Source organism: Platalea leucorodia (genome assembly GCF_965183815.1).
Source record: "Platalea leucorodia genome assembly, chromosome: 18".
Classification (NCBI taxonomy): Eukaryota; Metazoa; Chordata; class Aves; order Pelecaniformes; family Threskiornithidae; genus Platalea; species Platalea leucorodia.
This window is the reverse complement of record NC_138840.1, coordinates 9,434,061-9,501,622: the sequence shown is the minus strand read 5'-3', so window position 1 is coordinate 9,501,622 and position 67,562 is coordinate 9,434,061. Positions and strand designations below refer to the sequence as shown.

General features: G+C 61.5%; 4 protein-coding genes across 9 annotated transcripts; 1 reads left to right on the top strand and 3 right to left on the bottom strand.

Annotated features, from left to right (window-relative positions):
• Positions 1–7,927: 7,927 nt before the first annotated feature.
• HMGN2 (high mobility group nucleosomal binding domain 2) lies at positions 7,928–11,770 on the bottom strand. 2 transcript variants are annotated; one of them, XM_082329634.1, is made up of 6 exons: positions 11,285–11,770; positions 10,503–10,547; positions 10,142–10,171; positions 9,767–9,817; positions 9,314–9,409; positions 7,928–8,860 (listed from the first exon to the last, which is right to left on the bottom strand). In XM_082329634.1, the coding sequence occupies exons 1-6, from the start codon at positions 11,297–11,299 to the stop codon at positions 8,825–8,827; spliced, it is 273 nt and encodes a 90-aa protein (XP_082185760.1). In that variant the 5' UTR covers positions 11,300–11,770; the 3' UTR covers positions 7,928–8,824. The 2 variants fall into 2 exon arrangements, with proteins under 2 accessions (XP_082185760.1, XP_082185761.1); XM_082329635.1 differs by lacking the exon at positions 10,503–10,547.
• A 179-nt stretch (positions 11,771–11,949) lies between these two features.
• Positions 11,950–24,912, bottom strand: DHDDS (dehydrodolichyl diphosphate synthase subunit). Of its 5 annotated transcripts, none has more exons than XR_014230115.1 (10): positions 24,837–24,912; positions 23,485–23,563; positions 22,432–22,548; positions 21,666–21,808; positions 20,186–20,302; positions 19,887–19,988; positions 19,107–19,221; positions 17,041–17,148; positions 13,052–14,884; positions 11,950–12,946 (listed from the first exon to the last, which is right to left on the bottom strand). XR_014230115.1 is itself a non-coding variant. In XM_082329619.1 (9 exons), the coding sequence occupies exons 2-9, from the start codon at positions 23,545–23,547 to the stop codon at positions 14,648–14,650; spliced, it is 1,002 nt and encodes a 333-aa protein (XP_082185745.1). In that variant the 5' UTR covers positions 23,548–23,563; positions 24,837–24,912; the 3' UTR covers positions 11,950–14,647. The 5 variants fall into 5 exon arrangements, 3 of the variants coding, with proteins under 3 accessions (XP_082185745.1, XP_082185747.1, XP_082185746.1); XR_014230116.1 differs by having other exon boundaries at positions 11,950–13,410; positions 13,867–14,884; XM_082329619.1 differs by having other exon boundaries at positions 11,950–14,884.
• Positions 24,913–29,965: 5,053 nt separating this feature from the next.
• LIN28A (lin-28 homolog A) lies at positions 29,966–42,292 on the bottom strand (the record flags this gene model as incomplete). The annotated part of the gene is made up of 4 exons (XM_082329626.1): positions 29,966–30,179; positions 31,317–31,501; positions 41,328–41,506; positions 42,262–42,292. The coding sequence occupies 4 exons, from the start codon at positions 42,290–42,292 to the stop codon at positions 29,966–29,968; spliced, it is 609 nt and encodes a 202-aa protein (XP_082185752.1).
• A 15,724-nt stretch (positions 42,293–58,016) lies between these two features.
• CRYBG2 (crystallin beta-gamma domain containing 2) lies at positions 58,017–65,894 on the top strand (the record flags this gene model as incomplete). Its single annotated transcript, XM_082329757.1, has 19 exons — positions 58,017–60,035; positions 60,507–60,554; positions 60,651–60,769; positions 61,043–61,199; positions 61,304–61,443; positions 61,531–61,657; positions 61,968–62,003; positions 62,083–62,210; positions 62,431–62,557; positions 62,859–63,001; positions 63,080–63,206; positions 63,322–63,354; positions 63,467–63,579; positions 63,770–63,899; positions 64,047–64,186; positions 64,289–64,412; positions 64,968–65,126; positions 65,504–65,663; positions 65,806–65,894. 19 exons carry the CDS (start codon positions 58,017–58,019, stop codon positions 65,892–65,894), a joined length of 4,119 nt encoding a protein of 1,372 aa, XP_082185883.1.
• Positions 65,895–67,562: the final 1,668 nt, after the last annotated feature.

Below are 67,562 nucleotides of genomic sequence, written 5' to 3'. Positions count from 1 at the left end.
TGTGGCCTTAGAAACTAATGCTTCAGTAAAGAGAACGGGTCCTGTCAGAAGGCAAACCAGTCTGGGTAAAGAGCAGGGTAAAGCAGCCTGCCCGGAGCATCGCTTAGCTACCCCTTACGGTCCTGCGGGTCCCAGCACCAGTCACGGGGAAAATCGAGTTATTTCCCTCCCAGTGTGAGATGGGGACTGCGCCTGAAACGCGAGAAATCTGCAGAACCCGAGCGTGGGCGAGGTGGCGATGCTGGAGGAATCCCTCTTGCGAGGAAAGCCCGGTATTGCACAGAAAGCAACCGTGCATGGGAACGGCTGCGGGGCGCAAAGCCCTGTCGTCGCCTGCCGCTGGCCGTGCCACGAGCTGCCTGCTCGGACGCCGCTCTTCGTACCGGGCAGGAACCCGCCTTTGATTTGGAAAACCAAATCACGGCACTGCTCCGGGGCACAAAGGCAGCGACTGCACAGACCCAGTGCCAAGCACCGCACGCGAGAAGGACCTTGGGGTGACATTGGGGCGGTTTATCTGGAACAATCGGCTGCCTCGTGTGCGAGCCAGGCACTGTAGAGCGCGTTACCTGGCTGGGGCCAGTACACGCCAGTCCAACCAGTATGCTCGCTCCGGCGGCTGCGGGGCCGCCAGCCCGACCGCCGCTGTGCGTGACAGGAGGAAGGAAAGGGTCTGTCAGCATCGCTTGTTATTTTCCTCCCCGAACACAAACCGTAAGCTCAGCTTAAGGCTGGTTCATCCTTGCTTTGCTGATAGAAACTGTTCATTTACTGAGTTAGTCGATAAGCCAGGCTCCCAGAGCATTCCCACGCCAACGGGTAAGAACCTTGGTCCACTCGTTCTGCTAATCGCTGAATAATCACTGTAGGTTCGTTATCTAGAACTAGTGGGGCATGGTGACAGGGCCCGTTTAATGCAGACACGTGAATAAAATCTACCTCCTGTGTTTCAGCACAGTGCACACTCAGATGTCCCTGGAACATTCGGTTTCAACGCTTGCTACATCTTCATGCCACAGCATTTATACTTGTCGGTGACTGGAAACCTCTGCCCATAATTCTGGGTGGCGTTTTGCCCACTTCATCCAATAAATGCATAAATCCCCACCCTAATAAATGCATAAATCCCCACCCTAATAAATGCATAAATCTCCGCCCCGAGCAGGTACTGAGAACTGAAGACAAGGGAGGGGTTTGGCTTACCAGGAGCTCGCCTTTCCCTTCTGCATCAGCTTCAAGGAAGCATCAGGAGGTGCCCAGCGCTCCGCGTGCATCCCCGCCAGCTCTGGGAAGCGGCCGCTTCCCTTCCGACGTGACGCGCTGCTCCTTGGTCCAGGCGAACACGGAAAGCATGCGCTAGAAGGAGATAACCCAACGACTAAGATATTTCATAACGTAAAAGGTGAAGGAAAACCAGCTCTCTGCAATTGATGGCATTGCTTCAGCCCCGTACGCGTTACAGGTGGCACCCGTGAGACTTAAGTGCCATGCTGGTAGAAGTTGCTGGCTAGCAAACCGAGCGCAGAGCTTTACAGCATCAGAAAAATCACGCGAGTCAGACGTCCAAGGAGCACTGGGAATGAGCACAAATATTACAGTGTGATTTCCTAGACTGTATTTAGCTCGTAGAGGAAAAGCACACACACTCACAATACTGGCATACCGAGCAAAAGGAGACGTGACAAACAGCACAGGAAGCTTTTCAAGAAAGTATTATTTCTTTGAACGATACGGTTTATTCTGTGATCTCAGGTTGAAGATTCAGCAAGTCAGATGGAAGTACTTTGCACCAACGTGCCGAAAAGTGAGCAGGCTTAGAGATACCTATTTAAACCTGGGTTTAAGATAAAGTATCCCTTCCCCAGTGGGGGACAGATGAGACGGATAGCGGCAGCTCCAGTTTAGGCTTAAGCTTTCAGGCCGTGCCACAGCAGCTGCGGTAACCGCCCGAGGAAGAAAAGGAACGGGCCAGCGACTCTCCAAAGAGAATTCGGGAAGCCGAAGCCCAAAGGCTCGCTACACCGCCGATGGGCTCCTGCCAGACGTCAGCTGTGCCCGTAAGCTGGCAAGGAATTGCGCGCTCTGTCTGGATTTCGAGCAAAACGGTAACAAAACCGGGAAAGCGCTCGCGTGGGCGACGGCAGGGACGCGTCGGGGAGGCTCCGCGGGGGCTCGCGCTGCCCGGGCGATTGCCGTTTGCCTCACGCTGACCCTCGAAGGCGGCAGAAGAGCAGGGGACGGAGGCCGCCGGAGCAGCGCTCCTCCCGCTTTCTGCAAGCGGGTAACACGGGCTGGATTGTGCTAAACCCGGCCAAGGCGGGCTCCGGCCCCAGGGCTGCCGGCGCTGCCTTGGGAGGCTGCCCGCCACCCGTTGCCTTCCCGCAGCGACTCCGTGGCTCCGGTACCACCGTGCGGCGAAGGCAGGGAAGAGGCCAAACCCCGCCGGCGCGCCTCAGGCCCAGCTTACTGTTGGCAATGGGGAGGTATTCTTTGCAAAATAAATTAATTCAGATCCACGGAATTTTCCTTCCTCGATTTCGGCAGGGCTTGCCAGCGCGGGAGCCGATTTGATCGTGGTACGGCAGGGAAACCTGGGCATCTCGAACCAGTCCAGCAAAACCTTTTCACCGAACACCCACAGCACAGTAACAATCTCTGCCGTTATCTCCAGTAAGAAGGAAAGGACGAGAAAAAGTAATTAAATTGCCTCAGTTTCCAACCAGTGCTCAGGCTGGACTAGGAACCTCTGTCTATGTACGTTCAGCTCTTACACTGAGATAACGCTTATTTCCATCAACAATCAGCACAGAGGTACCACTTTATTAGAATAAAGGCACACAAAATCTCCTGTCTGGGCAATGCTAAAATAGTAACCGAGCGTAACTAGGTTAATAGTAACCTCACAGTAACTCCTCTCTCGCCTCCCGACTGCCGCGTACGCTCACCTCTGCGCAGCAGCAGCAACCAGCAAGCCCGAGAGCAGGGAAGAGCCGTCGCCTGGAGGGAAACTTGTTAAAAATCCAAAAGTAAACTCGGTGGGATAATTGAGTAAGATAAAATGAAATCCACTATCAAATCTGTTTAGAAGGGGAAACCTGGAAAGCTGGGGGTTTACGATCTGGTAGCAAACGCAAACTCTTCCTGCGGACGCTGCGGGGGAACCTCGCGCGCCCCAGCCACCCGCAGCCGCCGCGGGACCGTTCCTTCCACCTTCTCGCAGCACCTTCCCCAGGCCGGTTTCACGCACCCAAGACGACGAAATGTTCTTGTTTGGAGGTTTTAATGCATTTGAATAGATCGCACGTTTAGGAAGTTTTCCCTGATGTTTTCTGTTGCTGTTTGTTCTGTCGCGCCATAGATTTTCTGGCACCTTAAAAATTCCCTTTGCAAGGAGATGGTTAAAAACCCAAAAGATGATTGTCAAAATAGTTTAAAAAATCCCACCCAGTCTTTCACATCAGAAGTCTTCCCAACGTCAACTTACTAAAGCTCTGTATTAGTCGGTACGCCCTCCTCATTAGCCTCCATCAGGCTTTTCCCAGAAGCAGCTCCCCCGGACCGTCTCCTTCCCATCCCTCGCCATCGAGGACGGGTTCGCACTGTAAATTGTCAGTTTAACTGTAGCTCCATTTCATCTCTGCGAACTGCAGGATGAGGACCCATTCCTCAGAAATTATAGCCAGCAATATTAGTCCCTGGGTATGGCATTACCATATCTGGGATGATTTAGGGACAACGAAATCCCCGTGCCATCAAGCTGGGCGATTCTTCTGACGTAAATGATCCTGCAACTCAAGATTCGCTGCGTGCGCTCACCGAAGCTCGGTCCCTTTTCCTTCCTCGTTCCTTTCCATACCCACCCCTGGCGGGGCTCGGCTGCCGGGAGGAGCAAGCTGTCACTTTTTCCAAATATAACTGAGCTCTGCGAGCGCAAGATGAAAAATGCTGCGGGAGGGAATTATGCTGAAACTCAAGCCCGTTAATCCAAAGGCACTGCATGAGGAGGAGCGGGAGTTTGTCGTTCCTGGGGAGTCCTCCCTCCACGATCCGGTTCCCTTGCTCTTGGGGGTTTTTTAGCCCAATCCACTCTCACTCGAAAGTAAAATCCCGGTTAGGGTGAGGTGGTGCTGTAGGATTATGGTTAAGCGACCCACGGCCTGCAACGAGCTCACGTTAACTTCTGCCCGGCTCTAAGCGTCACGTAGCACGCTGCTTTGGGGAGTCCAGAGGCTTTGCTCCGTCACTGCTCGGCAATCCAAACCTTCTTAAGACCCCAGCAAATGTCTGAAGCATTAGGAAAAGAATCATCATCCCCAGGCTCTGCTGGAAGCCTGCCAAAGGTTTCAGCGCCGTTAAGAACTCGGCCATTCTTTGCAATCCTACCTATTAAGAGGCAAATAAATGATAACGGCAGCTTGTGTCTATTTCCCAGACAATTTGTGCTGAAATTAATAAACTGAGAAACAATTCAGTGGCATAGCCACGGATTTTACATGCGTTTAAACCAACAGGTACACAACTGCTCCTTCAAGGCCTGGTGAGGGACACGGAACTCATTTGCCTTTCAATTGCCAGCGGTGGCTCCAGACCCTGGACGCGGCTCTTCTCCTTCGCATCCGAGCGGCTGCAGCTCTGAGCAACAGACGCCCCGGCGCATTGCCTCAGCTCCGGGTTCGCTGCACGTCCCTCGTGCAAGGCAAGTTTGTCTGTAAGAGGACAGATAAAATGACAGTGGGACAGGCATCAGACAGCAGAATGAGAAAAATTATCATGCAAATTGACAGCGAATGTTGAGAATGGGGGTAACTAGCAGAAAGGCAAAAAGCTTTCGTGTCTTATTTTAAGTACCGGACACATCCAGCGTAGCCAGCGCTGCCCGAGAGCCTGGCACGGCTTTCGAGACACACAGCAACCGCTGAAGCGAAGCGATGGAGCCGTCCGGACGTTACCAGGACCCTTCCGAAACGGCGTTGCTGGTCCTCCAGACACCAACGTTTGAGAAGTATTGAAGGGCAGCGGACGGGACACGGAGGATGATGCCTTCCACAACAGAGACGAATTCCCGGCCGGGATACGGAGCAGAGCCAGCGCCGCCCAGCTCTGGCAGCGCCACTCGTCTCTGCGCCTAGGACTGGGATTTTCACCTCAGGTTAGTGCAACCCATGGCCTCTCCTAACCAGCAGCTGCGAGCGGGAACCGTTGTTCTGCCTTCCCAGGAGTGGTTTTAACGCTCAGATCTTCAGCTTGATTTAAAACAGGATGCTCTCTGTCTTTTAAGTTAGAAAACGATGCGCGTTACTGCACAGCACCGGTGCCCCTCAGCAGGAGATCACTGGGCGGTTTTTCGCGTCGGCCGCGTTTCCATCGGACGCTGGCGGTCTCCGGTTTCTGTAAGCTCAAACGAATGGGACAAAGCCCACGCTAACGCAAAGGCCGCCCGACGGGCCAGCTTTCTGAATGCACGGCGCCCGGCAGCACAAGGCGTGTTCCCGGCAGATACACAGAGACAATTTTCCGTGTAAAACGATTACAATTTAACAGAAAAAACTTACCTTTAGCTGAAGGCGTTCTGGCAGCTGGAGCAGCAGATTTGTGGCTATTCTAACCACCAGGCATGCATGCATTGCGGCACAGGGTTGCCCGCTCTTTAGCTTTTAATTTACAGAACTAATTAGTTGGATTTACTGTCTCTAGCATCCCTCACCCTCTATTTGCTTAAGCAGAAATAGATGAGCCCTGCGTGTCACGACAAGCCCAGGAGGCCAATAACTCCGGCACAAGGGCACGTCCAGTGGGAACACCGGAGAGGCAGCAAGAGGCTCGAACCTCGCAGCAGCCAACACCCGCGTCGCTTCGCGCAGAGACCCGCAGCACCCTCACGTAGGCGAGACGCAGATCATCCGAGGGGTTTGAACCTTCCCTAGCAACTCCCGCGCGCAGGGAGGAGAGCGGACGTTCCCATCAGCAAGCGGATTTCAGACCAGGATAAAGGGAAATACAGGAGTTTTGCAGCAAAAACGGAAGCACCAATACTTTCCAAAGCGTATTGCGGTGTCAGCACGAAGCAACGCCTGGCAAAGACATTAGGGCAGTCGATCCAGCGCATCCGAGACGTACGGAGGTTTGGGAGCTCACTGTAAGCAGCACGGCTGAGTAACGACAGAGAAACGTGGCAGTTACCACATAAAATAGTAATTTTCCTGCTCGGCTGGAGAAAACGTCCTGCGCAGTAACACACAGCACAGTGACGCTCAGCTCAGACTTCCAGGTATTGAAAAGATTAAGTAATAGTTAAGCAGCAAGTTCTTCAACAAAAAGAAACCCTGCGATGACACTTTATTAGCAGCGCTTCATTTTACGACTAGGGATGAAGAGACCTTCCGACCGCAGACGTTCGCAGCGAAGGGCAGCGTGTTCAGCTGGCGACCGGCCGGCGGCAACCCCTTCAAGCCCCGATTCGTTTGGAACTGCGCGTAACATAAGGCTGGACAAAAGCAAGGTAGGCTATTTTGAAATTTCTCGTTTTAAAACATTTAATTAAAATATCATTTCAGTGTAATGGTAATGACATCACTATCCCTGGGTGACACCCCAATTTCACCGTCCAGGGAGCGCCTACGGCGTCGCCCAGGCTGGGACCAAGGCTCGGCCCGTTCCACGGCCTCGCGGCTCATCTCCCTCCGGCACCCGAAAACCCGGAGCGGCTGGGAAGCGCGGGGCCTGCACCCGCCCCCGCCCCTCGCTCGGGGCTCGCGCTGCTCCCGCTCCCTGCAACGAGCTCTCTCCCGCAGCCACGGCAGAGCGAACCGGAGCGGCGCCCCGGGACCCCCGCAGCCCGTTGGCGTAAACCCGTGCCTCCCTGCTTTCCCTGGGCGCGGGGAACGGCCGGGACAGCGAACCACCTCTGCTCCCCGCGCCGGGGAGCCGCGGCCTTCCCGCAGCTGCATCCGACGGCTCGGTTGCTCAACGCCTGTCGCTGTTTTTGTTGGCCGTTTCTAAGCGGCTGCTCCCGGGTGGGGTACAGGCACTACGGAACGTTATGTTTCTTAGGTTCGCTGGGGCAAACAGGAGACGTACCGGCTCTGGTAACGCAGGAGGGAAAGGCAGTTCACGTTGGCACGCTTGTGACCGGCTGCTTTCCGCGTCTCTGGCCGTCCCACACCGCCGCGAGCGCTCCGGACGCAAACCTGGACGGGACGCTGCCCTGCTCCTTGTCCTTGGGTTCCCTCTGAAAACAGCGCGGGGCCAACCGGTCCCGAGCCGAAGGGAGAGCGGGCGCCGGGGTCCCGGGGGCCGAGCAGAGGTGGAAAAACATCCCGCGGCGAGAGCTGCTGAAGGAGACGCTGCCAGGTTCGGGCCGTCCGTCTGGCTCTGCTCTGCAGTGGAAGTAGCGACTATGAAAACGGTGCGTTTTGACCCAAGAAATCCCGGTTCCCGCTCCGTCACTGCCACAGCAAGGGCTGCCTTCGATTAGCAGAACCAACAATATTCGAGCTCCAGGGCAGAACCTGACACACAATCAGTTTTACGGAGCTAGTTCTGGTTTCGCTACCAAGAAAAGCTTACCAAAATTTATTTTTCTCCGCAGTGACGGCAAGACTGCTGTATTCTTCCCCTTTTTGTACAGTACTACTTTTTAGACAATAACAAAGACGATTTATCGCAGTAGATTCACTTCCATGCTCCATTTTGGGCCTCCCAGTAAGCCCAAAGTTTCAAAACATCCTGCAGCGACCCAGCTTTCGGGTAAGGAAATCTCGCTTTTTGCTGGTGAATTAAGTCTCAATTAATTATCTCAGTTAAGATGCTTAAAACGAATTCCTGGCCATTGGCAAAACACTGCCTGAAGACAAACCCAAACACGCGCACAGCAAGCGCCCTCCTGGCACTAACCACAGGAGAGACGGAACAAAGGCAAGAGGAATTAGGAAGGCGTTAAGAACAGTCCAAGCCAAACCGTATCCAGCTTTATTAAAGGTACTTTTCATAAACAATCATGGCAATTTAGGCAGGACATGGGCTACAATCGGCAACATTTTACAACAACTGTCAAACTCCCCTCCCTTCATGGACTACCAAAACGCAAAAGTTGCTATAAAACCGAAGAATCTTCATTTCATAGTCGTAGAGGGAAACGTTTAGAGTGAGGGTGGACGCTTTCACATTTAGCATGTTGTTTAACAACTCTTCACAAACCTACCCTGACTTTTAGAGGGAAGAAATTAAAACGCGGGTTTCTTAATCTGAAGATCCACAATATAAAAGAGGAATTACAGCTCCTTTTAGAGGCGTTCTACCCCAAACGAGACGCCAGACGTCAGGATCACCCGGCAGTGCGGTCAGAGTGAGCGGCGAGTCCCAAAATGCCGTTTTTGCCGCAGTTCGGAGTAGTTTGGAGCGACGGGCTCCAGGCAAGCAACGAGGACGCGAAAGGAAACACAGAGGGCATGACACACTGCGGTTTTGAAGTCGGCAACAGGCATCTTGGGAGCTTCGATGTTCACTCGGATGCACTCCACAGAACCTGGGAGACGTGCAGCATGAAGGAAGCCCTTCCTCCGCTACTCGGGAAGAGCCCTTCTTCCAAAAACTGGGGGACCGGGAAAACTTTTCTTATTAAAATTTAGGTTCTGAGAAATAGACTAAGTGACATTCGTCCCCACTGCCCCCCCTCAAAACACAACAACGAAGCGGTCTGTGTGCTAACAACATAGCTTAAAAAAAAAGTAAAACAAAATTCTGCATTGTTATAAAACTTGATAAAAAATAGTATTTCAAACTGTACAGTCACCAGAAGTACACAGTTATCAAAAATTCACACATTTTACTTGGCTTCACCAGCACCTTCGGCTTTCTGTGCCTAGAAGAAAAAGGGGAACCAGTCAATATACACCACGCGCTTGCACCAAACAACTGATAACGCGTTTTTCTGAACAGCCACTCTCGCAACAGAAAAGAGAAAAAAAAAAAATCTTATCTGGGCTGCACCACCCCGATTTCTAACACAACGAAGTCGCACACCTGAAGTACGGTAACAGACAACCTGAAGTTGCTTTATTACGCGTTTTCAGAACGAGGCAGAACAGTAACTTTCATGGGGCAACTTCAGCTGGCAAACAGACAGCTTTAACTCTTTTAGCGCCCGAGCGACACACCCCCACCCCTGCAGATGCGCTGGTAGCGTCATCAGCAACGGGCCTAAATAATCGAGCAATAATCCCTCTTCGTTAGCGCAAGCCTAGACCTGCCTATGTTCGATAGGGGAAAAAATAATTTGCTGACATGACGCAAGCTGCCAGAGCCGCTGCTGTACCTGGTCTGTTTTGGCATCTCCGTTTTCTGCAGGGTTGTTTCCCTCCTTGCCAGCATCAGCTTTCCCCTTCTTTCCCTTGGGCAACTTCTCGCTCTTCTGTAAATGCAAGATGACGCGCGCCATTACAATTACCAACATCCAGCCACCGAGCCGCAAGAATCCAAAACCAGAGTGGTAAAAACCAACACTGGATATTGGCCCGAAAAGAACGGAACACGCAAACGTCTGCGTGTTTAAGAGACCGACAGCAACTGCGAAGAGTCTCCACTTCGGTGTTTCCCATGCAAGTTTTGTAAAGTTCAAAGTTTTCAGCGCAACTTTACCGAAGCGACGATGCAGCTCGATTTCACCACTACACGCGCTGTTACCCAAAGCTTCACGAGTTACTACCAGACAAACCTAAACCTCCTAACCCGTTTACCTCTCAGGATTAGCACCGACACAACCGCTTACCTTTGGAGCTGCCTTTTTAGGTTTAGGCTCTGGCTTCGGAGGGGCCGGCTTCTGTAAGCGAGAAAAAACGTTTGTGTTATTCAAAGTACTTTAAGAGAAACATACTAGTTTTTTTACAATATTCAACCCAAATATTTTAGTTCTAGGAAAGCAAATCAAAACATTTGAAACCAAAGCACTTACTTGATTTGTCAATTATCCTACCACTCCCATAACACCGCACAACGGGGCAGCGCGTTAAGCCAGTAACTTTCGTTCGCCTGAACAACGCGGCTCTCCAGAATACCTACAGCTCTCGCGCAGAGACGGTAGGTAACGCGCAAGCTTAAAAGCGTGAAGTGTTGGGACATCTCTGCTCAACAAGAGAATACTCACAGCAGATAACCTCGCCGATCTCCGTTGTGGCTATTTAAAAAGAAAAATGATTGAATTTAACGTGATGCAATACGAACTCTCATAAGCGAGTCTCATTTCAAAGCAGTAAAATCCCAGAACTAATGTTTAAGCTTTTAGGTCACTTTTTCCCCCGTCCTCAAGAAACGTGAGGCTATCCCGTCGGAAATCACTACGGACAGCTGAGAGCAGTCAAGTTTCATGGTTAAACGACAGGGAATACTTTGAAAAGTCAGAATTAAGACCACCCCCCACCCCAGTTCTTTATTTTGATGAAGTTAAACCTCATTCTCCAACATCAGCACTTTATGATCCAACTTTCTCAGAATATCGAGCTTCTCACCTCATCCTTAACTTTGGCCTTATCGCCCTTGGTATCTCCTTCGGCCTAGGAGGTGAAACACAAGTCGCGCCAAGTTGAGGGGCGGCGCGCTCAGCCCCCGCGCCCGCACCAGCCGTTATTTCCACCCGCCACCGCAAAGGGAGCGCTTCCCGCGGGGCGCCCGGCCCCCACCGCGCCCCGGGGCTCCCCCCACCTGCCCGGGCCGCCGGCAGCGCCCCGGAGGCCGCCGCGGGGCGGGGAGGGGCCGGGCCGGCAGCCGCTCCGCCGCGGGTCCCCGGGCCGGGGGGAAGCCCCGCACCGACCGCCCCCGCCCCGGGGGGCGGCGCTGCCCCTTCAGGGAGGCCCCGCTCCCGCTCCCGCCCCCGCGGGGCGGCGGTTTTGGCGGCAAAGCAGCGCGGCCGCTTCCCGCCCTTTCCCGCCCCACCGGCGCTCCCCTCCCCCCCCCCCGCCCCGACCTCCCGCCAAAACCAACCGGATCGGACCGGCGCCGCTCGGCGCGCGCCCTTCCCCTCCCTCCCCTCCCCCCCGCGGCCGTTAGCCCCCACGCGCGCGGCCGGTAACGGTCTCCGCGCCGCCCCGCCCCCACCCCCGCGCCCGTTGGGGCCTCGCGCGCCACCTCGCAACCGTTACCGCCCCGAAGGGGGGGGGGGGGGGGGGGGAGCGCGTAGTCCCGCCCCCCCTCCACGGGCGCGGGCGGCGGGGGGGGGCGCGGGAAGGTAGGCCCCTGCGGCGGAGGGGCGCGGCGGGGCGGCCCGCTCCCCCGGCCCGCCGCCGCCACGTACCTTTCTCTTCGGCATGGCTCCGTGCGGGCGCGTTGTGTGTGCGTGTGTGTGTGTGCGTGTGTGTGCGGAGAGCGGCGCTCGGCTGGGCGGCGTGAGGGGGCGGAGGGAGAAGGCGGAGGAAGGGGGGGTGGGGGAGCCGGGCGCGCTCGGTCCGGGGCGGCGGCGAGAAGCGGGGGAAGGGGGTGAGGGGAAGGGGGGACGGAGGGAGCGGAGCGGCGGCGCGGGCGGCGGGCGGCGCGGCGGGGCGGCCTCCCGGCTGCCTGGGCTGGCTCCCGACCCCACTAATTTGAATCGGGTGTTTATAAAGTTTTATATAGAGCCGGACGCGGCCCAACCGGTTCCAGCCGGATCCCCACCGCCCCGCCTGCCCATTGGCCCGCCGGGGTCACGTGGGGTGGGGCCAGGCGGGGAGGGAGTGGATTGGGGGGGGGCACGGAGGAGGTGGCGCGCGCGCAGCTGGGCCTCGCGCCCCCCTCCCTCCCCGCCCGCCGCCTTCCCGCGCGCCGCCGCGCGCCTGCCCGCAGAGCTCCGCGGGCGGGAAACACCGGGGGGGGGGGGGGGGGGGGCGGGCAAAAAAAAGGGGGAAAAGGAGAAAAGCGGCAGCGCAGAGGGCGGCGGGGCCTGCCCGGCTGCGGGGCCCGCGGCCCGGGAGGGGGGAGCGCCCGCCGCGGGGAGCGGCTGCGCGGGGCAGCGCGCAGGTGAGCGGAGCTGTTCCTTCAGCACCAGGCGCGGCGGGCGGGGGGCGGCGGAGCACCCCCTCCCCCGGAGAGCTGCGGCCCGAGAGCAGGCAGGGCTGAAGGAAAAGACAAAAAAAATACATCAAAATGCAAGAAAACGACACCCAAACGATTCACAGAGGTTGCACTAAGCGGCTGGTAAAGTTGGGCTCCTTCCAGCGGGGGCCATTTCTCACACCTGGGCGCAGGCCCAGCCCGCCTGCCACAGCCCAAGTACAAGCTGTACGCTTCGTCGTGCCTCAAACTTCCCACCCTTTAACGGAACCTCATCCAGAAAACCCACCCCAAGCACCACGCTTCCCCCCTTCCCTCCCGGGCAACGCCTCGGGCTTTTTCAGACCTCGAATGCCAGAAAAGCGCCTTTTTCCAGTCATGCTGATTTTTCACATCTTCACCATCAAAACATAAATGAGGGAAGTTTAGAGCCTGTAGCTCCGTTTCCACAACTGCCACAAAGATCCGCGGGAAAGAGGCGCTCCCAAAAGTCGGAGTTTGCCTGTATAACTCATGCCCAGCCTCTAACGAAGCAAGGCTCACAGGGAAAACTGGTCTCTTACTAGAATAACTGATGCTGGTGGAGTAAACAAGCCGTCGGGTAACACAAGCCTTTTTCCACTGCTTGAAGAGCTTTTTCTCCTCCCCTACTACAGCAACAGCTTTTTTATAAATGGGATTGAAACTTTCCCTTCAAGCCGTTTGTAAACCAGATCCTTCAATTGCCACACCTGCAACAGCACTACTGCTTTGTGGAAAGCCACCCCTGTAGCTTTGGTCACCTGTATCATCATAACTAACTGAAAACCTTTTCTTTTTTTTAAGGCAAAAATACATTCTCGGGTAGAAGACAGTCTCCCCATCAGCCTGGCAAAGCAGACTGGAGAGTGCTCCATCTCATGGAGAGTAAACTATTTCCACAGACAGCTTCCTGAAATGTGAAGACAGAGAAAATAAAATACAGCAAAAGAAGTTTAAAATCGCCAGCTCCCACCACCACGGCATGCTTTTATCCAAGCTACTGTTTGCTACTTACGCGGGAGGAGGTGGGTGCCCGGAGCTTCGTGTGGCCAAGCCTGGGGCTGTCAGCAAATCGCTCCCACTAGACTGCAAAAAGAACACAGCCTTCAAATCGCTTCCAGTCTAACAGGAATCAGATGAGGAGTCTGCCACAGGTTAAACAATATTACATCAGACCTGGATGCCAACTTCATCACACCTTAGAATAAGCAGCTCTGCGTACTTTGAAATGTTCGGCTTATTTTTTAAATAAGTTTGGTACGAGTAAGCTTTATTCACGATTTGACAATGGAGTTATCCTCTTCACAATCACATTCAAAGTGCTGAGTTTGCAGCACTTACAAGTCTTCTAAATCTGCATTTTCTAGTTTTCACCTGGAGGTAAAAAGGAACACTTTAAAAACAGCAACAGCTGGCACTGCTGCACCTGTATGTGCATCCGAAACAAAAATCAAGACATTTTCTGTTATTTTGACCATGAGGACGGAAACCAGGAGAAATTAGAGACGGAAACAATCTTGGAAATTAGCTAGTCCATCTCCCTGCCAATGGAAAACTGAGAACAAACACCACTCCACAGCTGCTCCGGCCACTCCCATTAAAGTCAGCTGAACAGCCCTTCTAAACCATTTTGGCTGGGGTCAGCGGTTGGTTTTGGCTACTGTATTCCTGAACCAAGCCCACCCTCGTTCCCAGGAAGCAGGATGTGAAGTCATAGCTCCAGAGGGGTCTCAGAGGCCTTTGGCATGCTGTACCCATCACCTGGTTTTAGCTGACAACCTTTCCTTTTTAAGCCATGAAGTTAATTCCCAACCGACCCTTTTGCCTTGCCTGCTCGGAGCCTCTTTCCTATGCACGGTCAGACTGTTCCAACGTCAGCGTTTGGGTTTTTCCCACACGGGCTGCTCAGGAGGGATCACAAGACCTGAGGAAGCTCTGGAGTACCTTTTTTTTCTTTACAGCAAGGCTGACAACACCTCGCTTTAGCTCTTTGGAAGCCAAGAGCAGACACATCAAAACCAGCAGAGCAAGGTGGGGAAGAGACAAGATGCTGTCAGGAAGGAGGCAGTGGGGAATGTCTCTGCCACTGCTTGGCACAGGGCTCCCTTCTACACCAGGAACGATCCTCTCCCTACGGAAAGCAAGGCTCCCCTTATGGGACAGCAGAGGAAATCTCAACAGAAGATTCACTACTGCGAAGCCATGGAAAGAATTCAAGTCCAGGCTGACTTAGCAGGACTGAATTGGTTTACCTCGGCCAATTCACGAGGAGTCAAACAGAACCGGAGGCTCGTTTTAGTTAACTTCTCACCAAATCAGTCAGGCCTGTAAACTACCAAGCAGCGGAGATACGGCGGGGTGCGTGTATTCTCCAACACCAGGGGCAGGGAGATGAGAGAGGGCGGCATTACCTTTCTCGGCAGCCTTGACAGAGCTAGAGAGGTTCACAGTTCTCTGTCCCTGCCCTCGGACAGGGCCAGCGGGGACACAGAGCCCTAGAGCAGCCCTGCATCCCCCCTGCAGAACCACACCGAGCGAACTCCTCTGGGCAGCAGCTGTTCCCTCTAACACGGTTAAAAACTGTCTTCCCAAGAACAACCCAGCCCCACTGTCACGCAGACACCATACACAATCTTTCAAAGAAGTCCACTCTCTTGTGCTCTAGTGCCTGTAGGAAGCCCTGGATTCTCTCTTCCCGCATGGCGGTGCATTTCTGCAACAGTGTCCGTCGGCGCCGTGAGTCTCCGTGGGACGCAAACCCCTCCTGCTGCAGCTTCTTTGTCACGTAAGCCTGATCCCTTTCCATCTGTTGTCGCCTCCTTTCCTCCATGTAGGAGTCTCTGGCCTTCTAGAGTGAAAAGCAGCAGAGCGTTAGCACTTTGCCAGGCCTTTCAGCTCATCGCTGGTACAGATGCAAGGCAGCACAGGTTACGGAAGAAACAGACTCTGCCTGGCCATCAATCTGCAGGTTAAATGAAGGGTGGCTCTGTATACGCCTCCTCCGCTTTGAGGCAGCCTGCTTGATTGGTTATAAAACACACAGGGATATCCTTCTGGGCCTTCTCCCCAAGACACAACTCCGCTCACAGCGTTAACTCCTAGTTAAAATAGGTAAAGGTCATGGCAGATTGTGGAAGAGCCCTCAGATATCGGAATCAGAGAGGAACAGCGTACAAGAGGACTTTCAAACCGCGGAGGCACGCACAAGCTGTCCTCACCAGTGTCATCACAGAAACTTTGATCCTATTCACGTGGCAGCCGAAAGGTTTTAGGGGATTCAGAACAATGATTGATGGGGCAATTCTTTGAGCTGATGATCACGTATTGAGCTAAACAGCTTCAGTAAAAAAGCGCGAGTGGGCTCAGCATTCCCAAATGCCTGTGATCTAATAACGTACTGGCTCGAGACACAGCAGGGTGGGCAGGAGACAGGTAAAGGCAGTGGCTACCCTTGCCTACCCTTCACGCATTTGAATCACTTTCAGATTTCTTCTTATTGCACATATCCTAGCCTGCAGCCTCCAACAGCAAAAACACATCCGCAGGCAGGAATATTAAGCTTTCGTTTTTAAAAAAGAGTAAAACTGGTCACTGTGACATAACCTGACACACACACACTTAGGGACTGCTGGCCTTTCAAACGAGCAAGAAGAAATAATAATTATTCTAACAAGAGCCTGACTCACTCTTCACCACGCTCTCCCCGTGCCCAAGTCAGCAGTCTGTGCTCTGGCACTGTAAATGAGCTGCTGTTGTGCTGGGAATGAGAGTAGAAACACCCCTAGCTACGGAAAGCCCCCTGATCGATAGCACTCCACTGCTGTAGCTCCGCTTATCTGAAACGCGGAGATCATCAGCCTGTTCAGCCCCCCAACAAGTTTCCTCTTCACGCAGACGGGGAGCTGCCATTAGTTGTATTAATGGATTGCTGGTAGGAAAAGGGCAGACTTGGGGCAGAAACAGGAATAAAAGAGGTTAAGGACGTGGAGAATTTGGATGCTCCCAGACTGACTGGACCTGATTAAATTCACCCATAACCACGACTGTCTATAATCTCTGACAACTCTCAGAGGTGAGCAAGGTCCCTGAAGGTAGAAGAGGGCAATATAATGCCTGTCTTTAAAAACAGAGGGCGCAAATAGTTAAGGAACGGACGCACTCAGCAACCAGCTATGGTGGAGGTAAGAGCCACCACACTGAGTTCTTCCTCCTGCCAGTTACTGCTGCCTCTGTGCTACAAGCTGCTGCCCCCCAGATTTCCCCATCAAGAGCTCCAGCTCCCAGACTTGTTTTGCTTAAAAACAGCCAGATTACTAAGTCACTACTAAGTTGGCCAGATTTATCTGAACCAGGTCAGGGAGAGCTCACAACAACAAATCTAAGAGGAGAGGAACAACGACAACAGGAACCATCTCTTCAGTAGGCACATCTGGATCCACCAGAAAGAGGACACTTGTCCACAGGCTCACAGCTCAGGCAGCCTCACTTCAGCTCCCAGAAAGGAAACTCTAAACCCTCATTACAACCCTAGAAACAACAGCGGAGTTCGAGGAAGAGCATGCAAATTCTCCCTGCTCATTCCCGAGTGAACTCAGCAGTCTTTGCTTCAGCCACGGATGAAGGGGTTTGAGTTACACTGGCTGACTGTGCCCTGCAGCAGATCAGGAGCGCTTACTTGTTCCGTCCTGTCGGCTGAGGAGTGGGGACAGATACTCGTTGCTCGTTCACCAGCTGGAGGTAACAGAGCCAGCGGTGACTTCACATACTTTAGATATTCCCGAAAGCAGAGGAGTGTGTCCGCACGCTAAGATGTTGTAACAAGCCACGTGGGTACAGGAGAAGCAGCGCATCTGGCATTCGCTGCTACTGAAACCAGAGCTTAACTAACAGCACTAAATGAACAGTTCCTCTGTTCCCACTTGCGCGCTCTCACCTGATCTCCAGCGCGTTGCTGTGCAGACAACATGCTGTGTGGAGCTTTCCGTCCCCCTAAGGCTCCCTTACCTGTAGGGCACTGTAGTTCATCTGGAAGCGAAGGATAGCCTCACACAAGTTCCAAAAGGAATATTCTGGCCACAAGACTGACTGAAACACCAGGCATGAATGGGATGTCTGCAGAAAGCAAGATCACCAACAATTTAATCATCTAGTGAGGGAAAAGTCATCAAGATGCAGCTCTGTTGGTCAAACTATGCCCTTTTCCCCACAAAGATTTTACCGAGGCTGTGTCATCAGAGTCTACTTAAAATGAAATAAATACCAGCCAGGAGAGTTTGAAATTGCACAATGTAGAGTCTTCCTAATTTGTTTTTAATGCCGGGACACTAGTCATCCATTCCTGTAAGAATACCAGCAGAATTCCTTCTAATGCTGTGCTGGCCTTCACAGAGGTATTTTTAATAGCTTAAGCATCACAGACTTATAACAAAACTAAAATAGCAACACTGGCCTACCAAAGGCCAAGTTAAGGGAATAACAGATGAACTGAGGATCAGGACATGACATTTAAGCCATTCATCAAATGACATCTCGTGATATTCCTTGCTGCCCACTCATGGCATTTAAAGTGCTTAATGAATCTACGAGTTGTGGTGCACTGAAGATATCGTAGCGCTGAAAGATGCAAGCTTTCAAGTTAAAACCTATTTTTGCCATCAAGCCCCTCAAAGTTTCAGGTAAGTGGGTTTCTATGACCATTACTACAAAATCTAACACTTAAGAAGGACTCTGCTGACTCTTAAAATTGTAATCATATATAAAATCTTAGTGTCCATTCTATAAAAAAAAACCCAAAACACCACCATAAGGACATTTTCCTTGACACCAGGCAATCATCGTGAATAGCACAATGTCCTACTTTGGGGCTGTCAGGACACACGCGATTGCTAGCGAAGGGAAATCTGCAGTAAGGCTCTGGTGTGTGAGCTGGCAGAGCGGGAGCACAAGCACACGCTCTCCTCTGCTGCAATCCACGGCAGAGGCGAGGGGCATCACGCCCGCCAGACTCACAGAGCGCTGGCTTCCTCGGGAATGCTCCGCCAGTTACAAGCTCGCTCTCCGAGGCGCCTCGGCCAGGACTACCACCAAGAGGAGCAGGCAAAATGTTAGTTTGCAGCATCGACACCCATCCAGGGCATACGCGTGCCCAAAAATGCAGGGAGGAGAGGGAGATGCCTTGGTAGGCAACCGCAGCTCAGGCCAGACACCGTCTGTGAACGTGCCAATGGAATAAGTTGGAATGGGAACACTTGATGTGGTTGCTTACAGGCAATTGGGTTTTGGCTCCAAATTGTGCATGTAAAACAAATGGTTAGCTTTAAGTAAAGCAGCTCGACTCAGCTGTTCTCCTGCAAAGCCTGGGTTACAAACAAGTCAATACTGCCTAGCACAGGAGAGGGAGAAACGGAAGCAGCTTTGGATACGGTAACTGGGAAGACACGAACTTTGTGTGTTAAGAATTTACTGTGTTTTAGCTTAGCAGCCTACTCATGCTGATTTGACTTTGCCATCCTTAGGACCCGTCTTGCAGGGTCTTGTTTCATTATGAAAGTCAAATAAACTTCTGAAACTGTGACAGGTCAGGGATGTACGTTACATGTACGTTATAGGGTTACGCCTCCAATGCCCACAGCTGACATGTGACAAACACCTCTCCCAGGAATCTCGAAATCCTTCCTGGGATTTCCTCATCCCGGGAAACATATTGCCAGGTTAAATTAATCAAAGCCAGGAATTTACCAATCAAATGAGGAATTACCTAAATGCGAGGAGGAGCAAAAGGATGAGCAATTCATGATTTCCTTGAGTGCTGTCAGCTAGGCTAATTTGTGATTTCTTAAGGGTTTTCAGAAGGATACAATTTCAGACTTGTGCTGCAAGGGATTTCAGGCAATCCCAGAACAGCAAGAAACAGATTCCGCAGAGGTGCCCCAGCACTCAGTCCATCCAAGAAGCTACCTAACCCCTGGCAGAGAGAGTTTAAGAGCCCTCATGTCAGCTCACGCCTGGAGTCAGTAGAACGCTCTCCGATGCAAAGATGGAATATTTCAAGAAGAAAACAAAGACTTTACCTGCCAGAGCAAGAAATCACTCAACCGAACCTCTCCAGAGGTTCGAATCAGGAGATCTGGGTCAGGGGAGTTGTTGGTGTACAGACACTTATCAAGCAACGATTCAGACACGTCACTAAGGAAGACAGATGCATCTTATTAAGATCACTTTCCTGACCTGAGGGAGGTGGCACTACTAAATCACAATTACTAGAGCATTTTTTTTATAAACACAGGACTGCAGATTAAAACTGGGTGGTGGAGCTGTACCACAGCCAGTCATCAACTTGCTTCTGACAGACACTGCTGCCTGCGCCACAGGCGATTCCAAATGCTTTTTCAGCCCCCAGAGCATCCCCCCCCGTGCTCTTTGAAACTTAATACAGTGGTGGAACCAGACTGTGAGGACTTCCATCTGGAGCAGAGTGCCGAGTGCTAGCTACTCCATCTCCTCCAGGGTGGAGGAACAGTTTTCATGATTCATCTGTTGTTTGACCTCATAGCTAAGACTGCCAGCCAAGCAGCCAATTGTTGTGGCATAAAATCTGCCTTCACATTTAAGCTAACTTAAGACACAGACCTAATTTCTCTTCTGTCTTGGTTGTGTATCTATCACCATGGTAGCTGAAATAATAAAAACCAAACATTGCATAGTAACTTTAAGTCACTTGTTCCAGTCATACTGGTTTAATGAGATCTATTTAAAAGCCACTTGGCTTCTGAGAGGTTATTAATAAAGTGTAGGAGGTAAGACCAGGCAGTCTTCATCTACGAAGCCACACACAGAAAGACAAGAGTTACCTGGGTTCGAGCAGTCCTTGTTCCACCCCCCACGCCATCTCCCTGACCGCATTGCTGATTTCGTGTCTCGATGTATATGCAAAGCAGACATTTAGAAAGCATCTGAAAAGAGGAGAAATATGTGAAAGACTAACCTAAGGAAGGTACAGCAGATGACAGAGAGAAGAATATCTACAACAGTTATGTGTGCTTGTAGGAGAAAGGGAAAAAAATAAAAGGTGTATCAAATCTGCCAAGTCTCAGCCTCAGGCAGAAGAGGGAGGCGTGAGGTATCAGCTATTTTAAACTGCGTTACTTACTTGTTGTAGTTCCTAGTTGCCAGCACAGCTTGGGCAATCAGCTCCTGAATATCCAAGGGCAGAAGTGGCAGGTCCCCGAGGACACGGATACACACACCGTGCTTCTTCAAGCTCTCCCTACACCCAACAAGGAGAGTGAGGACTACAGAAAACAGATTGGTCCCTACTGCACAAGGGCCACGTTTGCCTTGCGTAACATCCACCAAATGAAAACGGCATGTAGCAGGCATAGCTTCAGCAAAACTGATAATGAGAAAAAGGCAAAACGACCAAATGTTTTTCAGGTGTTGACACCTGGCTTAGATTGGATCATCCCAAACCGTTCCGTAAGGGGAAACTGATCATTCCCCATACGAGTTCCTGAGGTACAGACATAACCAAAGGACTAGAAGATGATCCCAGGTTAGGCATTCCTACCTGAAGTTATAAAAATCCATATGGAAAACTTAGAATACGACCATAGACTCCAGCCACCTATAACTAATCAAAAATTAAGATGACTAATGGTGACCCACAGAGTAGCACAACTACTTTCTGGTGTAAGGAAAGAGTAATGTATGAGGGTGGGACGGGGGCGGTGGAACGAACGTCAGAGGAGACAGGAAACCATCCATGCCTGCTACAGCATTATTCTGAGCAGACAGGACACCCCGTGGGATGTTACCGGTTCCTGCTGCTGTCTGTCTGCTGGTACCAACTCCCTGACGAAGGGCCACATTGGCTGTGAACCACGGAAATGGCCCCTTCGAATCATGGTGTACTGCAGCGCTCAGATAGCCCTGATCCTCCCAACCTGTACTAGCGCACTCATGCCATCCTCTCCCTCCCGTTCTCCCAGCTGCGCCCCCTCACTGCCTTTCAAATTTACTTCAACCAGGTAAGCACCCCTTCCACGCACCGCTCGTCGCACCAGTTCAGTGTAGGGAAACAAACACATCCACTGAGCAACAAGGCACTGTCACACCACTCCCTGCTCACTCAGATCTGCACTCGTTCCATCTACACGCAGTAGGTGAAGTGGTTCTCCATCTCCAACAAGTGACTTAACACACCACGTGCCTGTACGTAGAAGTCGCAAGTTACCGAGCTAAACTCTGATCTGCCAAGAATTCTATGACAGAATTTAAGACAAGGCTTTGATGCTTCAAGAAAACAAGGTGTCTAGCACTCTCATGCTAAGCAGGAATTTCTAACTGTGCTGTGCTCATCTGAAAGCTGCCGTATTCCGACTGTTTGGATGGGATTGTTGCGGAGTAAGCCACAGACACAAATCTGGCGTGCTTGGGGATTGTGCGTGCTCAGGAGCTGTACATCCCACCCAGGCAGGAAGAGCCCCTCAACACAAATCTCTAGCTGGAGGTGGAGAACGGCTTCCTTCATTTAATCAATTTTCCCAACTTGTAACATCCCTGTAAACGCCTCTGAATCACGTTCTGCTTTAGTTCCACCCTGTGGGATACAGACATGAGAGGATTCTTACTGTTCTTCCAGTAGGCGGCTAAATTTCTGTCTTGCCAGATCCATTAGTCCATCCACCTCCTCCTTGGAGCGTTTAAAGTTCTCAATACTAAAGGCATAAACGGTGACCTCCCGAATGCCCAGATTTAAGCACCACCGTAGCGTCTGCGAGACGATAAAATATAAGGGAAAACAGAAGTCAGATAAACAGACTCAATCAGACAGGTCAGCAAGACCCAGCTTCTCCACGGCGAACACCTTCCTGTCATTGCCCACTATGCTACGGCTGGATCAAAAGAAACAGCCATCAAGAGCTGACAATGAAACCCACTTGATGAGAATTTCAGATTCGTCTTAAAGAACAGGAGGAAAATATCACTACCCAAGGATGTGAATCCACAACAGATATGGCACTAATCCAGCCAGGGAAAGCACTTCTTGTAGATGACATTGTAAATTATATAATACCGTACCCTTCAAAACATTTTCAAAGAAATTCAACTTGCTGCACAGAACTAAAAGCTTCAAGACCTGCAAGGCAGATATTTTTATCTAGTGTAAAACGGAGGGGAAAAAAACAGTTTATTAGAATGACTCTGCAAGACAACAGGAAGAGAGAGAGAGGAGCTGAAGCTGGGAACCTTGATGACTAACGTCAGCTCCAAGCTGTGCCTGGCTCCAGCGGAGAAAAGGAACACAACGCTCCAGCCGAGCGGTGAACAAGTCAGCCGGTGAACACGGCTCAGACTTTCAACACACAACCAAAAGGCAGCAAACATCCTTCCCACCTGTGCCAGCTTATCAAAGCCTTGCGAATGCCCCTGCTGTCTCTCCACGTGGCACTTTTGGGCATAACGGCGATTGCCATCCATGATGAAGGCAACATGCTTGGGCATTGGACCTGCCTAGAAAACAAGGAGAAACACAAGAGACCAGGAAGCGAACAGCCAAGCTGGCGTCTTGCATTGCAGAGTTTAGTCCCGCTGCTCCTGGCGGCGCCGCCTGTTTGTAGGAGCGCAGGGTGTATCTCCCAGCTCCACGTCCGGAGCTGGAAACAGCAAGATGCTAATTACCTCTTTGCTATCCCCAGCTGAGGCTCTCTAAAAAGCATGTCCGCAGTGACAGTTGCCTCAACTGAAAAGCGCCTTTGCCCTCCCCATTTCTGTCGCATGACAGAGACCTGCAGTACTCGGGAGAGAGAGCAGCACTGCCACAGCTACCACTGCAGCCACGGGCGAGGGTGCACGCAGTTTTGTGCTGCTGTAATTGTACGTATTTTTTATTTGAGAGTTCAAGGGCATTTTCATAGACACAATTAACTTAAAGAGAAAAGAAAAAAAGTCACGAGACTTTCCCCCAGTTAAGAGGAGTATTCCTTTCCACTGACCTCACTGGGTCTGCACAGATCCTTCTGCGAGAAGGACAGCATCACCAGTCTCGAGACTCTGCTGAGCAAGGACAGAATTTTCCTGGAACTGGCGAGTTATTATTCTACTCACAAACAACTCAGATTCATTTCTTCGACTCATAATCCGACCATCTTGCTTCCCTCCCTCCTCCCATGCCCTGCCTTCCTCAGCAAGGACACAAACCATGGAAGCCTGGGAGTGTAAGCTCATTATTGGCAAGCACTGCCTACAGCCCTGCTCATTTGCAAGACTAAGCTTTAAGTAATTTTCCATCCTGAAATGCTGTTTAGGGATGTACATCCAGTGCCAGCGCTAATATGTACCCTTGCCAGCAACGCCGTACTTTAGAGCGGAGCGGCCAGAGACAGTTCCGCTCCGAACCCCGATGACCCTGCCAATTCTTTACCGCAGGTAACCAAATCCATTCCTTACCTTAATGATGTTGGCACAAAATCTCTCTAGGAGGGTCAGCTCGCCTTCTCTGATCCACGACATGTCTTACCGAGAGCTCCTTTTTCAATGGGAAGACAAAAGTAAAGGGGTTAGAGGTACAGAAGATTCTGTCTGAGCCCAAAGCAATGCTACAAACCATCGCCTTGGAAAAATAAGCTTTGACGCCCTTTTTATCATCTGCGCAAGTACTTTGATAAGCAGACAACGGGGGAGCTCAGAAATGAGCTCTGGATTTTTCCAGCTGTCTGTCACGACAGTGGATTCTGCACTAGCTGGTAGCAAGAATAAAACCTTACTGCGTCTTCCAGCCAGACTAGCTGGTGAGTTAGTACAGAGCCACAACTTGGGCTACCACCAGGCGAGTCACCGGGCGGCAGCAGCGCAAACCAACCTTCAATGGTTTTGCGTTGGAGTTCTTGGAGACCCTTCAAATGGAGCAAGCACCTACATCACCCGCTACCCTGCACTAGTGTCCCCGCTGACGTTTCTTTTCATGAGCAGAGAACTTTAGCCTCTGAAGCTGTAAAAATCTTGGGTTTTTTACCACATTATCTGCACATCAAATACGAACATCTGGTTTGAGCTAACAAGATACAAGAGTTTGCTGAACTTCGACGTTAATCTTCAGCTCTCTCAGCCAGGAACCCTGTCAGACACGGGCGAAGCAGCTATGAAGAGAGAGCTGCAGGGGCAACAGTCCAGGTCCCACCACCCGGTACTCATCCAGGGACCGAAGCAGATTCACGTTACGCTGACTACACTAATTTTCCGTATCGGCCTCCTCCCTCGGGAAGGGACGTCTCGCCACAGATGCGGCCACAAAACATGAAGGCAAGGAACTGCTGAACCTCGGGCTCTGCTACTGAAGCTCTAGATGCTCCCCTTGAAGAGCTCAGGCTGAGAACGCCTCCTCTTCCAACACCACCGCTGGCTGCTCACAGCAATCCATCTTTTACACGCGGTTTCACGCAGTCACCTTAAAAAGTGACCCTCACCGAGAAACCCCTTGTCTGCAAGCCCGGGGCAGGGCCCCAGGGCCGTGACCCGCTCCGGCCCAGCCGGGTGGGCGCAGCCCGGCGGCCCTCGGCCGCTCTCCCCCCGGGAGGCAGCTCTCCCTGCCGACCGCCTGCGGACGCGGAGGAGAAGGGGAAGGGCACCGGGCGCCCCCGGGTGAGGCAGGCCCTCGGCAGGCCCTCCGCAGACCTCCCCGCCAGGCACGGCGGAGCCGGGGAGCCGACGGCGGGGACGGGGCGTCCCTCGGGGCTCCCCCGGCCCCGTGAGGGGAGCGACGCGGCGGAAGGAGCCCCCCCACCCCGCGGGCCGCCCGTTACCTGTCCCGGCGGCGCCGCCTCAGCCCCCGCGGAGGGTGACGTGCGCTTCCGCCTGCGTCACCCGCCTGCGTCACCCGCCGGCGCCCGGGGCGGGGAGCGCGCGCAGGCGCAGGGGGGCGGGGCTCGTGCGCGTGCGCGGCGGTGGGAGAGGCCGTTAGGGGATGGAGCCCCGCCGCTGCCAGGGCCGCCCCTCGGCCGCGTCCCCAGGCACCGCACCCACCGGCCTTTAAACACGGCGGGGGGCTCAGCCCCTGCCCTGGGCAGCCCGGGCCGGCGCCTGGCAGCCCCTCGGGTGAAGGAGCTGCTCCCAGCGCCCAACCCAAACCCGCCCTGGCGCAGCCGGAGCCCGTTCCTGGGGAGCAGAGACCGACCCCCCCGGCTCCAGCCTCCTTTCAGGCCGCTGCAGAGAGCGATGAGGGCTCCCCTCAGCCTCCTCTTCTCCAGGCTGAGCCCCCCCAGCTCCCCCAGCCGCTCCTCCCCAGCCTTGTGCTCCAGCCCCTGCCCCAGCCTCGCTGCCCTGCTCTGGCCACGCTCCGGCCCCTCCATGGCCGCCTTGGGGTGCGGGGCCCAGCGCTGAGCACAGCATTCGAGGGGCGGCCTCACCAGTGCCCAGCGCAGGGGCACCATCACCTCCCTGCTCCTGCTGGCCACACCGGTCCTGACACAAGCCAGGGTGCCACTGGCCCTCTTGGCCACCTGGGCACCCTGCTGGCTCATGTCCAGCGGCTGTCGACCAGCACCCCCAGGCCCTTTCCCGCCGGGCAGCTCCCAGCCGCTCCTCCCCACGCCTGCAGCGGTGCCTGGGGTTGCTGTGCCCCCAGGGCAGGACCCGGCCCTGAGCCTTGCTGAATCTCATACAATGGTCAGCTTGGTTTTGAGGCAGCCTGGCAGGGCCGGGGCGGTTACGGGGGGCTGACAGGGCTGGGGCAGAGTTGGGGTGGCCTGGTGCAACCGGGGCGTTCACGGGTCGCTGCAAGCTGACGGTGGGGCTGGGTCGGTTGTGGGGGGCAGCGAGGGTAGGTGGGGTGTGGGGAGAGGCGGCTGCAGGCTGGTAGCGAGGCCAGGGGGGTTTGGGGGGCTGGAAGCTGGCAGCACGGCCAGGCTGGTTGTTGGCTGCAAGTCGAGGCAGCCGTGGGGTGCCCCAGTTCCCAGCACTCCCTGCCCCTCTGCCCAGGCAGCACCCGTTTTGGGTCTGGGCTTCTCAGCCCCAGGGGAGGAAAAGAAAAAGAGTAACCGCACACAGAACATCACCAGCAGCCATTGCCCATGGTCTTTATTTTTTTTTTTTCCAGAAAAGAAAAAAACACATTTTACATAGTTGGTACAAAAACAAATTTAAAAAAAAAAATGAAAGGAGGGGGAAGAACCTGCAGCAACAGGAACTGGGGCTCTCGCTGCAGGGACTCCCGCAGGAAACCTCTTTGGAAAGCGCAGCCCGGGGTAAGCCCTGAGCCACGCACAGCCACCCCGGTTACTCCCTCCCTCCCACCCACTTCATAAAAAGTCAAGAGTTTGACACAAACAAGCTTTGGTTGCTAGCAGTAAACATGGATTACATTCTTCCGTCTCCTCGTAGACAATCTTGTGACTCCAGGCTTTTGCACCAGGGGAGACACCCTCTCGCGAGGGCCATCTTTTTGTCATACATTCAAACGCTCCCGTGTTACAGCAGGACCCTGAGTGTGCAGCCTCATCCGCCCGCGATTCACTGTCCCGTAATGCATAGTGCCCAGCGCCTGCGAGCCGAGCATGGGCAGGGTGGGTGATGATGCAGCAATTTAGTTAATTATTGTCAAGATGCGGGAAGAACCACAATGACAAACGCGGCGAGAAGATGCGAATCAATCCCACCTTCTCCAACGTGGCTTCCCTTTACAGATAAAAATCCCTGTTTTCTTGGATCCCGGTACCACGCTGGCCCCGGAGGAAACCTGAGTCATTTTCTAAGCCATTTGCTCTTTGCTTTAGCCTAGGACAGGGATGGTTACAGAGCTCATATCCCCACACAGAGTTGCAAGGCAGAGTACACAGAGAAGATCCTGTCTCCCTGGTCCATAACCTATTAGATGCTTTGGCTATTTTTTTTTTCCTTTTTTTTTTTTTCTCTTACTTTTGTAAACAATAATCAAGGAGAATACTGAGAGAAAAATGGAGAGATTTACAGAGGTATTTACACACACTAGCAGAAAAATCACCAAACCATTAAACTGGGGGCGAGGGGGGGAAAGGTCCTACACGATTCTTCAAGACAGATACAAGAATTAGGGGGGCAGCAGTTTCCCCGGCACGACCGAGGTGCCAGGGGAAGGCCAACAGCCCCCCGCAACGCGGCAGCGGGACCGAGGCCCAGGCTTAGACACGCAGCCCAGTGCGCTCTATTGCATTTACCCCGTTCAGACAAAAGCCGTTTTCCTGAAGTAGTTTTGTATAGATCCCATTGCTAGTCAAGAACTAAAAAGTCCTTCCCCCCGCCCTCCCAAGAAGAGACCACCACCTCACCATAAAAACTACTGGAGCAGGCAGGCAAGCAGCTGGGGAGCCGCTCTCCATCCCCGCCGGTGCCTGCGTGCCGCAGGGCAGAGCAAAGCCTCAGAGGGGTCACCGGGCTCCAGCAGCCTCAGCAAATCCCCCCGGTGACCCCCGTCGGCGAGGATGGAAGAGGTGCTCCCCGTCTGTTCCAGCCCCACTCTACATCTAATCCTATCGCTACCTAAAAAACAGCAGAAACCGCGCCCACGTCCTGACACGCCAGCACGGCGAGGTGCCCTCCCTGGGAAGGCTCCAGCCAGCCCCCGGGCTGCAAAGCGGAGTGTTAATGCCCCAAAACCAGGGATCCGGGGTTCCCCCCAGCCATCGTGAGCCAGCATTTGGGGGAAGCCGGGAAGGGAGGAGAAAGATGGAGCAGTTGCACGTCCCTTGGACTTGGGTCCACCTTGGCACAAGGTCCCTCGTCCTAGGAGGTCATGGGCAGCCAGCCAGCCCTTTGCTCGAGGGCGAGTTAGGGCAGGGGATTGAGGACAGCCCTCAGTCTCCCAGCAACCTCCCTGGCTGCTGCCTGCTCTCACCACGTCCCCCTGAAGGGGCTGGGACCCCCTGAAGGGGCTGGGACCCCCAGCCGACCCCCAGCCGACCCCCAGCCACACGGCACCAGCCTGCTGGGAGCCTGTGTGACATCCCAGCCCGCGGGCAACGGCAGGACTCAGGCACGGGGCGGACTGGAGCATTCCCATTGGGACGGCAGGGAGGGGACGTGTGAGCATAAAGAGGAGAGAAAAATGGAGGACAGTCCTCAAAAGCCACCAGGCTGGGAGAAAATCTGGAGTTGGGGAGCCGACACGGGCTCTAGCAGCTGTTCCCTGCCCCACGGCACTGCCTGGCTTCTCCATCCCCGCACACGGATCTGCAGACCCAAATTCCTCCTCAGTCCATGGGGAAGGGAAAGAGACTCTATTAAAACACAGTTAAAAAGAAAACAAATCCCAAACATACCAAAAAAACACAACTGAAAAGCTTGACAACACGTCAGTCCACCTAGCGAACATCCAGTGAGGTAGATCTACACTTCCAATACAAACTTCGTCACGTCTTTGTGCTGTTAGAAAAAACCCTCCTCTCTGTCCAGCACTGGGCTACAGAGGCATTTTATCCCTGAGATTGCTCCAATACCTGAGAATAAGTTGCAGGAATTATGTCCTTTCTCTCTTTTTTTTTTCTTTTCTTAAAGATTAAAATATACAAAAATACAAAAACAGAATATTTATATTAAAAAAAAAAAACAAAACAACCCAAAACAAAGACGACAAACAAACCCAAAGATACGTCATTCACGCACGGCCTAGTGCAGGTTTCACTTGGCGTTGGCTTCGGCACGGCCGGGGGGCTGCCCCGGGAGAAGGGCTGTCCACCGGGGCCAATAAATACAGGCAAGACTTGGGGGGCCGGTGGGGAGGGAGGACAGCAGCCGCTAACGACCTGGGTGCCCTTTTCCTCTGCCCCCGGGGAGGCTCAGCCCAGGAGCCATCGGTTTCTGGAGCGTGGGATGGGCAGAAGGAGCAGAGGCGCGTTTTTGTCCTGCGTGGGTTGGATCCAGAGCCCGTGGGATGCCCCGGGCAGCCGGGTGTCTGGACGAAGCCACGGCTGGATCTGCCTGAGCCCCGGGTGGGTTGCGTACACGGCCTCCGAGGGAAACGCTGCCAGCAACGTCCCCGGGAGCTGGCTCTGCCCCGAGTCTGGCGCCCAAGGCTTAACGAAGAGCATTGCAGCTCCACGAAGCCCTCCTGCTCCCCGGCTCCACATTTCGGAGGCAGGGAGGAGCCTTAGAGGGGAAGAGCTGGCTGCGTGAAACACCGTGTGCTCTCTGGGCTGGCGCTTGAGAAGGCTTAGGGGGGAAAAAAAAAAAAGTGTTTTTCTTTTGACTTGATCTCCCCCAAGCTGCAGCTTGCAGCCCATGAGCAGGCGGCAAGCGTTAGCCCAGCCCCGAGAGATGCCCCATTGCCTTCCAGACTGAGCCCAAATCTGGGCTCTGCTGGGTTCAGCAATGGGGCGACCACGGAAAAACTGCAAATCCTCGCACCGACCTGCAAGCGAGAAGGCGTGAGGAGCAGAGGGACCCGCGGGGCCGGCCCACGGGCGTCTCCCCGGCGCTCCGCAGCCAGCCTTCCCCCCGTGGGGCAGGGAGGGACGGGGCAGGCGTCGGAGCGGGTCCCCTGCAGCCCACCCAAGCTGTGCCGGAGCCCGTTTGAAGCTCAGGAGAACAAGGACCCATGAGCTCCTCCCTGAGATGTTGCTTCTCTGCTCCTCCTCCCAGAGACACTACTGCCTGGCTTCGTTTAGGAAAAGAATAAAGATGGATCAAATATGTTTTCTTTTTTTTTGCTGGAAGAGGTGTGTTGGGTGCTGCCTTCCCCTATTTTTGGAACGAGCCATCCTGATTAAAGCAGGGCTTTCCCCGGGCTGGGAACAGGGGGAAAAGGTCTGTGCAGGGACACCGGGTCCCCACCATTGGCACTGCCGTCTTCCCTCCCCAGCCCTCCACCCTGCCCTCCCTCCTCCGAGCCCCCGCGGCTGCCCGTTGCCTTGCCAAAGCCTTTTCATCCCGGTGGAAGCCCCCCCCTCCCCGCCACCCGCCATCATTCCCGGGTTTCGGGGAGGAGGGCCGAGCTGTGCATGTCCTCCTCCTCTCGGAAGTAGGCAGGTTTTCCCTGGGAGCTGGGGGACTGCTGTGCTTTCGCGGGGCAGTTGGCGACCATGTGGCTGATGCTCTGGCAGAAGTGGCATTTCTTGGGCTGCGGCGGGAGCTTGCACTCTTTGGCATGGTGGTCCAGCCCGCCGCAGTTGTAGCATCTGCGGGGTGGGGAGGAGAGAGATTCGAGGAGGAGAAATAAAACGAGGTGGGATGCTGCTGTGGCCATGCCGGGGACCCATCTGGCTTCACAGCCAGAGCTGGGCTTGAAACGGCCCGGCCGCTGCGGGGATGCGGGGGCGGATGGTGGCCCTGGGTTTGGTCCCCACAGAGCCCCAGCTCCAGCACGGCCAGTTTGGACCTGGCTCAGTGGTGCTGCTGGTACCCAGGAGATGGCAGCAAACCCCCGCACTGAAACCAAGCACTCGGGGACAAAAATCGGGGATCTCGGGGGGCTTCCACCCCTCTGGCTCCATCACGATTCTGGCTCCTGTGTCTGCAGACCCTGCACCCAGGGTTATGTGCTATGGACCAAAAGCCTACAACAGAGCAGGAAGGACTGACGGCCGCAGCCGGGAGAACGGCTGCAGGGACCGTGGCCATCGGCGTGGGGACAGCCCCAAACGTGGGGTCCCTCGCGGCCGTCCCCTTGCAGCACTCGTCCCCCAGGTGCCACCTTCGCACCAGAGCAGTGCGGGCAGAGGGAGCTGCCTCGTGTCCATTTTAACTCCTGCATCCCTCTAGGACAGCCGCAACCCTTTTCTCTTTCCTTTTCCTTCCCAACTCCTTTCCGACTCATTTTAAAACCCATTTGTGGGAACAGCCGGGTGGGGTGGGCAGCATCCGCTGGGAAAGCCGGGACGAGGCATCCCCGGGCAGCCAGGATGGAGAGGATGGGAGAGCAGAGGGGGGACGAAGGGCTGGCCAGAAACTTGCCCTGGGGCTGCCAGCCTCACCGTGGGAGACGCTGCCAGGACGTCCGGCCATTTCCTTCCCACAAGGAAGGGTTTCTCTTCGAGAAAATTACCCCAGCGCAGCGCGGCTCCCCCAGACGAGGGGAGCGGCCGCCCGGGGTGTCCCTGACCTCTGCCCTTTCGCTGCTGGGTTGCTGCCCTTTCCCCACCAAGCTGCATCTGCCACTCATTAACCGCCGAAGGAAGCCGCTTTCCCAGAGGAAGGGTCGCTGCCTGCCCCACCGGACCCGAGCCCGTCCCCATGCCGCAGGCAGGGTGCCAGGCAGCTCCTGGTGCCCGCAGGCGTCGGACCCTGCCCCGGATCAGGACCCGGCCGCCCCTTACCGGTCTCCTTTCGATCTGCGTTTCTGGAGGCTCTTGCCCTTGGGTCTCCTCTCGCTGCCGATGCAGAAGACGCCCCCCGGGCCGGTCACCCGGATGGACTCCAAACCTTTGGACGACTTCTTGAAGGTGAACTCGACAGCTTCGCCCTCCTTCAGGCTGCGGAAACCCTCCATGTGGAGCTTGCTCTGGGGGGGCACGGGGAAAGGACGGGGGTCAGCACCGAGCCGGGGTGTCTGCTGGGCACACGACAAGCCCCAGCCCAGCAAGCACCTCCCGTGGCACGAGAGCTGCCAGCGTCCCCCCGTGCCTGCCCCTTGGGAGGGGACGGACATCGGGGACCGAGCTCGACCAGGCACCTTCATCTCCCTGAAATCTCTGGAGCCCCGTCTGATAACACAGAGCCTTCAGTGAGCCGAGACACCCGGCCGAGTGGGGCTCGCTGGTTTGGCAAGCAAGAGCCGGCAGAGCCAGCTCTGACCCAAATTCCAGCAGTGTTTGCTGCAAAACACTGGCGCTCGGCACTGCAAAACAGCCCCCTTCTCCCACCCAGCCCCACGCTGGGGCGCGAGAGCTGCCCCTGCACCTCCCGACAGCCCGGGCTGGGGATGCTCGCAGGGAGACCCAAAACATCGTTTTAAAAAGACAAAAGGCTCTCGAGGCTTTGCAAAGGCACGTGCAGCCCCGCTCGCGGCGGGACCGCAGCAAGGCCAGGAGGCTGGAAGCTGGCGCTGCCGGCCCAGGGTCCCAGCCAGCCCCTGCCCTGCAGCCCCCTCGCTGCAGCTCGCCTCGGTTCAAGCCTTTTAAATGCCCCCAGTAATTAATTAAGCAGCCGTTTGGCCCCGGATCGTCACTGCTGGGGGCATCTCCTGTCCCTCCCAGGATTGCCACATCAGTCATCACCATGCAATCAAACTCGGGAGTTCAGACCCAGGCTGCGGAGGGGGGAGTGAGATGACAGAAAAATCCACCCCGCTTCCATGAGCTCCATCCATTTTAGCAGAACAAATTCATCAGGAGCCGAGACGGGCGATGCAGCCAACGTCTCCTGCCCCCCTGTGCCAGCAAGCGCTGCCGGGAGCGTCATCGCTGCCTGCTCCACGGGACCAGGACCGCCGTATCCCAGGCAGAGATTTGAGCAGGGCTTTCGCTCAACTTCGTTAGCGGAGCCCAAACGAGCGCGAGCAAAGAGTTAAGGGGGATTTGCTGGCAGAGGGAGGAGCAGCCCCAGTGGGCTGGGGATTCCCGGCAGAGCCGGCGCCAAGACCCTGCATTTATGAATGGAGCATCTCCCCCATTCATGGCCCGGCGAGTTCCCTTCACGTGGGCCACGGCCGCCCATTCTTCCCGCACCGAGCCTCTGTGGGCACGCTGCCTGGGGACGAGCAGGCCCGGCCGGTTCCCCTCTCCCTTCCCATCTTCCACCCCCAGATCTCCCCAGGACCCACGTGGAATCACCCCACATAAAAGCAGAGAGGGAAGAAATGGAGTTGTTGGGGTTTAGGATTGAATTTTTTTCGGTGGGGTCTTGCAAGAGCCACGTGTGTCCGTGGGCACACGAGGGAAGTGGGAATGCGGCAGAGCTCGAGGCTCAGCCCTCGAGGCGCCTTTTTCTGCTGCTTTTCCCCCCCTTCTGTGTCTGGGGCCCAGCTCCGGGTGGGAGAGACCCCATGGGCTGGGCCCAGTCGCCCCACCTGTCCGGTCCACGTGCCCGCTGGGACAGGGCCCAGGGCGATCTGGATGGGATTGCCAGAAACCTTTGCTCTCTGACCTGCTCTTGCTCCCAGAAAGGAGAGCCAAACCACGAGCTACAAGGTCCCCAGCGACAAGGAGGACGCAACAGGAGCTCAGCAGCAACCTCTGCCCATCCAGGGCTGCTCCGGGCAGTCCCGTCACCACGTACCACTGCCAAACACCCTGCCACGCTCGGCGCAACAGGCAGACACGGCTCCCCAACCCCAGCTCCGCTTTCCCCCGGTGCTGGGCGCTGCTGCGAGGACGCTGAGCATCACTGGGAGGACAGTGAGCATCGCCCAAGCAGGAGCTCTGTGTCCAAAGCAGCTGCCAGCACAACACAGGAGGTGCCCGGCTCAGCCTGAGCACCTCGGGGTTGGCCACCAGCCCTGCCCCATCCGTGCCGCCCCACCGGCCCCCTCAGAGCCCCCGTGCGAGGTGGTTTGGGCAACGGGGGCTGCCACGGACAGCAAATTTGCCCCACTCCAGCAGCAGCCGCAGCGTTTTGGGGCGAGGAGGAGCTGAGCAGCACTCTGTGGCGAGCATCCCTCCACGGCGCAGGAGGCAGCTCCGGAGGCTGGGGGACGAGAGCCAGCCGCCTCCCGCGGATCCGTACCGGGGGCTTACAGCCCCGGCCGGCCCAGCTGTGTTTGCTCTGCGGAGATGAAAACTCCCAGGCGCTCGGCCCCAAGCTTCGGGACAAAGCCGCGCCGTGGCAGGGCCGACGCCAGCGCCCAAGCTGGGCCCCCCCAGCTCAGCCCACGCCTCGGGCACCATCACGCGCGGGCAGCCAAGCTGCTGTGCGCCCCGTGCCGGGGGTCCAGCTCCTTCCCCCCGCGGGCCGTCCGTCAGCCCCACTTTGAGGAAGAGGAGGGCTGGGGCAGAAGCTGCCGCAACATGACGGGGGAAGCGATTTATTTTCCAGGAGCGGGCGAGGATGACAACGGCCCCCCCGGCCCCCTCCGCCAAAAGGCCAAAGGAAACGCCCTCTCCCCGGGGAAGGAGAGGGGGGCAGCGGCCGGGGCACCCCAGCTCTCCCCCCGCCGCAGCCTTTTGATGTGAGCTGCAGAGTGGCTGGTGGTCCCTGCGCATCCCCCCTGCCCCCTTCCCAAAACACACACATTGCTGGCATTCCTCTGTTATCAGATAGGTAATCAAACTGCAGCCCATTGAATTAGCTGCATACCTCCTGCATCTGAAAGGAAGGGGCCCAGAGCCCCTGTCCCACACCACACACAAAGCCGGAGCCTTCCCAGGCCTCCGCACCCCCCCCAAAATAAAGAGAGGAAGGGGGGGATTGGAGTGAGCCGGGGATGCTGGGGATGCGGGGGAGCGCAGGGGAGGGCCAGGGCCGGGAGCCACCGGCCAGCGAGAACAAAGGGCCGGCGGCGGCCGCGCTCCCGCTGCCCAAATTCCAGGAGTTCCAGGCCACGGCGGGGGGAGGAAGGGTGGCCGGCATGGCCGGGCCCCTCTGACCCCCGCAGCCCCTCCGCGCATCAGCCCCGCGCCCAGCTTGGCCGCTGCAGCAGAGCCGGGCCTCGCCCGTCGGGTGCTGGGCTGTGGGGTCTGGGTGCCGCGGCGGAGCTGAGGGGTCGGTCCCGGGGGGATGGGTTTGGTGCGGGGGGTGTAGGGCGACCCTGGGCTCGGGATCACAAAGCATTGCCATCCTCATAATAAAACTGTTTTAAAGCATAGCCTAGCGCAAGGATTTCACTTGTCATCATTATGGTCCAGAGTTAACCAGCAGGACAAGGAACAGAAGCAGAGCTGGCATCGCTTCACCCAGCTCTCTGCGGCCCCCCCGGGCACCCCTTCGCCAGGCGTCACAGCGGCACCTCTCTGCTTTTCCACCGGTCCCTCCAGCTCTGCGGTTATTTACGGCAGACAAAGAGCAGCACATGAGCGGCCGAGCGCTGCCCACCGCCCCCACGGCGCTGGGTGTCCCCCACCCTCACCCGTTCCCCCTTCCCCACCTGCACGTGGGTGCCTCCATCCCTCCTCTCCCTCCCACCCAGCAAAGCCCTCATCGCAGATCCCAGCGTCAGAGCTGCTTCCCCTCCTGTGGGGTGGCACCGCGGAGCGCCCCAAATCCGGCGGCTGCTCCCCAAACCACCGGGCTCCGGTTCGCCCCCGCGCCACCGGGCTCCGGAGGGGCTCGGCCAGCCCCAGGGTCACCATTGTCCCCGCGGCCTCCCCAGCGCGGCACAAGGGGACGTTTATTCCCAGCCAGCCCTGGCCACTCAATCAAACCATCTTTGTGTCCGGAGGGGCCTGGGGCGGAGCGGCCGCTGCACCTCGCCTCTTCCCAGCGCGGGAGTGTGGCAGCCGTTTAAACTTAAATCCCTCGGGAAAAAGGCTGGGTTGGGATGCTGGGTTCAGAGCGGCTGCAGGAACGCGAGCGGCGGTGCCGAGCTGTGCCGGGGTACGGCCAGGCCGTGCCCAGAGCATTTTTGGCAGCCCAACACCACCGCATCCACTGCCTGTGCCTCAGTTTCCCCCACTCCACAGAGGTGAAGCAGCTGATGGGGGCCAGGGAAGACGGACGCCCCCGCAGGTCCCGGCACTGAGCCCCCAGAGGGTCGCTGCGCCCTCACTGTACCCCACCCTCGCCCGCAGGCTGGGGGCACCCTGTGGTCCCCTCTGCTCAGCCTGCACCCACAACGGTGCCCAGGGCACCCCAGCCACCCTGCTGCCCCACTCACCTCTGCACCCCTCTGTCCCCCAGAGCCGCAGCGTCCCCGTCCCCCCAAATCCCTTAGTTTGTGCCAGCCAGCCCCACGCCACTGCGGTCGATGCAGCAGCCAGCCTGGCCAGGGTGCAGGGCAGCCCGCAGAGCCCCGGCCACCTTTGCCCCGCCACAACCCCCAGGACCCATCCCGGGGGGACGCAGGTCCCCAGGAGAGCAGCCCCAGCCCCCCCCGGCCCTGCAGGGCTCAGGCTTGGCACAGCCGGTGCAGAGCAGCCCCCTCCTCGGCTCCTGCGCCAGGAATGAGTCGGTGTGCGGGGGGCTGATGCTCGCCCCATTTTTTGGGGCATGGCTCCGATTGCCACCGGGCGATGCCATCGCCATCCCGCGGGGACGGGGCGGCCTCAGCCCAGCTCCGAGCCCTGCTGCAGCAGAGCAGGTCTCCTCTTGCCAACCAGAGCAGATTTCGGCTGGGTCAGACTCTGCTGACGCGGAGCAGTGGCCCAAGCTGCCGTGCAGCAGCAGGGCCAGCTCGGCTCCCCACCGCCAGCCACGAGGCCAGCAGGGAAACGTCCCTTTGCCTTCACAGCCCGCGCCTGGATCCGTCCCCGAGCAAAGCCCTTCCCTCTCCCCAAACCACGCAGTGAATCTTCTCCCGGTGCCGGCGGCTCAAGCGCTGGGGGACCGCGCTGCTGCTGGTTTTGGGCTCGTGCGCGTACGGCTCAGCGCAGGAATCGCCCCGCGGCCCCTTCCTGCGGCTCAGCCCCCGCGCAAGCGGCCGGTGGGCGCTGCTGGGGCAGGGGGTCCTCGCTCAGCGCAGAGATAGAGGGTGATGCCTGCGGGAGCCCGCTGGGGAGAGCACGGGGGGGGTTAACCAAACATTGCCAGGGCTTTCCAGTCTCTCCCTACTGTCACCTGGAGCAATACCCCCAAGGATTTTTTCCCAATTCAAGTAAAACCAAAATAAAGCCACTTTCCTGCCAAAGTAACTACGCTTGCTCTTAATTTTCCACCGTAAGCTAGCAACATTAAACACCAGATACTAATTCTGGGGGAAAAAAGTATCCACCGAGGAGTTTAATCCATCAGCTGCCTGCCCTAAATCCACACCTTCCGCTGTATTTTCCCCACCCTGCGGGTGCCGAAGCCTCCCGCGCGTCCCAGGAGGCAGCTCATTAGGGTTAGCTGCTGCCTATTAATTTCATACTCCCATGGCAAAGCAGGGGCACGGCCGGGAGCAGCAGTGTCCCTGCCACCGCTGATTTCAGCTTCATCCCGCTTATTCTTAGGGCCAAGTAAATCGGGGAAAGGAGACACCGGAGCTGGGGGCGGCAGGGCAAGGGGCTCCATCCCAGCCCGCCCCGGCCCCGACCGGAGCAATCCCATTCATTTGGGCCATTTTATCTGGAGACCATTGAAGGGTGTTTTCTCTCCCTGCCCCTCGCCCTGGGCTGAGAGGGGGAGCTGGGGGAAGGGATGTGCCTGCAGCCATCAGTTAATCTTTAGACAGAGACAGGAGGCTTTTTTTGTGCGCGTCCTGAGGGAGTTTCAGGGGTGGAATAAAGCCGCTCTCTTTCCCTGTTTGCCATCAGGACCTGGCGCACAAGCTGGGCGATACAATTTTATTCCGATAGTTATTTAAAAACAACAACAACAACAAAGAAATTGCTCCTACCCGTCTCCCCCGAAAGCAGGGATGCCGGCCTGCGTTTCCACCCCAGGGGCTGGCGTAACCCCGGTGCTCCTGGCTCTGCAGCCACCCACGCCGGCGCCCCGGGGTGCCCACCCAGCGCTGCGGGGTGACCCTGCTCCCGGCGAGCACAGGCAGGAGCGATGCACGTGAGAAAGCAGAAAAAGTGAGATATTAAACGTGTCCCGTGCCTCTGCGAGCACCACGGGTCCAACGCGCCGCCTAACTCAAACCCCGCTCGGAGCGGGTTCCCCCTTCCCCTCGCTGCCACCCCAGCTCTGCACAAACCGAATCCCCCGGCCGGACCCTGCCCATCGCCCCAGCCCCGGGGGACCCCGCGGAAGGCTGGACCCTGCTCCCCGGCGGAGAAATCCTCCCTTGTGCCCCTGCCTTTGCTCTCCTGCGCCATCAGGGATAGAGCTGCCTCGAACACGTGCTTTTTTAAGGCCTCACGTCACGCTCGCACCTTGGCTGGCTCCGTCCCTGGCTGCGTGCGGGGGGACAGCACGAGTGCAGGCGGGCCACAGCCCAGATCGGCTCAGCCGAAACCCATGGCCCAACGGCAGCCGTCACCCCGCTCCGCGCCGTCCCCTGCCCGGCTGAGCGGGGATGGAGCCCCTCCGCCAACCCCGACCCCAGGAGGCTCCCGGGGACGGCAGCACCCAGGGGACCGCAGGGGGACTGAAGCCCCTCTGGTGGCCACGCTGCCCTGGGCACTCGGGCAGGACAGGAGTGCCACATCCCCGCCCCAGCGGGTCTAACCACGGGCACAGCCTTACATCCCCACAAGGACACGTGGGACCATGTCACCGAGATGCCACTGAGATGCCACTGAGATGCCACCAAACACCCTGCGGCCGCAGCAGCCGCGGGGTCGCAGCGGTGCACAGAAGCTCTCCTTGCCAAAATCAAGAGAAGGAACAAAAAATAAACCCCGAAACAACAGCTACCATTGCCTTCGTCAGGGCTTTAGACCCGTTGGCTTGGAGAAACGCTCGGCGATGGCAGAGCCGAGCTGCGCGGAGCGGCGGCCCCCAGGGCCTGGCAGCCGCAGCCCCTTCCCCTCCTCTCAGCCAGGGCGAGCGGGGGTTTGCGTGGGCTGCAAACCCCAGCCCTGCCGGGGCCTCGCTCCTCCTGCTCCGGCCAGCGGCTCTGAGCCCTGGGGCCACCGGGGGCCCAGATTTTGTCCTCTCCCTTTCCAGGTTTCCCCACACTCCTGTAAGTGATGCCCAGAGCCACGGTGCGAGCCCAGGAGCCACATCCCCGGGGACCACCACAGCTTTGGGGTCTTCCCCAGCACCAGGCTGGCTTCTGCTGCCTCGAGACCCCCACCCTTTCACGGGTGCTGCTCGGCCCTCGGCCTCCCCGGGAGGACCTGCTCCGCTCCTCCCTGTTCATCCCCCGTCTCCTCACAGCCCCCAGATGAATCCATCTCCAGTGTCCAGGGGAGGCATTTGAACCCAAATGCCTCATTTGGAGCTCACAATGCGGGGCAAGGCAGCCCCGAGGAGCCCTGTTAGTCTCCTGTCCTGCCGAGATTTTAATCTCTTTGTGATCAGATAAAGGGAGAGGGAGATGGAGAGGCGCTCCCCGCAGAGAAGGGCCATTCAGACCTGGTTCCTGTAATAAAGTGATTTAATAGATCTAAAGAGGCCAATTCCCTTCTTTCTCCCACAATTACTTCCTGTGGGTCATCATTCACATATGTAAATGAAGAGGGGAAGGAGCAGGTTATGGGGGGCTCTGGGGTGTTAAACCCCGACGGCTGGTTTGGGGAACCTGTGTGGCGGTGGGTGCTGCGCCCAGCACCCGGAGCCCTCACCCCGAGCCCTGTGTGTTGTCCCCCCCGGCCAGCGCTGGCTTTTGCCCTCCTAGGCCTGACTCCCTGCCCGGGAACGGAGCCCGCTGCGGCCCTCGGGCAGCGCCGGGTGCTGGGCTGGGGCGAGCAGCGGCAGAAGGGCCTGCTGTCCCACCAGCACCCGAAAGCAGCGAGGCCAGGGTGGGAGCCTGAGCTTGGTCCCTCTGCGAGGAGGGGCTGGAGCCGGGATGCTGCGCGGTGGGAGAGCGGCCGGCATCAGCCCCGGCTGTTTCACGGCAGGCGAGCAGCGACCTTGTGCCGCAGCGAGCAGGGCAGGAGGCGAAGGCCGGCCTGGAGGAGAAAGGCTCAACATCAGCCCGAAGCCACCCTGCTTCTGGTGGCCAAAGCCCCACGCTGGGAGCGCCCTGCCCTTCGCTGCGGCGGGGGAACCACGCACACGCTGCCCCTCTGCTACCCAAAATAACCCGCTTTTGCCCCGCGTCCACCGTATTGCCCAACGCAGCAAACCCTGCACATGGGACCCCGTGGCTCCCCCAGCCCCGGAAAATGGGGGACACCGGGAGGCCGCACCTCTCCCCGGGCGGAGGGATGCTCCCGGCAGAGACACCCCAGCTAATTCTCCTTTCCTGCAGGAATGTGAGCAAGAGCAATCAGGAAACCAGACTGTCTGGGGGCAATAAAGCCCCAGGAGCAGGGAGGGAGGGCGGGAGGCTTCCCCCCATGGGCACTGGGTCCCGCTGTGCTACAGCGAGATGCAAAGAGCCATTTGCTCTCTGAGAGCACCAGGATCTCGGTTTTTCCCCGGCTAAATCAGCCCAGGGAGCCCTCGCCTCCAACCCCAGCCGTGTTGCTGGCCCGGGATGGTAGCTTCTACCAAGGCGCTTTCACCACGCCGCAGCTGGAGAAGGGATTTGCCTCTCCCTTGGGCACCGTTCCCTCGCCAAACCGCCGTAGCCCTGCCTGCAGGAGCCGCTGCCTCATGGGAAGGGGGCGGGGGACCCCCGGGGGCCCCCAGCCCCAGGAGCCCAGTCCTGTACCCCCAGCCCGTCAGCGGGCCGCGGGACAGACCCGGGGGGGGGATTTGGGGCCATGGAGAGCAGCAGCCGCTGAAGCCGGCGGGTCCAGGGGCTCCCTGGAGCCAGCACCATCGCGCTGCCTCGGCCCAGATCTCCCGCGGCTGCTCCCCCCCGTGCCCACAGAACCCCTCGTGTTTGCTCCAGAGGTGCCCGAGCCCCCTTCGCTCGCCCTCGCTTTGCTCCCCGGCCCCGACGGCCACTGCTTGCCCGGGGCTCGGGGCCGTGCTCATCACAGACCCCTTTCCACGCGGGCCGGTGCCGAGCCCCACGTCCCCCTCCCGGCGCTGGCCCCGATTTGGGCACCATCTCCCAGCCCACTCCCCCAGCCCCTAAGCGGGGTCCCCCATGGGCCGGGGGGGCCCAAGCAGCCGCAGCCCCGAATCCACGACTTCCCTCGGCGCAGGACCACCGACACGCGTGGGGCTCCCCCGCAGCGAGGTGCGCGCGGGTCAAATCCGGACGCGCGACTGTCACCGTCGTACGGGGCCACAGCGGCTCGTACGCGACCCCGCACGCCTTCGGGCCAGCCGCAGCCCCGGCGAGGGGCCCGGGCAGAGATGCCCCCGGACGGGCCACCCGCCGGGGAAAGCCCCATCCCGCCCCCCCGCCTGGCCCGGGGCTCGCAGGAGCCCGCACCGGGGGACACCGGCTCTTCCCCGGGTCCCTGCGCCGGCCGAGCAGCGTCCCCGCTCCGGCCCGTCCCGCCCGGCCCCGCGGGCACCTGCTGCCCCGGCCCGGGGCTCCCCAGGGGCCCGCGGCGAGAAAACGCAGCCGCTCGGGGCTCGGCTTACGGGGTCGGTCCCGGAGAGGAGCCCCGGGCCGCGGCGGGGCGAGCGGCTCTGCCCGCCCCTCGCCGCGCTCCGCGGAAAGGCGCCCGGGGGAGCCCGGTGCGGCGGGATGCGGGGCCGGGCCGGGCCGGGGGTCCCCATCCCGCCTCGCCTCCTCCGGGGGTGCCAGGGGCTGCACCCCCTTCCCTGCCCAGGGCCCCCCGCGGGAGCCGGCCCCGTACCTGGTGCACGAAGACATCGACGGGCGAGTCCAGCGTCGCGCCGCCCTTGGCGGTCATGGAGAGGAAGCCGAAGCCCATGCGGACGTTGAACCACTTACAGATGCCGGAGCCGTGCAGCGGCTGGGGCTCGTTCTCGGCCTTGGGCGAGTCTCCGGCCGGCTCCTCGCCCGGCTTCGCACCTGGGGAGAGACCCACGGAGCCGCTGAGCCGGGGGAGCCGCGGTGCCCCGGCCCAGCCGCCCCGCAGCCAGCCGGGCAGCCGGCCGCAGGAGCCCCAGACCCTGCTCGGCTTCCCCGGGCTGGGAAAGGCACAAGAAAAACCCCAAACAAACCCAAACCACCTCCAAAAATAAAAGAACCCCAAAGGGAGCGGCAGCTCTGCCTCCACGTGTGCGTGGGGGCACCCCGGGCGCGGGGGAGCGAAGGCAGCTCCCGGCGGCACGGCCCGGGCGGGGCGCGGGGTGGGGGCCCTAAATCCGTTCTCCCCTCAAAAACGGTAAAAACGAAAAAAAACCACCCACAACCAAAAAACCAAAACCCAAACCGAAAAAACAAACAAAAAAGCCGAAAATTAAAGAAAATATAAAAAAACAGAAAAAAGTGAAAATCTCCCCCAAAATACCAACCCGCGATCCCCCTGCCCCCAGCGGGCCACGCAGGGGGGAGCCTCTCCCCCGCCGCCAGCATCCCCCCGCCGCACGGGCCCCCCCCGCAGCCGCCACCGGCCCCAAACTTCGGGGCCCATCCTGGGGCTGGGGGCGGGAGGAAAAACCCCGGCGACCCCCGAGCTGCGGCGGGGAGCGGGGCCGCGCCGGGCCGGGCCGCGCTGCCGGGGCGCAGCGGGGCTGGGGGGGCCCGCGCCCCCCGGCCGGGCTCGGCCGCCGTTATTAATAATCGCGGAGCCCAGGCGGGCTGCGACAATAATATAACTTAACCTGCGAACTGCTGGTTGGAAACAGACCCCATCCCGACACTCGCTTGCAAATTCCGAGTTGTGGCTGTTACCGCCTCCTCCCTCCTCCTCCTCGGCCAGCTTTGAGGGTATCGGCCAGCCAAAAAAAAAAAAAAAAAAAGGAAAAAGGAAAAAAAAAAAAAAAGAAACCCGACCAACAAAACTCAACAAAAAACCCCGGCTTAGACCCCGCCGGGAGGGAGCCGGGAGAGGTTTGACTCCATCTTCGCTCCAACAATAGGGGTGGGAGGGGGCGGGAGGGTTTTTTCAAAGGCTCCCAAATTCTCGCAGACAATAGCGGCCCCCGCGCCCCCGCCCCCCCGGCCCGGACCCCCCCGCGGGGCCCCGCTCCGCCGTCCCGCCCCCACGCGAGCCCGATTAACCCCCCCGGGCGGCGGCGCGTTCCGGGGGGACGGGGGGTCCGGGGGTGCCCCCGGGAGAGGGCACCTGTCCGGGGAGGGCGCGGCCCCGGGGGGACCCCGCGCTGCGGGGAGCTTCCACGTCGCTTCTCCGCGCCCCCCCCGCTCCTCCCCCCGAGCGGAGCCACCTGCGAGCCACGGCCGCCTTCCCCGGGACACGGCGGGGGGGGGGGTCCGGGACTGGGGCACCGGGGGGCGGGGAGGGCCGGTTCTCCGGGACACCGGGGTCTCCCTGCGCCCACGGCCCCGTCCCCGTGTCCCGCGAGTGGGGCGTGCACCCCCGCGGCCCCGCGACCCCCGGGGCCGTGCGCTCCCCCGGGCCGTGCCGCCCCCCCGGGGCCGTGCGCTCCCCCGGGCCGTGCGCTCCCCCGGGCCGTGCCGCCCCCCCGGGGCCGTGCGCTCCCCCGGGGCCGTGCCGCCCCCCCGGGGCCGTGCCGCCCCGCCGGGGCCGTGCGCTCCCCCGGGCCGTGCCCCCCCGTGGCCGTGCCGCCCCCCCGGGGCCGTGCGCTCCCCCGGGGCCGTGCCCCCCGTCCCGGCGGCACAGGCCGCCCTCCCGCCGGCGGGGGCGCGGTGCGGGGGCGGCGCGGCGGGGGCGGGGGCCGGTGGCCCCCCGGGCCGGGCGAGGACAAAGGGCGAGTGACCAGCGGCTCCATTTCCGGCGCGGACAATGCCCCGCTGCCGCCCCGGCCGCGGGGGCACAGCGCCGCCCGCCGCCCCTCCCGGGCGCTGTGGGGAGGCCGGGGCCCGGGCCCCGCGGCGGGGGAAGCCGGCGGCGGCCCCGGCCCCGCCGCAGGGGGAGCCCCGGGGGCCCCTTCGCGCCCAGCGCCGCCGCCCCCCCGGGACTCGGCCCCCGCGGTAGCGGGGCGGGGGGCACCGTGCGGCGGCGGGGGAGCCCCCGGCCCCGCGCTGCCGGCAAAACCCCGCGGGGGGGGGGGGGGGACACGGGACGGGACCCCGAGCGATCGCCCCCAGCCCCGGGCCGCCGGCGCTGGCCGCGGTGCTGAACGGCGCCGGCCCTGTCCAGGGTCCTGCGCGGCCGCCGGGCGGCTGCCTTCCTCCTCCTCCTCCTGCCCTTCCTCCTCCTCCTGCCCTTCCTCCTCCTCCTGCCCTTCCTCCTCCTCCTGCCCTTCCTCCTCCTCCTCCTGCCCTTCCTCCTCCTCCTCCTGCCTTTCCTCCTGCCTTCCTCCTCCTCCTGCCCTGCCTTCCTCCTCCTCCTGCCCCGTACACCCCCCGCCCTCCACCGAGGCCACCCCCACCCGCGTTGCCCCTTCTCCGCAGAGCCGGGCAGCCCCGCCGGAATCCCACCCGCGGGGCTGGGGGGACGGCAGAGGAGGAGGAGGAGGAGGAGGAAGGTGGGCACCCCGGGGCAGGGAGAGGGTGAGCCTTCGGGAGGAGGCGGCCGGGGCTGGGGCAGAGCTGCCCCCCCCCGGCCGGGCCCTGCCGGCTCCCGCAGCGCCGGTGAGCCGGGGGCCCACGGGACACGGGTGGAGCGGGAGGTGCCCGCCACCCCCCCGCAGCAGCCGTAATAATTCCACGATGCTCATAAGGTGTCACCTCGTCTTTACGCGGTTTTAATGGGGATAGACAGGGCGGGGGGAGGAAACTCCACGAGTGCCTTGGTCACCTCAGTCTTGAGCCGCGTCCCCAAAGGCAACGAGCAGCCCCTCGGCGGCGACCGCAGGAGAGCGGAGTCCGGCCGGGTGCCTCCCGATCCCCACTCCCACCCGCGACCAGGCTGCGGCAGCCGGCGGGGCTCCCTGCCCGGGCTCTGGCGGGGACGCCGGGCTGGGCATGGTCTTGGCAAGTGGGGAGCCACGATGCATGTCCACGCTGGCTCGCCTTCACGCTCCCCTCTCCCTGCCGGCACCCACGGCCGGCCCGGGTGGGGGGATCTGCTGTGGGACCGTCGTGGCGGCTGCGGGAGCCGGGGTGCAGTGGGCACCCTCTCCCAGCCAGCCAGGGCCAGCCCGTGGGTTGTGTTCGTTCTCATTCTCCTGTTTGCGGGATAATTGGGGTGAGAGGAAAGAAGGGGATAAAAAAAAAACCCCTAAGACTTGCGGGAGACCTGTCCGTGTGGCTCCGTTCCTCTCGGCTCATCCCTCCTTCCAGCCCATCTCCTTCCCCGCTCCCCGTCTTTCGCCCAGTGCTTGGGGAGCGCAGAGCCGCCTGCCTGCGCGTTTCGCTCCTGCGCTTCCGCAAAAAAAGCCCGCGAGTGACCCCGGCCCACTCGTGGGGGAGAAGGAACGAGCCCCCAACAAGCCCCCCGCCTTGCCCAGCACCGAGGTTTGCAGAGCAGCCCTGCGAACGGCTCTGTCCCTCCCGTCCCCGGAGGGGACACCCCGACGCCAGCGCCCACGCGGCCTGGGGACGGTGTCCCAGGGCAGACAGGACACCCTGCGGCGGGGCGGGAGGTGGGCAGAGGCGGGAGGGTGCAGGGGAAGGATGCGGCGAGGAATCAGCCCTTGCTTTCTCCAAAATGAATCCTTCAGAACATAATCCGTCGCCCCACGCACCACGTTCCTCCCCCCAGCCCCTTCCTGATGGCGGGCAGGGGCCGGCAGCCCCCGAGACGCTTTCCTGTAGCTGTTTAAACTCAGCAGCAGGTTCCTCAGCATCCCCCAATTTCTGCCCATCCTCGGTGACTTTCCGTCCGAGCGACGCAGCCACATCCCTGAGCACGGCGCTTCCAGGCAGCTTCCCTTTACGTCCCCCGGCCCGCTGACAGCCCTGCGCAGCGGCGGCCCCACGTCATATTTCTGTGTGGGGTTATTTGTTTTGGGGGCCTGTTGAATGGCAAATGCGAAAGGGAAGGGGACTCCTTCCTGTTCTTTCAGAGCCGGTCGCTGTGCCCTGCGCGGCTTCAAGGGAACAGCCAGCAAAGCGGCCGCTTTCACAAATAATGGCTTCATTAGATTGAAAGAAGTGGACAGTGACCTCGCCGAAATGGACTTTCTGACCCCTGCTGACCTCTGGCCCCGGCTCTGACAGCCTGTAAATCTTCCCCCTCACGGCACGGCCGGGGCAAGGGCAGGCGGTGCTGTGCCGGAGCCAGCGCCGGCGGTGCTGCCCACAGTCCGGCATCGCAAGCAGCGTGGGGCTGCCTGGCTCCGGCCCCGCTGCCAGGTCCTGAGCCCTGCAGGATGAGGCCCCGGGGTGTGAAAAACCCAGGCACATGGGTCACAGCTTTGGCAGAGGTGGGGACCGCTGTCCTCAATGCGCTGCAGACCCCATCAGGGGCCGGGCCCGGGGAGCTTAAGGGCCCTGGGAATGGTGTCACCGGGGCTGTGGCTCCGGCACCATCTCCCGGCACAGGCACCATCACCACCTGCCGTCAGGAAGGCAGAGACCCGCTCAAAAGCGGCCTCCGAGTCCCGGTCAGGGACAGCTGCGCCCGTTCCCCTGCCCATCGCACAGCCACAGCCCGCCCGGCTGCACAGACACCCACAAACCGCCCGCAGCGCCCACCTCCGCCTCCCTGTGTGGGCACAGCGCCCTCCCCGCCGCCCCCAGCGCCTCCATCCCCACCCGCACAACCCGGGGCACTGCCGACCACCGCACGGCCTCACCACCCGGTCTGCTGGTGGAGAAACTGAGGCACAACGGGGCTCCATGGGCAGCTATGCAATGGGAACCCATGCCGAGCTCTCCACGCCGGCTCGGTGCCCTGCGTTCCCCAAGGCTAGCACTTGCCCGCCACGGCACAGCCTCGGTGCCGGCAGCGAGCCCCTCACATCCCAGAGCCACCCACCTCCCTCCTCCCCATCCTTGCACGCTCGCTGCTGACCTTTGGCTACGAAGCAATCAATAACGGAGGCCGCAGTGCCGCTCCTCCCCCTCGCCGGCCCCCCGCGTCCCCCACTCGCCCCGTGCCTCTAACGAGCCCGGCCGGGATCGAGGGATGCTCCTGTACCTCCCAGCACTGGGGACACGGGGCTGGGGGTGCATTGACCTACTGGAGACACAGGTGTGCTCCCAAGGGCATCCTAACCAGGCACCTCCTTCCCAACACCCCAAAAATGCTCCCCTGGGGCTGCTTTCCAGCTCCGGGGTGTCGGTGGGGGCCCCACACCTCTGGGTTTGGGGCTCTGGGTCCCCACGGTGGGGATGGAGCGGGGTCGCCTTGCTGCCATCAGAAACGGGGCTCCCCAGGGCATCAGCACATGGCGAGGGAAGGGCAAGGAGCGTGCCCATGGGGCGACCCGCCGGGACGCTGCCCGGTGCCAGGCTTCCCCGCAGCCTCGCTGCCTTTGGGATAGGGCAGGAGAGGGTGAAGGCAGGTAGAGATGGGCCGGGCCGGGAGCAATGGGTCGTGCCCGAATTCAGCAGCTCCTCTCCACATCCCCAGCTCCCTTCGATGAAAGCCCCCGGGCAGCAGCTGATCGATCGGCTGCAGAGCAGGGATTGATCAGGATTTCAGCCCCATACATATTCCTGCTCTCTGATAAAGGGAAATCGATAGCTGAAAGAGATATTCCTCTGAGGCAGCAGCCTCCAGCAGACCAGGGCTCACAAGCCTTCCCTTGCCCCCAAAATCCCCCCACCCCGGTTCAAGCCTTGCTCCCCCCGACAGCAAACCCAGGCAGCAGGAGAGAAAATTGCGTTGGGGGAGCCGGGCTGGGGAGACCACGGCAGGACAGCAGGGAGAGGAGGCAGAGCCCCTTCTCCCGTGGCTGAATCTCACCTCTCAAAGCATCGGCCTGCCCTGCATCTTCCTCCTGTCACTGGTGGCCTGGCAGAGCGGGGTTTCCTCCTTCTCGGGGTGCTAAGTGGGAGACTGCTGGTGGGAGACGCCCCCACCCAAAGCCCTGGGCAGGGGGAGCCCAGGGAAGCCGGGCCGGCTGGCACACCCACAGCCCATCACCTCCAAACGCCAGCAGCTGTGACCGACACCGCCCACCCTCAGCCCCTTCCCCAGTGCTGAGTCCTGGAAACTCACTGCAGGTGTGGCCGAAGCAGCACCCTCCAGGTGCCTGTCCCATGGCGACGGTGTGGGGGCACCCAGTGGTCGCCCGGGGGGAGCTCTACCTGCAGGCGATGCAGCCCTGTGTGCCCAGGGGTGCAAATGGGCACAGGGCTCAACCCCCCCAGAACACAGCCCGAGGGGGTGGTGTGGGTCCGGGTCAGCCCAGATGGACTCTTCTCGTGTCCCTGCTCCTGCTGTGCCTCAGTTTACCTACCTGTAAAATGGGCCTCATGCCCAGGAGCTTTCAGGTGCTTTGAGACCACGCACGGGCAGATGCCCTGTGCCCCCTTCATAGGGACAGTCCCCAGCTCAGTGTCACCCAGGGGAGCCCAGGGGCTGCGGTGGCTCTGTCCCTGCCATGGCGGGTGGCCCGAGAGCCCTGGGGACACGGGCAAAGGCCTCTCCTGGGCAGGCAGTTTCTGAGCATCCCCGTCTCCATGTGCTGCTGCAGAGACCCAACAGGCTCGGTGCGCCTCGGCAAGCCCCCGCTCTCCCCGCCGGGTGCCAGGGCGGCCAGACCCAAAGCCGTTTCTTATCAACACCCCGGGTTATTTTAAGCTCTCGGGCCCTTCCAGGAAAACCCAACCCGCGCGAAGCGAGAAAGGGCCGGGAAGGGCTGGGGTGTTGCTGAAAAGCACCTGCTGCCAGGGCTGCCCCTGCGCCGAGAACAACCGCAGGCTGAGGGGGGCACAGGGGGGCTGGGGACCCCCTGTCCCAACCCCTGGGCATGGGGAGGCCACCGGCACCCTACGCTGCCAGGAATCCCGGCTGCATCGATGGCCCAGGGACGGGTGCTGCCAGGGTGCCAGCGACATCCCTGTTCGCTGGAGGAGCCGAGGTGGGGGGTGCAGGGGTGTTGGACAGGTCACACACAGCGTGAGCGTGTCAGGCCTCAGCTCCGGCTGTGTGCTGGCGAGCTGCTGCTGCCGGAGACGCTTATCTTGAGCCATCGCGGGCAGGCAGGGAAGGTGTGAAATTTTGGAGGTGGAGATGCTCAGGTGCCGAGCAGCACCGAGTGGGTGCTGGGTGCTGTGAGCTCGGGCTGCAGGCAGGGCGGATGGTGGTACCTGCTGTATTTTTGAAGTGCTGGCAGGGAGGAAGCGGTGACATCTCTCTGCGGTCCCCAAGCACTCGCCGTCCCAGCCTCCCTGTCCCCAGCACCCAGCACCCCCCTTCCTCCTCCCTTCTTCCCTGCTGGCGGGCTGCTGGCCTGGGTGCTCGTAACACACCCAAAGACCTGCAAACCTGCCCCCGGGCACCCTTGGGCCCCCGATCATCCCCCCAGCACCCTGCCATCCCCTCCTTGGGCACTCCATCATCCCCCCAGCACCCTGCCATCCCCTCCTTGGGCACTCCATCATCCCCCCAGCACCCTGACACCCACCCCGGGGGCACCCTCTCACCCCCCCCAGCACCCTGTCGTCCCCTCCAGGCGCTGCAGCCCCCAGCTCTCCCCAGGGCACTGGGGTGCTCTGGGGTCCTGGGATGCACGTCCCTGTCCCAGCCCTGCCTCGCCCCCTGCCAGCCCCAGCACTATTTTTGTCTCATGGCTTGCTCTCTCTCTCAGCCTCCCTTTATTTTTCCTTCCCCTTCTTGCTGTCACCTTCCCGTTTCCCCCTGCCCAGAGGGAGGGGGACAGCAGGGCCCCCCCTGCAGCCCACGCCCCCGGTGCTGGGGGGCTCCCTCCAGCCCCGGGTCTCGCGCCGGGTGCTGCGGCTGAACCCGTCCCTGTCCCCGCAGCCTGCCCCGCACCATGTCCCTCCCTTTGCACACAGTGACTCAAGGCCCGGGCTTGCCCCAGCGTCCCTCCAGTTCCCCCAGTGCCTGGGGAACTGGTTTGCCCCGGGAAGGACCCTCCCCAGCGCTGACTAAATCCTCCCCGGCCAGCCCCGGCGGTGCTGGGGGACGCGGCAGGGAGCTCCTGCTTCCCACAGAGCCACAGCTGGCTGGCTTGGCTGGTTTGGCACGTACACATGCTTGCACACGCTTGCACACACACGCACACGCTTGCACACACACACTCACACATTGCAGCCGGCCCCGCTCCTCCCAGGACCTCCCCATCGCCGCCCCTCACAGGAGCCCATGGCGCTGGAGGGATGCAGGGGCCAGATCCTGCTCCTGTGCCAGGGCCATGAGGATGGGGGGCATTCAGCCACCCTCGGGCTCCCTGGGGCCGCTGGGGACCCCTCCGTGTCCCCTCTGTCTCTGGGGCTGTTCCCAAGGGGTACACTGGTACAACTGGTACTCACTGGTACCACCGCAGAAGCAGGGCCGTGGCCCTGGGGCAGCCGGGCAGGAGCTGCTGGCATTCCCCTTCTCCAGAGAAAGGCTGCGGCTGCGGCTGCGGGACCCCATGCAGGAAACTTTCCTCCCGAAGCAAACTGGTGTGAACGGAGGTTTCTGCCCCAAACCCCTTCCTCTGCCCCTCCCCACCTGGTCACGTTTTGCACATGGTTTCTCAAGCCACCGAGCTCCCCATGAAGGGCACTGGAGGGAGGCCAGAGGCTCCGGTGAAACCCAGCAGAGAAGAAATGAGCTTTTTCTGGTCTTCCCCGGTGGGGCAGTTTTTTGGGAAGTACTGGAGTGGGTGTGGGACTCGTCCCCTCCCCTGTCACAGGAGTCCCCACCCGGGGCTGCCGTCACAGCTGGGAGCTGCTGTGTGCGCTCGCTGAGCACTTCTTCAAAGTGGTGATCGTGTTAGCCACCAGTAGGTTTCAGAGTTAACACCCTGTTTAAGGGGAGCCATTCATGTGGTCTCAGCTGTTGGCCAGCCCTGCCGAGGCTGCTGCCACTCCTGGCACTTTCTCAGGCTCCCGGTGCAGCCTCGGGTGGCCAAGGTCCCTCTGTCCCTGTGGTGGGTGGCAATGGCACCTCTGCCACCCCCGGCTGGGGCAGGAGAGCCCAGTTGTGTCAGGCTTGGAGCCCTGCTGCATCCCCATCCCACACAGCTCCCAGTGCCCCCAGTGCCCCCAGTGCCAGGCTCAGCCCTCTGTCCCCGTCCCCGCATGGGGCGTTTCTGCCAGCGGCAGCGGGGGCAGGCGGGAGGCTGGGGAGGGGACAGTGACCTCCCACCGCTTTCCTGGGGATTTTCTGCTCCTGGGGGACCCGGTCGTGGTGTCACCAGTGCTGGGCCATGCCCTGGCGAGGGAACCAAGTCCCCGGCTGTGGGGCTGTGGCTATTAGAGACAAGCCGGTCCCACCTCCTCCTCTTCCTCCCCGCGAAGAGGCTTCACACCACCTCTCCAAATTTAGCAAAGGTCCCCGAACGCAGAGGTTTCCTGTTCGCTCGCTCTCAGCAGCCGCTGAACCGTAACGTGGCGGCAGTCAGGGTCATCGGCGGCTGCGGTGCTGGAGCAGAGCAGGTAGGAGCCAAGCTGCCCCAAGCTGTGGGGTCGCGCGCCTGGCAGAGCCCCCCCGCAGCGGAGCCTCCCCTGCCGCCCCTCGCAGCTGCCTGCACCCCTGGCCCCACGAATCCGGCAGCGGGTGCTTCTGCCTGTCCCCGCAGACACAGCTTCGCTCCTGCTTGTGCTTGGCTCCCCGCCACCAGCCCCTTGTCCCCAAGCTCCCCGTCCCCCCCAGGCTCCCCACTGACCCCCCGGCTGCTCCTCTGCCCGCAGCCCCCGATGCCAGCAGGGCCACCAGCTGCGGGACCCCCGCGGGGCTGGACATGGCCCCTTCGCCAGCGCGGCCGCTCTGCACTGAAGATGTCTCCACCAGCAGCACAGGGGAGGAGGAGGAGATGAGAGCCAAGGCCGAAGAGCTGCAGGGAGCCGTGGAGGGCTGGAAGAAGCCCTTTGGCCAAGCGGAGCTGGTGCTGCTGGGGGCCCGGCCGCCCCCTGCGCTGCTGCCCAGGGAGCTGAGGCTCTGCCTGGGCAGCCTTTGCCCGCTCCTCCTGCCCCGGCCGTGCCTCTGCCTCTGTGGCACCCACTGCCCCCCACTCCTGCCGGCCCCGTGGCCTGCGCCACCCCTCGCCCACCTGGGTGACACGGGGACCCTGGTGTCACCTTCACAGGGCTGTGGTGGTGCCCTCCTCCAGCTGCCACCCTGCCTGTGGCCATGTGGGACCCTCCTGCCCCCCGGGCAGGGTGTTCCCGGGCTGCCGAAGCCACCAGTGGGATTTCTCCAGCTCCCCCAAGGGCCTTTCCCCTTCCCCAGATGCGGGGCAGGGGGGTGCCCGCCGCCGGCGGGGGGGATGCCCTGTTCTGCCCCGCAGCCGGAGGGGCCCAGCCACGGCGTGGCCAAGCCCAGGCTGCACCCGCAGGAGAAGGACGGTGGCAGGAGCAAGTACGAGTGCAACGTCTGCGCCAAGAGCTTCGGGCAGCTCTCCAACCTCAAGGTACCCGGGGTGCCCTGGCGCCCGCTCTCCCCCCCAGCCTGGCAGCACACCTCTCCCGCACCCTTAGGGTCAGCCCGCGCTGGGGACGGGGGGCAGCGGGGGCTTGTCCCAGCTGTGCGGGCCGGGTGTTGTGGGCCTCTCCCCGTGCCTCAGTTTCCCCCCAGCAAAGTGTGCATCGGCGTGCAGTGCTCCGAGACGGGCTGCGGATGTACCCCTCTGTGCTCCAGCCATGCCCTGCGCCCTGCCAGGGGCTGCGGGATGCTCCAGAAGGGGGGGCTGGGGCTCCCCGGGTGCCCCCCCGTAGCCCCGTGCCCCCCCGGCAGGTCCACCTGAGGGTGCACAGCGGCGAGCGGCCCTTCCAGTGCCCCATCTGCAAGAAGCGCTTCACGCAGCTGGCACACCTGCAGAAGCACCAGCTGGTGCACACCGGTGAGAAGCCCCACCAGTGTCCGGTAGGTGCCTGCTGGGTGCTGGGAGGGTGGGTGGGGGTCCCGAGCCAGGGTGCAGCACCCACCCCGAGCCCCCCATCCTCTCGCCCCCGCAGATATGCTACAAGCGCTTCAGCAGCAGCAGCAACCTGAAGACCCACCTGCGGCTGCACTCGGGCGAGAAGCCCTTCCAGTGCCACCAGTGCCACAGCCGCTTCTCCCAGCACATCCACCTCCAGCTCCACTGGCGCCTGCACCAGCGCCGGTGCCCAGCCCCTGGCCCCCCGCTCCCCCACAGCTGCTTCGCCCAGGCCCGTGGGTGCCCCAGCCGGGATGCCGGCTGGCCGGAGCAGGAGGAGGAGGGAGGGCGCCGGCCCCGCCAGGCTGTGGTGCTGCTGTAGGGCTTCGTGCTGGGGTGGGCAGCGGTGGACGCGGGGACCCGCCACGGTGTCCCCAGGCAGCAGCAGTGTCCCCCGGCGGGGCCTGTCTGAGCTGGGACGGCCCCGGGGGCTGCGCAGGTTGGGGCTGCCCCCAGCCCCGGACCCTCAGGGCCAGGAGGAGCCACCGCCATCATCCACTGCAGCCCCCAGCTCCGTCAACGCTGCCCCAGCGCTGGGGACAAGGACAGAGGAGGGTCCCTCCAAAGCACCAAGCAGCCCCCTGTCCCCGAAGCCCACAGGGAGGGCATCCCCCGGCCGGCCCGAGGTCCCAGGCCGTGCCCGCACACCCACCCGACAGCATTACTGCCCCGGGGTTGCGCCTGGGGTGTGACAAACCCCCCTTTCCACAGAAGAACCTTTAATTTCTCAGCCCCCCCAGTCTCAGGCGCACCCCGAGCTCCCAGTGAGCCACCACGGCCCTGCCTGTCACTGCTTTCGCTGGCTTGGTGCCACCGCCGAACCCTCCCCGGGTCTGTCCAGGGGTGCCATGCCAAGGTGGGCATCTCCATCTCTGATGCCTCTGGGTGCTGCTCCCTGCATCCTGCCGGCACCCCGAGCATCTCACTGACACCCAAAGGACACGACGGCCCCGGCTGTCCTCGCCTGCTGCCGAGGCTGGGGCCGGTGAGCGGCACCCCTCCTGTGATTTTATTCAATAAACATCTCTGCCTCTGCAGCTCACCCGCCCTTGGCAGGGCCCAGCCCGGTGGAGCTCCCCAGGGAGGGGAGAGATGGTCCCCAGGCTCCCCGGGACATCGCCGCGGGTGTCCCTTGGGAGGGCATGGCCACGGGACGGAGCCGCTTCCTCCTGGGCCAGGGGCTGGCAGGGCTCCGCAGGGCCCCCGTCCCCGTGGCTCTGGGGGCAATCGGGCTGATCCCCCCCCCCAGGGACTGGCACAGGGGGGGCTTCAGAGACCTGGCGTGTCTTCAGAACGGGCAAAGCCGGCGCGGCGGTGGGCAGAGGGCGGCTGAGCCATGAGGTCCCTGTCCTCAGCCAGACCCCAGCGCTGCTGGCCGAGGTGCGGAGGGAGCTCGGCTCTGCCTCGGTTTCCCTGGCACGTGAGCGGTGGCACCGAGAGCTGGGTGGCCCCGGGCACTCCAGCCAGAGCTGAACTGTGTCTGCTTGCGCTGGGCCAGTGGTGGCCGAGGAGGCTCCCGGGCTGGGCCAGCATCCGGGAGTGGTGGCCCCGGGGTAAGGCTGGCACCATGGCGGGGCACCCACAGGTGCTGGGGAGGAGCAGGAGGGCAGGGCGAGGATACAGGGCGGGTGCTGGCTCTGCTGTTGCCCCAAGCCCTGCCGGGAAAGGGCCCTGCACCCCGGGGTCAAGTCTCCCGCAGTGGCCCAGGGCCACCGTTACCCCTGCTCCATCCCCAAGCCAGCACAAAGCCACCCGAGAGCTCTCCGAGACCTCCCAGCGCTGGGAGCCTCTTGGGAACGTGCCGCAGTGCCGGACCCCCACGCGGCCAATGAACCCGGCTGCGATCACGGCCCTGGGGACCCCCAGCCCCTCACCGCAGCATGTCGGGACCCCGCCAGCCCCATGGCCCAGCCGAGCCCGGCCGACGCGGTGCCCTGGCAGGCTGGCGGTGCAGAGCCGGGCACTGAGATCCCCTCCAAGGTTATGATCGTCCTCATCGAGATGGGTGGCGGGGAGGGGGTGGCCGGGCAGGGGGCCGGGGGGCCCAGAGCCACCCAGGCCGTCCAGGCTCCCTCCCGGCGCTGCTGAGTCGGAGGAAACGAAGGAGCTGGGTGCTGGGGAACCAGCCTGACCGGCTCCCCGGCTGTCAGCACCTGAGGAATGCCAAACCTGCGCTGCGCCAGGGCTGGGTGCTCAGGGCTGGGTGCTCGCTGAGGGCTGGGTGCTCACCGGGTGACTCTGCCGGTCCGCCCAGCTGCGGCGTGCAGGGAGCAGCACCCCCAGCCCCGCTCGGCACAGGACGGCACCCCGCTCGCCACCCGGCTGGTGCGGTGGGACCCTCAGCCGGCAGGTACGTGGGGGTGCAAGCTGTGGGGCCCCCGGGTGTGGGGTGCTGCCCGGGCCGGCCTGGCTTGCATGGGCGCTGGCAGGGAGGGAGGCTTTGCGGTGCTGGGAGCCGGAGGGCACTGGTGCTCCCGTCCCGGCTGCCACCTGTGGGGGCTGCCCAGTGCTTGGACCCACGTCCCGGCTTGTTGGGTGCTGGGATGGGTCCCTGCTCACCCAGGATTGGGATCGGCACAGGCTGGGGAGGGGGGACGGGGCTGGGAGGTGGGGGCTGAGCCCGGCTCTGCCCCTCTCAGCTTCAGCCCCCGACATCGGGGAGCTGCTGGGGTTGTAACCCCGCTCCTGCCACCACAGTGCGTCCCCAGAGCCACCGGAGTGAGCCAGGGCTCCTCCACCTCCGGTGGCCTCGCAAGCCAGGCTGGGGGGACAGGGCAGCCCACTGTCCCCCTCCTCCCCGCCAGGCACGCGGCCACCGGTGACAGGGCTCGGTGAGGGGAGGTGGCAGTTCCCCTGCCCTTGTTATGAACCCCAGCCTGCGCAGCAGCCGCCCAAACCAAATCCTTGATTTTCCTGAAGGCGGCAGGTCCGCTCTCACCCCGCGGTGATAGGGCTCAGCCCAACGTGGCCGGAGGCTCGGCTTAATCCGTGGTCTCTGGCTCAAAGGCAGCCACAGCCGCTGCCCTTGTCCCCTCTGTCTCTTCTGAATATTAAACGGCACCTTGCACCTTTTGTTTGGGTGCTGGGAGACCCTTTGGGATGACAGGAGGCAGCAAACGAGCTGAGAGCGTTGGCTTGGCTTGGCCAGGGGGGATTAATTAGCCATGCCAGGTACCCTGCTGTGGCAACACTGCTGGGACCCAGCATGGCACGTCCTAGCAGGTAGGGATGGTTGGCAGGAGTAGCTGGGAGGCTGCAGGGTTTTATCCTTGTGTCCTCGTGTCCTTGTGTCCTCGTGTCCTCGTGTCCTCATGTCCTTGACCCACTGTTGCAGTAGGAAATATTCTAGCAAAAACTGGGGTGCTGGGGCAGAGCAGGGCTCCGGGGCGAGCGCCGTTCCCAGGGCCACTGGGGCACCGGGTGGATCCAGCTGCAGGGATGGGGTGCGAAAGACAGACCTGGAGATCTTTGGAAATCCGGCTCTGGGCAAGAGGCAGACGTGATGCTGAGTCAGCGGCTCCCGCCTCCCCCCAGCGCCCCGGTGCTGCGCGGAGCCGGCGTCCCTGTCCTGGTGCCACCCTGGGGCCACGGGCACGGCGGGGCTGGGCACCGCCAGCGAGCGCTTGAGAAACCAGCGCTGAAGCAAGCCCGGGGTGCAACCAGGTGCCAGGCGGCTCCGGCTCCAGCTCCGGTGGGACAGCAATATTGCAGGGCAGAGAGGGGCTGCGTCCCTGTGCAAACCGCACTGCCCTGGCACCGCCGCCCCTGCCAGCGCGGGGGTCCCTGCGTGCCACCACGGAGCCCCCGGCTCCCTCCAGCCTGACCCTGCTGTTGTCCGTTTGCTCCGACACCCGGGTTGTCCCCGGCACATTTAAGCAGCTTTTCCTCCGCGCTGCCGAGTGCACCCATCCCTCTTCCACTGGTGGGTGCTGTGGCCCTGGGGATCCAGCTGTGGCCCTGGGGATCCAGCTGTGGCTTTGCCCATGCAGATGTGCGGCCCCGCCCAGGCTGCTCCCAGCCTCCGGCGGTGCTGACTGTCCCAGACGAGGTCTCATCACCCCCTGGAAAATGACACAAACTCTTCCTATCTGCACCGGCAAGACCTGCCGGGCCGGGGAGAGCAAGATGCAGAGTGTGTGTGGCGGGCTGGCAGAAGGGGCAGGCAGCTGCCTGCACCCGGCACTTCTCTGCCTGCCCCTGGCCTCCCCGACCTCCCTTAGGGACTGGTAAAGCCCAGCCTGCAGCCATTGGAGGGAGCCCAGCCCCAGGTGGTGCAGGATGAGGCCCTCTCCCGAGGTGCCTCCCGGGGAAACCAGCCCTGGGGGCTGTGCAGGGAGGTGTCCCCGTCCCCGGCCGGGACACCCCGAGCTCAGCCTGTCCTCGGGCTGAGCCCAAAGCCCTGTTGTCCCTGCCGCTGTCCCCGTAGCCGGGCGGTGACACTGAACTGCGCCTAATTGGGAGATGCCGAGATGCTGGCGCGCTTCCGGCTCCCTCCCCGGCACCTGCTGCGTCAGCGGCTTCCCAAACCCAGCAATAAACCCTCCTGGGGCAGGGACGCAGCCACGGCACAGCGACGCCTCTGCCGGCATCCCCCCGAGCCGAGGCGGCGTGGGTGTCCCTGTCCCCTGCCCTGCGCCCCGGGGACCACAGCAGTGCCCACCCTGCAGCACTGAATACAAGGGCGCGGGAGCCGAGTGCTGGGTACCAGCTTGGATCAGGGTGCAAGCGCCGGGCAATCAGTGCCGCTCATTTTCTCATGCCGATGGGGCTGCAGAGGCTGACGGAGACACCCCACCTTTGCCAAGCAGCAAGAGGGAAGGGTCAAGGGAAGATGCTGCTCAGGTCCCCACCTCCTCCTGTGAACCCCACGGCTGCCCCGGCCCCGGTCCCGCTCCTGGTCCCGGCCAGGCCCTTTTCCCCCACGGAGCAGCTTCCCTGTTGCTTTTTGGGCTTGTTTGTTTGCTGCATTTGCTGACTCGGCGCAGCCCTGCTGCCCGCCTGACTCATCCTGCAGCTCCGGGCATGGCATGGCTCGGGGCACGGCCTGGCCCGGCTGGATCCTGCACACTCACCTGCGCTGTGCCGGCCCGCCGGGCTCTGCCGGAGCCCACCTTGGCGGCGTGGTGGAGGTCACCACCATCTCTGCTGGATGCAGAAGTGTTGGTGTGGGCAGGCAGAGGGGCCCACGGTGCCCCCACGTCGCCTCCCACACCCTGCCTGTGCCAGGATGGATGACATGAGCACCCTGAGAACTGCAGAGCCCCAAAGCCACGTCCTGTGCTCATAGGACCCCCCCAAAATGTTCTGCAGGGTCAGAGGGAGGTCTAGGGGGTTTTAGGGTCTGGTTCGGGGCCCAGGGCTGATCCCTGCAGGGTGGTTTCTGCTAAGCTCTCCCAGGGTCTCCTTCTCTCCCTGCAGCTCTGCCAGCCCCAGCGCAGCAGCCGCAGGGGCCGAGCCCGGCAGCGCGGGGTGTTACGGGGCCGCAGCAGCCCCCCTTCCGGCCCCCCGGCATGGATTCGCCATTCCGGCACACGAAGACCAAGGGCTTCGTCTCCAGTGCGGAGCTGAGCATGAAGCAAGCGGTGCCGAGCACGCCGGGACCTGAGGGCAGGTCCCGCTTCCAGAAGGTCTCGCTGGTGTCGCGGCGGCTGGAGAGCACGGGGAGCGCACGGGGCCGGGAGGGGAGTCCCTCCCGTGTCTCCCTCCTGCTGCAGGCCTGGGAGAAGGAGATCGTGGAGAAGACAGCGGCCGGCTCCACCACCCTGACGCACCGGGAACGCTCATCCTCCGTCAACCTGCTCAAGGACTTCACCACGCACGGCCCCATCTTCTCGCAGGTGTATTCCCCTGCGCAGAAGCCCCGGCGGCAGGACGAGAGGGGGAAGGCGGGGGCTGGCGGAGGCGGTGGTGGCATCCCCCCGCCAGTGGGTGCCCCCCGTGAGATGCCTGTGCACAGGGAGAGCTACGTGCATGGCACCCTCCTCCCCACCCGACCTGCCGAGCACCCTGCAGGGGGTCCCGGCGAGGGTCCCAGTGCCCCGTGCGGGGCCGAGCCCGGCCGCGTCTCTGCCCTGCCCAAGGCCAGGCACATCACCGTGCTGCGGACGGGCAGGGACGCAGCCAGGCCTGAGCCAGGGCTGGCGGAGGGAAGGGAAGCCCGAAATGGGCTGCACGATGCTGCCAGCGCCACGATGGCCTTGCCACAGCGGGAGAGCCGTGAGCAGGACAGCAGCAGCTTTGCTGGGGCTGCAGCGCGCAGTGAGAGCTCGCCGGGCACCACGGAGGCCACCGGGCTCCCAACCGAGGGATCCCCCGGGGAGAAGCACTCACCACAAGCCGGAGCTGCACCGGCAAACGCAGCCCTGAGAGACGGTGACAGGCCTGGGGACCCACAAACCAGTATAACCAGCTCCCCACAGTGTCCCTCGGCAGACGCCAGCAGCCAGGCGGATCTGGCTGGCGCAGGAGAGGAAAGCACGGCAGACGGGGATGGTGCCATTTCAGCCACGCCACCGAGGACAGAAAGCCCCCCGGGAGCTGGCGGCACTCCCGAAAACCCCTCCTTGGATGCGAGCGATGCTCCAGAGCCTTCATCCGAAGCACTGGCATCTCCAAAGGCTGAGGTTGAGTTGGAGGGGGGCAAGATGACGGAGGACCCCCAGGGCACAGCCCAAGAGTCCAAGAGCAGCCCAGATCCCCCCACTGAGCCCCCAGCCCAGGACCCACTGGCCGAGAGTCCCCCAGACGTGACCGAGGAGGATCCCGAGCTGCTGGTGGACATGGAGATCTTCGTGGACACGCTACGCAACATGGAGCCCTCAGAGATGCGGAAGGCTCCCAAGGCCCCGCGCCAGCCCCGGCCGTCGTCGCTGGGCCGCTGTGCTGCTCTGCCCCCCATCCATGAGGACCGCGTGGCCCCCCGCGCCCCCGTCTCCCTGCCCGAGGCCCTGCGCGAGCTGCTGGCGCGGGGCCCGGCGGGGCGGCGGGAGGAGGCCCCCGAGGAGGAGGTGGAGATCGAGAACCCCTACCTGAGCCCTGATGAGCGGGTGCCGGCGGGGACCCTCCATGGGGCACCCGGGGACAGCGCCACCAGCAATGGCTGGGTGGAGGGGGGCTCACTCCCGGGGACACCGAGGCAGGTGGGAGCAGAGGAAAAGGCCAAATCGGTGGCCGGGGGCTTGGCCGAGCGGAGCGTGCTCTTCCGAGGGAACGTCCTCAAGGGCATGGCGCTGCTCTCCCACTTCTTGGAGCACCGGGCGGCTGCAGCTGATGAGGGGAAGCCCTACTCGCGCCTGGACAACAGTGTGCTCTACAGCCGCTTCATCTCCCCCAGCACCACCCCGCTCGAGCTGCCCGGCAGGGACAGTGCGGGCACGGGCTCACCCATCCCTGGGGACCACAACGGGCTGGGCCCTGGGGACCACCCTGGCCCCGAGATGGCCGTGCTGGAAGCCCTGAATCCCGGCTGCATCCCTCCTGTCACGGAAGAGCCAGAGAGTGCCATGGCCCTGTGCCCCGCTGATGTCCTGGTGAGTGAATCCCGCAGCGCGGCGCCTGGGGAGATGCTCTGCCCTCCTGGGCACGTGCGGAGGTGGTCTGAACCCCTGGAGCATCTTTCTCTGTTCCCAGCACATGGCTTGTGCTTCCCATCGGAGAAGGCGTGGGGTGAAAGTCCTCAGTGTGATGGGAGGGTACCGGGATGGGTAATGGGAGGGCACTGGGATGAGTGACGGAAGGGTACCAGGTCAAGTGATGGGAGGGTGCCACCACGGATGATGGGAGGGACCCGGGGCGGTGAGCGGAGGGGCCCGGGGCAGGCGGGGAGGCTGATCCCCAGCAGTGCAGGAACGCTCGAGGTGTGGCTGCTCGGGGCGGTGGGAGGGATTGGCAGACGCCAGACGCGAGGCTGAGCTTGCGGCTTCCTTGGGCTGCGGGAGATGGCTGGTGCAGCCGATGTCCCTCCGCGCTCCTCACACACCCATCCCCTTGGGTCTTCACAGCAGGAGGACCAGGAGGGCTTCAAGAAGATCAACACGAGACCTGGCAAGGTACAGGGAGCGTGGTGGTGCTGGGCTGCGCTGGCCGGCCGGGGCACGGTGCGTTGCAGTATGGTAGCATCTCTCCGCTGTGTCACCCCCTCCCAGATCATCCTCTTCTCCGAGGCCGGCTTTGCGGGCCAGAAACGGGAGATCTGGGGCGACGTCCCCGATGCCACATCCTGGGAGCTCTCACACACCATCTCCATCCGGGTCATCCGAGGCGGGTAGGGGACGGCAGCAGGGCGAGGACATGCGGTGAGGACGTGGAGGGAGGGCTTGGCCGGGGATCGTGCGCTCCCCGTGCCGGGGACGGCGGCCGAGTCCCAGCCTGGGGTTCAGGAGTGACTGTCCCACCAGTGCTAATTACTGTGGCTGCGATCCAGCATCGCGGCGGTGGCAGGACGGCCCCACCCACGCGCTGCCTTGAGGCTCCTGACGGTTGCGGGGCTGCGGATAAAAGCAGGATTTCCCCCCCTTTGCTCCCACCCCGCTCCCAGGTGGGTGATGTACGAGAAGCCACGGTTTCACGGGCGCAAGTGCGTGCTGGCCGAGGGGGACGTGGAGATCGACAACCCGTGGACGGCGTACGGGGAGAGCGGGCAGCCCTGCGGCAGCCGGCCCTTCCGCATCGGCTCCTTCAAGAGGGTGGTGCGGGTGAGCGCATGGACCCCGCCGAGCCCCCCACTCCCTGCCATGGCTCCCAGCGCCCGGCAAGTGGGGGTGCCAGACCCCCATAACGCTGCTCTGCCCCACGCCAGGATTACCGCACCCCCGAGATCAGCCTGTTTGCGGAGGAGAATGGCGAAGGCGCCCGGCTGAAGTTCACCGACTCGGCCGAGGACACCCGCACGCGGGGCCAGGCGCTCACCGCCGCCTCCATCATCGTCCACTCGGGCTTGTGAGTGGGACTGCGGTGACGGGTGGGCACCGGGTGGGCTCCAGCACGGGCTGGAGCAGGCCGTGATGCTTTCCCCCTCTTCCCCAGGTGGCTGGTTTACTCCAAGCCTTTCTTCGACGATGACCCCTATGTTTTGGAGCCAGGCGGGTACCCCAATTTAAAGGCTTGGGGAGCAAAGGACCCCTCCATCTGCTCCATGCACCCCATCAGGCTGGTGAGTGCCGGTTGCTGGAGCGTTACTGGTTACCGTGGTGCTGGGGCCGTATCCAGCCCTGGGCATGACAGGCGAGAGCATCTCCCAGCGGTTCCCGGTTCACATCAGTGAGAGCTCGGTGTGGAAATGTGCCGATCATGGCTCTGGAAAGTGCTCCTGTGGGTTAGTGGTGAAGGAAAGCAATAAAGCAAAGCCCAGAAGAGCTTGGTTTTGAATGAAAATGACCCAAAAAACAGCACAGGCTTTAAAGGGGGAGGTCAGATACCCCCTTCTGCCACCACGGCCTCACTGGGGCTCCTTCTCCTTCCAGGGCTGCCCCGTCGTGGAGAGACCTGGTGAGCCGCAGGTGAGTGCCGGGCCAGCGCCCGGGGAGGCCGTGGGACCGGGATGGTCATGGGACCGTGCTCACCCCGCTGCGTCCCCAGGTGCTGATCTACGAGGCTGCCGGTTTCCAGGGCCGCAGCTTCACCATCAGCCGAGACATCTACGACCTGAAGCGCCTGCCTGGGCCGGTGCTGCCCACCGTGGGCTCCCTGCGAGTCCTGGGTGGCTGGTGAGTGGCGCAGGGTGGGCAATCCCAGCTGGAGCAGGCTGGGAAGGTGACAGTCACCCGCAGAAAAGGGCTCAGAGGAGCTGCCTGGAGCTGTGGGATGGCCACAGGCAGCTCGGGGCAGAGGGTGGCACTGGAGAGGCGTGGATGGTGTCCCCGTGTCCCGGCACGTGGAAATCCTCCGCTCTGAAGACCTCACTGCCCACATCTGTCTGTGCCACAGCTGGGTTGGCTACGAGAAGGAGGGCTTCCGCGGCCACCAGTACCTGCTGGAGGAAGGGGAGTACCAGGACTGGAGGCAGTGGGGCGGCTACAGCAAGGAGCTGGTGTCCTTACGGCTGATACGGACGGTGAGGGCAGGGGTGGTGGCATCGCTTGGGGACGGACCCAGCGTGGGCAGGGAGAGCCAGACCCCTGGTCCCATCCTCATCCCCAAAAGGGAGCCTTCCCTGCCTGCGTCGGGCAGCTGGGCATGGCCCGAGTTCCCCCAAACTCATCACATGCAGAGGTCTCGGTGGCCAGAGCTGCTCCCACCCTCCCTGGGGTCCCTGAGGCCAGGCAGGACCCCGGCTGCGTGTGTGGAGAGCGCCTGGCCCGCAGCCCCTTCCCCCAACAGACCGAGGGGCTTGGGGGGGCTCCCTCTCCCCGCAGGACTTCTCGGACCCGGCGCTGGTCCTCTTCGAGGCCATGGACTTCGAGGAGGGCCCAAGCGTGGAGCTGAGCGAGGCGCTCCCTGACACGCAGCTGGCCGGCTACGGCACCGTCACCCAGTCCATCCACGTGCTGAGCGGCGTGTGAGTGTGGGGACGGGGTAGAGGGGGGCCAGGGGGACAGATGGGGGGGCTGAGGCAGCACCCACGTTTTCCTGGCAGGTGGGTGGCCTACGAGGGCACCAACTTCTCGGGCGAGCAGTACATCCTGGAGAAGGGGGTGTACCGCAACTGCGAAGATTGGGGCGCCACGGATTGCCACATCGCCTCGGCGCAGCCCATCCTGCAGGTGGGAGCACCAGACCCCCCCTTTGCCGCGGCACCCGCCGGTGCTGCCGCGCACAGGGCTGGTGGGGGCCGGGCTGGGGCAAGACGCCAACCAGCCCCACTCTGTCTGCTTCCAGGTCGGGGAGCGCAACCTCCATTTCGTCTCCAAGGTCAGGGGCGGTGGATGGGGAGGGGGACGTGCCCCCCTGGGGGACGCAGCCCCTTGCGGGGTGGTGGCGATGCTTTGCCCCCTCACTGAGCCCCTCCGCTCCCCCTCCCCAGATCCTGCTCTTCTCAGAGCCCGACTTCTTGGGGGACCACGTCGCCTTCGAGGAAGACCAGGACGCCCTGCCCACTGCCTTCATCCCACGCTCCTGCAGAGTCCGCGGGGGCAGGTAGGGTGCCCCGGGGCCTCGCCGCCTCCGGCCAGGGATGGGATCAGGGACGTCGCCCCGGCCAGCAGCCCCACAGGTGCCCACGGGGCTCCCCGGGAGGGTGGGCAGGAGAGGGCGGCTGGGGGGCCCCAGGAGGGATGGATGCCCACCACGATGGCCACGTCAGCCCGGGCACCCTCCTCCCCGCCAGCTGGATCCTGTTCGACGGGCAGGCCTTCGCCGGGGAGCAGCACGTGCTGTCCGAGGGCGAGTACCCCACGCTCAGCGCCATGGGCTGCCTCTCCTCCACCGCCATCCGCTCCTTGAAGAAGGTCCCGGTGGTGAGTGCCGCCAGCGCGGGGGCAGAAACCCCCCAGGAACCCCCTTTCTCCCCTCCCACGGGTTCCCCTGGCGCTGGCTTCTGCACCCATGGGTGCTGGCTCCTCCGGCTTGCCCTCCTCATGCCTCGTCTCTTCCCCACCCCGCAGTTTTTCTCAGAGCCCTCCATCTTCCTGCACGGGCTGGAGTGTTTTGAGGGGAAGGAGATCGAGCTGAACAACGAAGTGCGGAGCCTCCAGGCAGAGGGTTTCAACAACCACGTGCTGTCGGTGCGCGTCAAAGGCGGGATGTAAGTGAGCCCCTGCCCTGCTCTCCCCCGGCCGGCGGGTGCTGTCTGCCTGCCCGGGGGTGACCGTGCTCTGCCCATCCCGTCCCGTCCTGTCCCCCACAGCTGGGTGCTGTGCGAACACGGTGACTTCCGAGGACGCCAGTGGCTGCTGGACTGCACCGAAATCACCAACTGGCTGACGTACAGCGGGCTCCAGCACGTGGGATCGCTCTACCCCATCCGCCAGGTGAGCGCTGGGATGGGATGGGGCGCTGGCACTCGGGGGTGAACCCCAAAACCCTGGGGCAGGTGGCTCACACGGAGCTGAGGAGCCCCGATGGCTGGGAGGAGGACGTGGTAGCGGCTCCGGGTGAGCTGGGGGGCAGCGCGGCACGGCCGGGGAGCAGCAGCACGCTGCCGACAGCTCTGGCCCATGAAAGGTGCTGCCAGCCCAGCACCGTCACCCCCAGATCCCCGTCCCCCGCCCTGGGAGTGGCCGCTTTGGTGGCGAAACGCTCCCCGTGGGCAGGCGCCTTGCAAAACACCCCAGCATCCCGGCGGGGAGAGCCGTGCCCCTGCCAGCTCCGAGAGACAGGCCAGGGCCACAGCCGTCGCCCTCGGGAGAGGCAGGGACCTGTGGGGGGGACGAGGAGGACCCCCGGGCAGCCGCCCCAGGGGCCCAGGGCCCACCCTTCCCAAAGCCGCAAGCCGGGTGAGGCCCTTCCTCGGCCACCGCGGCGCGTGGGGCCGGAGGTGCAGGCGGCAGGGCTTGCCGGTGCAAAGCAGGTCTCTCTCTTTCCAGAGACGGATCCATTTCCGCATCAGGAGCCGGGAGCTGGGGTTCTACCTCTCCGTCCCCGACGACGTGGAGGACATGAAAGCGGGACGCGTGGTGGTCTCCAGCCTCGGCGAGCAGAGCAGCTCCGTCTGGTACTACGAGGACGGGCTGATCAAGAACCAGGTCAGGGCTCAGGTGTGACAGCCAGCACCGCGGAGGGGAGCGGGGAGCCCCCGGCAGGACTCCTGTGGGGTCCTCCCCACCCCGCAGCGATCTTTTAGGGTTTATAGCAGCTTTTCCCAGCATCTGACCTCAGCCTCGTCCCCAAAGATCAGTTGATTCTCTCCTCCCATGTCTCTTCTGGAGACGCGAAGGCACCTCTGCCTCCCCTGAGGGGTTTTCAACACCTTAATCATTCTCGCCTCTCCCTGAGAGGTTTTCCGTGTCCCACTCCAGAACCAGCTGCATTTACAGGGAAACATCTCCAAGCTCCAAGCCTTTGCACCGGGAGGAGGTGGTGGAGAGGAGCGGGCTGACCTGGCCACCGCCTCTCCTTGCAGGTGGCCCCCAACATGAGCCTGCAGGTGATCGGGCCGGCCGGGAAGGGCGCGAAGGCTGTGCTGTGGTCCGAGACCCGGATGCCGCGTCAGACCTGGAGCGTCGATTCTCAGGGACGGATCCACAGCCAGATGTTCGAGGACATGATCCTCGATATAAAGGGTGAGGCCTTGGTGCCGGCACAGGGGCTGCTTTCCCAGGGACCCCCAAAAACGGGGAGTTTGGCTGTAAGAGGGGGCACCCACCCCTTCGCCGCCATCAGGAGCGCGGTCTGCCCTCCTGAAACCCTCCCCTCGCTCCGCAGGGGGCCGATCCTACGACCGGGACCACGCCATCGTTTGGGATGTGGCTGAGGAAAGACCCACGCAGATCTGGGACCTAGAGGTGCTATGAGGGGGCGGCCCTCCCGCCCAGAGGTGCCACGGGGCAGGACGGGGATGCCCCCCCAGCATCCCCGCGCTGGGGCGGGAGGCCTCCTACCCCACGCACGCCGCACCCCAAAGACCCCTCTGCCCCGGCTGCTGGCGTGAAGGAGGCCCTCCGTCACGAGGGGGAACCACCCCGCCTCCCTCCCGGGGAGCCCCGTACGTGGCTCACGAAGGACCCCACGGGCACAACCGGCACGGGACCCTCCGGAGAGCGGCAGAGCCCCTTCCCCGCCAGCTTCCCCCTCCGAACTATATTTATGTACGTGTGTAAGATACGGCCCCCCTCGTCCAGGCCAGCTCTGCCAGGGTGGTTGGTGTCCTTGTCCTTGCACTGGCTGCAGCCTGGCAGCCCCCACACCGAGGAGCTGCCCCCCATCCCAGCCCCTTGTCCCCCCTGCCAGCCCCGGGCCCAATCCTGCTCCCGGGACGGCAGCCCAGTGCCCTCTACTGTCCACGAGCAGCACCGGGGCCCTGGGTTTCGAGAAGGGAGGCGCAGGCCAAGCTGTGTCCCCGGGAGCACCGGGGGCTGCGGGACCCCTCCAGCCCCGGCTCGGGGGGAGCCCAGCCTGCCCGCGCTGCGGGCTCGGGGCTGTTCCAGTCCCATCACCCCAGGGCGAGCTCTCCCTCAGCAGCGTTTAGCGTCCACGCTGCAGAGCTGCGTCACGGCTCAGGTCGCTCGTCTTCGAGGTCCCTGGGACAGAGGTCTTCTCCGCCTGGGTGAGGGCAGGAGCTCCCCGGGGACGTGACGCAGAGCCAGGAGGGACGTGGGGTGAGAAATCCACGCACCGAGACATCAAGCGCTTCTCTCCTCGCTGCCGGGGAGGGGAGACGGCTGCCGGCGAGGGCCCGGTTTGCTGAGCAGGTTGAGCCCAGTTTGGGGAGAGTCGCTGCAGTCGGGCAGTGGCTGCTTATCAACCCCGCAGCGAGACCGGGCTGTTCTGGCGATGACAGGCACCTCCCCAGAGGCTTCCTCGGGCGCGCAAAGGTCCCTCCATCAGGCGTCTCCAGCCGGCCAGCGACTGCTCTGGCTCTCGGCAACAGCCGTCATCAGACGTCCATCTTTATGCTGGAACATGTCCCCGGTTGCCCCAAGACCTGCTGGGGCAGGAGGACACCTAACCGCAGGACAGGAGAGCGGAGTGTGCTGCGTAGGGACGCCCAGCTCCCACGTGCTCCTCTGCCAGGCCAGCGGGCAAGCAGGCTCTTGCTGGCCCGAGCCCAAACCGCTGCCTGCAGGCAGGGCAACAGGCAGGGCTGCGCTTCCACTGGCTGCTCGGAGAGGGCAATGCCAGGCGTGCAGAGCCAACAGGCACACGGATACCGACTGCCAGGGTAAGCACCCCAACCCCATCCCCAAACCGTGAGAGAAATGCTGGCGGGAAGGCAGAGGAGACCACCAGCGAACAGGGAACGAGGGCCCAGGAGACAGGCAGGGAGGATGCTGCCACCCTGTACAAGGCCTGTGGTGCTGCTTAGGCACCTGGAAGCTGCGGATGGACGTCGAAACACACAAGCTCAGCCCGGCTAGGGGAGTAGGGACGCTGCCGAGGGGGAAAAATCCTCCGCCTCTCAGCGGAGATCCCCGCCCGCACCCCAGACCGCGCCTGACAGAAACTGACCACCGCCCTCACCC

Coding starts and splice junctions, on each gene's coding strand:
- HMGN2 (XM_082329634.1), bottom strand. Junction 9,818..10,141: donor GATCGGCGAGGTTATCTGCT/GTGAGTATTCTC, acceptor TCTCGCTTACAG/AAGCCGGCCCCTCCGAAGCC. Junction 9,410..9,766: donor CTAAAAAGGCAGCTCCAAAG/GTAAGCGGTTGT, acceptor TTGCATTTACAG/AAGAGCGAGAAGTTGCCCAA.
- DHDDS (XM_082329619.1), bottom strand. CDS start 23,547: ATGTCGTGGATCAGAGAAGGCGAGCTGACCCTCCTAGAGAGATTTTGT. Junction 22,549..23,484: donor TTTGTGCCAACATCATTAAG/GTAAGGAATGGA, acceptor CTTGTTTTCTAG/GCAGGTCCAATGCCCAAGCA. Junction 17,149..19,106: donor GTGATTTCTTGCTCTGGCAG/GTAAAGTCTTTG, acceptor TGCTTTCTGCAG/ACATCCCATTCATGCCTGGT.